At 36.0% G+C, this 72,089-nt stretch overlaps 1 pseudogene; it reads right to left on the reverse strand.

The window, feature by feature from the left end:
* Nucleotides 1-6,299: 6,299 nt before the first annotated feature.
* On the reverse strand, nucleotides 6,300-40,194 carry LOC115865700 (mitotic spindle assembly checkpoint protein MAD2A pseudogene; annotated as a pseudogene).
* Between the last annotated feature and the right edge of the window lie 31,895 nt (nucleotides 40,195-72,089).

The raw sequence follows: 72,089 nt of genomic DNA on the forward strand, positions 1-72,089 counted from the left end.
AAATGTAAAATACTCTAATATATTTATCAAATAATTAAAGATGCTAGAGATGTACCAATGTTCATAGGAATTATGAAATATCAAGCAATGTATGAAATATCAAAATTAAATCACATAATCTTTAGATTCATAAAATCCAACAGGGACATTATGGTCTTTCAGTAATTACTTATTTCTAACTACAAATATAAAGCTTCAAGTCTTAAAGAAATATTTATTTACAGGAAATTTTTTTTCTCTCCCTGTGTCACTCCAGCAGAATAGACAAATCCAACACATAATTCACCATATGTTAAACTCCCCTTACCTTATTTTTATTGCCTCACTTACAGCAAGGCTAGTCAAACATGCAACTAAATGTGGAAGTCTACTTTTTAAAATGAGGAAGAGACCACTAAAAAATGTTATAGGTTTAATTAGAGTAAATCATTTTTAAAACTGTATTTCTTCTGTGAATATCTGTGGCATAACAACATAAGACTGACTTGATATCTAGACTTTCATTCATTTTGAAAAGCCCATCCTAGATAAAAATACAACTTTTATGTAAGTAAATGGGTTTTCTCTTTAGAAAAATGCATCAGATAGAAATAATTTCGATTTTTATAATTAGAATGCTCATGTAAGACAATTATTTTCTTATCTGCTATGATTTCACACTTTCCTAGGAAATCATCCAAAGAAAAGCCAAAATGATTTGTTATTATGAACAATTTGTTATCGTTGACTATGGAATGAAAATGTTCTTTAAAAATAACATATCTTCATGGAATAATAAATTATTATTTAGCATTTTTAGTAACAAATCTTTAAATATTATGAATGAATATGTCAAATCTCTCAAGGGATCTTGATAATAACAGGACTGTGGTTAGGGCAAGAGAATTTAGGTACTCACTTCAGGTATAGAATTTAGGGTGTAGCAAAAACTCAGTTTTCAAGATGAATGTCTTCATGCAATTTTAAAAATCCAACTTAATGCAAAAATTCGATGAGCAAAATATAAAACTTTTAAATAAAGAAAAGATCTAACCCTGTGTTTGCATAACTCAACTGCACTCTATTCCCTGCCCTGCTAATAAAAATACACATTTGCTGAATTTTTAAAAAATGCCTGCTCAATCAGAATTGGAAAATTTGATTTCCCAACACTAAATTACAAAGCCATGTGATTAAAAATCATGATACTTTGTGGTAACAAATAGAAAAAGAAAGAAGGATGGCTGATAATTTCATATGTATCTACTCTGAGATTAGAGAAAATGGTTGTTCCAAAGAGAAACTAATCTTAAAAAGATTAAGTGTAAAAAAATCCATTGATCACTATCTTTTGCTTTCTTTTCATTGATTATTCAAATAAAATAACAGTTTACAGGCATAATTTATTTATATTTTAAAATATATAGCTTATTCATACTATCTAATTTTTATATTGGACATAATTTATTATTCACTAATTTTTATGTGGCTAACTACTGTTTTGTGCTTGCCACGAAGAATCATAAATTTTCACTGTGAGAACCACCTGGAAATTTCATCCTTGTACTAGTTAATAAGTAACCAAGAAATCTAGTCAGATCATCTAGAGTAGCAGCCAATGTTAACTCTAAAACTGGGGCAGGAGTTGGTGGAATTACTTACTAATACCAAATAAAGAATATTTTGAAGATCTTCATTTCCAATAAAACACTGACTCTGTCTTGATCTTTAAATCCAATTATCAACTACTTTTGAGCCACTGAACAAAATTTTGTCCTTTTCACAAAATTCTACTGTTTGTTTAAATCTTGAGTTACTTAAGTAAAATTGTATTCAGAATTGTTTAAAAGCAGAAAATTGCTGATTTAGGAAATAAGAGCACTCAGGTTAGGAATATGCTAAATATGGCAATCTTATTTTCTAAAGAATTACTAAAATAGAGTCTGTAATGAAAATCAGAGATAGTAGAAATAACTTACTGAAAGCAGATGGTTGCTATAGTGACAGGATACATCCACACTGGTGTTGATTGAAAGGAACGTATCTCAGAACTAACAGAGGCCACAGAGGATGGATATCTTTGGGAATCTTTCTTTTCTCCAACTTGTCTGTCCTAGTAAAAGATGGAGAGATTGAAGGTCAGGGAAGGCATGAAGATCTTACAAATGAGAAAATTCTTCTTTAATCCAGAAAATATTAGCAGAAGGCGACTCCAAAATTGTGTAGTCCAAGTGATGGGGCAAATACTTAATAAAAATTTAAAAGTTGAGCTGAGATTTTATCTCGAGTACATCCTTAATTGATTCATCATGGATGCCTGAAGTGGTAGTGCAGTGAGCTACACTTTTATGCTCCACTCAGCATAAAAGAATGCAGTAGTTAACAGACAAGTCACTGGTTGTGGAGACAGGAGTTGAAAGCACTCCTGTTTGCCTCTGGAATGTGAGCCAGGGAGGGCACACAAGAATCATGCTTTTCAGCAAACAGAACCAGCAAAACAGAAGTAATGGTGTATACGAGAGCCTAAACCCCCAAGCAACTTAGTATTATCTATAACCAGTGCCCCTAGCCCAGAGCTATTCATACCCAAAATACCAGCATACAAAACCACAAACAAAAAAAGAAAGAAATTTCTGAGTTTATAAAAAGTGAGATAGCACTTTTTAAAAAATTAGCTCACTTGGACTACTTCTTGGGTTTTAGCTATAAAATCAATTGCTTTTATTTTGAGTGTATGCTTGTGGAAATATTTTTGAAAATTTTCTCTTTGCATTCTCTATTAAGAACACATTTAATAAGTTAATTCGTTTTTAATCATTTAATTTGATTGAGAAGTTTGTGTCTGGGTCTGCTAAATCTGCTCATCAAAAGAGAGAAAGAACAGACCTAACATAAGAAAAGCGAGTAAACTACATTCTACTGAAAACAAAAATAATTTCCAGAGAAATTCTGGGACTCTGAGGGGATGGAACATGATATATGGATTTGTTTATTGGGATATTCTGTAGTAAGCATATTTGTATTGAATTTGCAATAGAGAACAATTTTACTTGGAAAAATGATATAATAATGGTTTCCAACCATTGTCACATCTTTTCTTCAATAAAAATAATGCAGACTTATAATATACAAAGAAGATAAATGCAGAGCTATCTTGGGTGAATCAGGAATGGAGGAATGGGTACCTCAAATGCTCAGATTATTTTGCCACCACTGCCCCCACCACCACCACCTCACAACAACAGCCTCTGAACTGGCAGAGTAGGTTTTCTTTTCAGAGTAGTTTTTAATAACTGGAGATATTAATATCCAACAATAGCTTCCTTTCAACTCAAAACAAATGAATGATAATTAGAAATAAAACAGAAATAGGCTACTGTGTGGAGAACATGTGGACATGGAAATAACTCAGAGCAGAGAGACTTATTAGAAGACTAAACATTAATCCAGGAAAGAAGTGGTTGTGTTCTAAACCATGGTAGTGGAAATTTTGGGAAAGATGCGATAGAAGAGTGGATAGGTTCAAAAAAATATTTGGATGGTAGGATTCAAAGGATTAGAGGGTGGGAGTGCTTTACTTGATGTGGGAAAGATAAGAAGGAGGGACAAGACAAGGAAGAAGACTGGAATTTTGGCTGGACAGTGGAGTGAGAGTGATACTATTCACAATATAATAAATTCAGGTAGAGTGATTTCAGTTTGACACATGCTGAGTTTTTGGGGTTCCTGAGAACCTTTAAGTGGAGATGCTGATTTCACAGATTTATAGGTCTATATATCAAGGAAAGAGCCAGAAGGACACAGATATACAGATACACAGAATGTGTGTGCACACACATACACATATATATGCACACATACATATATATGCACACATACTTACACACACACACACACAATGACAGTTCAGGCAATGAAACCTGATGAGACCAAGCACTGTGAAGAATGAAATTGGAAGGCAAAGAAAGGCAGAGGAAAGGAGATGGAAATAATAGAAGGGGATCTACAAAAGAGAACTGAGCACAGAGCATGGGAAGAGTTGCCTACCCAGAAGAATAAAACAGTGATCACAAAATACGTTCCTACAGAACTATTCTTACTCAGGTGAATATCCTTTTGAAACTTCTGTTTCATCGCTTAGCATCGAAAATCCAGATGCATAGCAATATTATTTACTTTATGAACATCAAAACATATTAATAATTGGATCATGAAGTTTAATTACTGGAAAGCTAGAGTTATAACTCCATTTCTAGATATCCTAGATTCAGAAATGATTTAGCTCTATTTTGACTGGTGAATGGGATTGGAAATTCTATTACATATTGGTTTTTGTTTATAAATTGTAAGTCAAAACCCAATAATATGACTGCTATAACAGAATAGAATCATATAATTGTGTTTAATCTATAAATATAATTTAAAATGAGAAAAAAAACTAATCTCAAAAAAAATTCTGCCTTTCAAAAAACAATTTTTCTTGGACGAAAATCTGGGAGTAAATGAATCAAAATTAGAATTGCATACATCAAAGCAATTCTAAATAGTCAAAGTTATACTTAGAGGAAAAATGATGACTGTTCAGAGCTTTATTTAAAGGATAACAAGAAAGTAAAACATATCAAACACAAGATTATAGAAACATAATTTTTGCAAGGGGAAGGAATAAAAAGAGAAATGTGAAAAACTAATAAATTTTAAGTAATTTCGTTAAAAGTTATTTTTAGTAAAATGGATCCTAGGTGTCTCAGGCATAGGGGCTTCCTACTGTACACCAAAACAGTGCTTTCCAACCATCTGTCTTATATTCTTAAAACCTATTCAAATGATGTCTTTACAACTATTATGAAAAGTTAGTATTATCAAAACTATCTTACAGGTTAGAAAACTGAGGTTAATGGACATGAAAATTACACAGGAAGTAAATACTGCAGGAACAATTTACCCTTTGGTGTGTTAAATATAAAACTTGTGATCTTTCCATTCTATAATGGAAAATATGTTGTCTTCAATTTCTTTTATCAGCATTTTATAGTTTTTGGAGTACAGGTCTTTTGCCTCCTTAGGTAGGTTTATTCCTAAGTATTTTATTCTTTTTGATGCAAAGTTAAATGGACTTGTTTCCTTAATTTCTCTTTCTGATACTTTGTTGTTATATTATTTACTTTTTTAAGTTGTTATGGCATTGTTTCTAGGTTTACATATACTGAACTAGTCTAGCATAGTTGGAATAATACAATAATTACATTAATACAAATAGTTTCTCCCAATTTGCATATACATGCTCAGAATACTTAGCTCAACAGAAGCTGAGGGCTGAGGTCTAGGGGAGGAACCCACAACATGGCAGGGAAGAAGCTGGGCAGATAACATGTTCTGACTTTGCTGTATTCCTATCCTCTGTACCATGCCAAACAAACCCTGTTGCTAAACACAACTAGATGTGGGTAAGGGAGTTCTAATTATTTATTCCATGGAAGTTGGCATTACCAGGGCACAGAGTAGATTGAAGAAAGGTGGAAAATGGATTGGAAAGGGTAAATAAAAAATATTCAACATAACTGCTAATTGCAGGGATGTGATACTCTGAATATTTTATGCACTAATGACATTATTTCACATAAGCCACCACGGATTACCTTTTCTTTTTTTTTAAAACATACACATTTAACTTTATTTCATCATTGTCATTTAAAGCTTGATTTTATAAAACATAAAAGGACATTCTTAAAAGTTTGGTATCATAGCAATTTGAACAGTAGGAATATCCATAGCTTCATGGGTTCAAGTTATATAAATTAAAATCAAATAATTGGAAAATTTTTCAATATGGAAACTATACAAATGAAATAAATGGCAAAAGGACCTAATAATATTTTATTACTTATGGACTATCATTAGTTACTTTCAGGATCTAAACAAACATTCTGAATATTCATATTTCTTTAGCTCTATTTTATATTTAAATATTTCTGTACATTCTGAGTCAAGCTGCTTGACCAAAAGGTCTGATTTAGAAAGACATTTATTTTTATGGCAAAAGTTTTTCCATCTACAGTACTACCTTCAAAGGAATTGACATTACAATGTTAATGAAATCTGCTAGTTCCCTTTGGAACAGTGTGCAATAACTTACATCAGCCATATGGAAAGTGAAACAGGTACCAAGGAATGGAACAATTATGCACAGATTCAGTAAAGTATAATGTTAAGTTTTCCCCATCTAAAAATTAACCAATGAAATATATCAACTAAAGTTGATTTGGTTTCAGGAAAACCACATTTGAGAATACAAGTACATTACTGTCTTTAGCTCATCCTCAGTCATTGACAGGAATTTTGTAGGCTACCATGCTACTCACTTTGTGAATTGTAGTAGTAAATGAACGAAGATGAACTTCTTCAGAACTGGTAATGAACTGTGGTCCTGACTCTTCCCACTTTTCAGGTACAACCAAATCTTTGTCTGTATAAATCAGGAGATCAAATGAACAAGAAACTTCCAACAGTGGCAGAAATGTCACTGTAGCTGTGATCTGTCTGATCACTGAGCGAATTTCATCTTGGATAGCTTTCTGAGACTTTTCTCTGGGGGCACTGTCATCTTTTGTGGTCTTGTCACATTCAATATCAAATTGCCATCTTTCAAGGACCTCACCACTTTCAATATTTGAGATGACTACCACCAATTTCTGCACTGAACACTTGTATAACCATTCTTTCAGTTGTTCCACCACATTATTTAGGCATTTTATGAGTTCAGGATCAGTAGTTACAAGCAAGGTGAGTCCATATTTCTGCACTCGAGTAAAGGTTTCGGATGGATATAAGCCACGCTGACATAAAATGCTGTTGATGCCAAATGCTGGTCCAGAATGGCGCTTCCTGAACTCTAGTCCATCACCGTCGACCAGTTTCACCTCGCGGGGGTGACGGTGAGGGGTGAGCTCTGCACTTTAAAGAAACTCTCCCGGCGAAGGGGCTGTACCGCGAAGCAGGCCTCAGCAGCACCTAGGCGTCCTCCTCCATCATTAGCAACGCATCCGGAGGAGGCGCCTGCATCCGCCTCTTCCCAGATTCCTCCTGCCGGGCAGGAGTCCGGGGCTGAGAGGGCTTGGGTTCGGGGCCACTCCAGCCCACCCGGCTTCCCCTCGCCTCGGAAGCCGAGCCGCAGGCCTGACGGGCGGCCTGGGCTCCGTTCTCTCAACCTCTTACATTATTTGAAAATAAGAAGCTTTAGAAGCTTCTTTTACTCATTATGCTTTAATTTACATAATATAATTAGTTCACTGATCATACTCTTATTGGTACTCTGATTTGCCATAACAATCCTTCATTTTCAAATACTTCTTGAATGTTTCTTTTAAATTTTGGCTGCATAATTTCCACTTAACTTCTGCACCTGTGTTGCTCTTTCAATTTCCATAACCAACTATTTTCTCTTTTGAGTAATGTTCTATAATCCTGACTGGTTTTACTGACTTTTATTTATAAATTGTAATCTGTCCTGTATGTTTTCCTTTTGTCACAGAAAAATTGTGAATCCAGAACAAAACAAATATTTCAAGAGAGAATTTTTCCACAAGTCACTTTTTTTAGATAACTAGAATGAGTTACGTTGATAGAAAGTGTTCTTCAAAAGACAAACCACTTAAATAAGATATTCCTCACCTAGTAGTCAGTTGTACTTCTTTGGTGTCCTCAGGGAAATACTAATGTCAGATTAATACACCTATTTTCTGTATGTAGAAATTTTAATATATATCTGCATATTATATTTTTTCAACATATATGTTAACTTGTCTCAACGTTTTGTAGATGAGTAAATTGAAACTCAGAAATCCTATGTATACTGCCCAAATAATCAGCAAAAAATGACAAAATAGCAATTCCAGCCAGATTTACTGTCTCAATAATTTGCACATACTTCACTGTATATATACATATTTAAGATTTGTGTACAGAGACTCTTAGCATCTCACTTTTAGAGATTAAAATATTAGTAAGTCTTCCATTTTGTTATGATACGGAAGTCCAGAGTTTCTAAATATTTGTAAAAAGGAGCAACTGCTCTTGGAGAGAAAAACAGCAGGCACATATTTAACTTATCAGTCCTTTACAAGAAAATAATTGGACAGCAGAGAGAAATATAACAGGTCACCACCTCAAAAAAGGACAGCATTTACAAGAGACCATGGCATGATAAGAACAATCATATTATGAGTTTGCAACTGTTGTCATCCATCATGTTGGGAATACAAATAAGGATGAGATATGGAAAAAGAATATATGTGGGTTGCTAAAGCTTTTCTCAGGAAGTATTTTTTCTCATTAAAAGCAGTTTAACAAATAACATCACAGGTAGGGCAAATGCAAAATGACAGGCCTAGAAACAGAGGGCAGACATCATTTCTATAATCAAATGGAAATCTCACGAGCATTATGAAACTAACCAGAGCAGCTGCCTTTGAATTTTGCCAAAAAGACATATGCTCTTAGAACAGCCCCTTCCACTGCTGGTGGCTGAAACCCAGCAGGGTACTATTGTAATGCTATTCCACTTATATTTTATTATTTTACTCATAGCCACATTTTACTCAGAATATTGAAACTTTCATGGAAATTAAATGCCATGTGTTCACATTAGACTTCCACTGGCAGCTCCATTCTATGTGAAACAGTCTAGTCTAAGAAGAATTTGACCCCAGTCTTGCTGAAAACATTCCCTCCTTAGTTATCTAAATGTCAACTCCTTCAAATTTAGCACTAATATTTTAAAATACAAAGGTCTCAGTTTTACATACATAAAAGGAAACTATTCAAACTGAAACCAAGCAGGACCCTGTGGGGCCCTCTTGGGGACAGACAACCTCCCCCCACCTTAGATCCCCCAGCTCTTGTTTGTAGAAAGTTTTAGCTTCCTCTGCCTTCCATGAGTTACAAAGAACAAATTTAATCAGAGAAGTGAGCAAATGCAAAAATAAAGGAAAGCAGTCAAGCAAGACAAAATAATAACAGTTTAGCCATAAAACAAAGTCAAGGACCTTTAGTTCCTTCTCAAGGGCCATAGATAATATCTTGAGCCATATCCTTGAGTTGTTTTGCTGATACTAAAACCCCTACCAGGTGGAGGAAGTTAACTGCATGCTGACCACCAGCACAAAGACCCCAGGCCAGGTGGAACCAGAAGGTTGGTGTCTGAGATCCCTGAAACATCACCTTGTTAGTTACCTCACCATCAACCAATCAGAGATTGTGCATGAGCTGATCACATTGTCTTTAAAAAACCCTTCCCTGAAATCCATCAGGGAGTTCAGGTCTTTGGAGCACAAACTGCCCATTCTCCTTGCTTGGTGCCCTCAATCAACACTGTACTTTCCTTCACAACCCGGTGTCAGTAGATTGGCTTTTTTCCACGTCTGGTGAGTAGGCCAAAGTTTGGTTTGGTAACAAACCCTGTAGTCACTAGCCCTAGGAAGTTTTTTTTACAAGTAACATTGTAAAACTATGTCAGAAATACTGAGTAGGAAGTTGTATTTATCAAGGACAAATATTAAATCCTATGTTTCCCATGTGCAATGTGCATTGACCGTCATTCCTTCACATTAGGACTAATTGCTTCCTAATCCTTAGGGGGAAAACCCTAAATCATATTGTTCTAATCAGCAGCCCAGAAAGATTTAAACAGAGGAAAATAGTAGCCCAACTTCCTAAGTTGTGTTTGTAAAATGCATTCGCAAGTTTTGTGTGGTTTTTTTTAATTGTTGTTATTTTAAGATGCTGTGAATTTGAAAGAATGAACATAATCATAAAATGCACAGGATTCTAAACCCATAATCAGGATATTTAGAGTAATTCTCAGTTTCTTGGTTATAACAAGAGCACATAAGCCAAAATAATTTTTAAAATTAAACAAAAATATTGGCTTAGTGGCTTCCCTGGTGGCGCAGTGGTTGAAAGTCCACCTGCCGATGCAGGCGACATGGGTTCATGCCCCAGCCTGGGAAGATCCCACATGCCGCAGAGTGGCTAGGCCCATGAGCCATGGCCGCTGAGCCAGCGCGTCCGGAGCCTGAGCTCCACAATGGGAGAGGCCACAAGAGTGAGAGGCCCGCGTACCGCAAAAAAAAAAAAAAAGAAAAAAAAGAAAAAAAATTGGCTTATTTGAGCCTGAAGTTTATTCAGACTATCAAACATGTTGCCCTGAAATTAGCAGGCTTAAGAATGATAAATACAGTGTAATGATTAAGATCACTGGTTTGGAACCAGAGTGCTAGGCTCAAAGTGTCTGCAATATAATAACGTGGTGACCTTTGGCAAGTTATTTAAATTCTCGGTATCCCTTCATCTGCAAATCATACAAAAATATATGTATGCATATCATGGGGTTACTGTGAAGATTAAATGAGTTAATGATTTTAAGTACTTGGAAATTATCTAGTATACATTAAATGCCCCATTTTTTAAAAAAAACTTAATTTCCAGCTACATGAGTATGTATCTTTTAATGTGTGGAGATTCCTCAAAAAATTAAAACTAGGGGCTTCCCTAGTGGCGCAGTGGTTGAGAGTTCGCCTGCCGATGCAGGGGACACGGGTTCGTGCCCCGGTCCAGGAAGATCCCACATGCCGCGGAGCGGCTGGGCTCGTGAGCCATGGCCTCTGAGCCTGCGCGTCTGGAGCCTGTGCTCCGCAACGGGAGAGGCCACAACAGTGAGAGGCCCACGTACCACAAAAAAAAAAAAAAAAAAAAAAAAAATTAAAACTAGGACTTTCATATGATCCAGCAATCCCACTTCTGGGTATATATCCAAAGGAAATGAGACAGATTATAAAGAGATATCTGCACACCCATGTTCACTGCATCAATATTCACAGTAGTTAAGATGTGGAAACAATCTAAGTGCCCATCAATGGATGAATGAATAAAGAAGATATGGTGTGTATATATATAAAATGGAATATTATTTAGCTGTAAAAAGAACATCCTGAAATTTGCACAACAGAGATGTACCTTGAGGGCATTATGTTAAGTGAAATAAATCAGACAGAGAAAGAAAATACTGTATGGTATCACTTATACAATCAAAAAAAGCTGGACCTGTAGAAACAGAGAGTAGACTGATGGTTGCCAGGGACTGGGGAATGGGTAAAATCGGGAGATGTTATTCAAAGGGTACAAACTTAAATTATAAGTCCTGGGTATCTAACGTACAGCATGGTGATTATACAAAATAACAGTGTATTATATATTTGAAAGTTGCTAAAAGAGTAGATCCAAAATGTTCTCACCACAAAAAGAAACGGTAATTATGAGAAATAACTGAGATGTTAACTAATGCTATGATGGCAATCATTTTGCAATATATATGTGTATCAAATCAACATGATGCACACATTAAACTTATACAATGTTTTATACATGTATAATACATGTCAATTATATTTCAATAAAGCTAGAAATACAAATTCTTGGCAAGTGTTCTTTTCTCCATCCCTTATATGCTTTTCTACTAAAAATATGATTAGGTTCTCAACTACTGAGACTTACTGAGACAGATAATAAAATGTACAATATGAGCCATGCATAAGATGCACTGAATTGAGAGCAGGTGAAGTGGGTTCAATTTCTACCTCTACCACTCAAAAGCCCTTGTCCTTTAGGCTCACATTACCATTTGTAGAACTAAAAAAGTAGATGTTTGTAAGTAGGTGATATGTTTAGTATAGATGTGAAAGTATAAATGTGACTAGTACTGATGAAATTCATAATAAAGTGCCTCTTCCAAAATATAAAGATATTTAAAAAATATAATGAAGATATATACATGAGAATTCATTACCTTGTATTTGTTATGGTGACATTTGTACAATTTATTCCTATTTTTTTCCACATAATATTCTGAACTGGTTTAATTATTTAACCAGTTAAAAATAAGAAAAAAGAAAATCACTAAAAACATTAAAATAGATGACAGCCTTTTGAACTCCTTATATAAACCAAAGCTGTAAGTTAGGAAGATTTGTTCTTGACACGTAAAGTCACAAAATAAATTTATGACACATAGCAGGTACTTAAAAGTAAAATGTGGAAATTTAAATGTGGATAGACTCCTAGAGGGAAGAATTATAGGTCATGAAATATATCTTCACTGATTGAGGGTTTAAGGCATGCATTAAAAAAAGAAACCAATTCTCCAAGTAGTTTGTATTTATATCTCATTACAGCCACTATGATTAGTTGACTTTCAATAAAATAAGTCACAAAGGAAAAAAAATATGCCAGGAATCAGATTAACATGGCGCAGGATTAGAACATGGAGCTTACCTTCTCCCACAAATACATCTACATGTGGAACAATTCTCACAGAACATCTAATGAATGCTGGCAGAAGACCTTAGATTTCTAAAAGGACAAGAAAATCTCCATATAACTGGGTAGGACAAAAGAAAAAAGAAAAAAAGAGAAAGGAATCAGGGCAGGACCTGCACCCCTGGGAGGGAACTGTGAAAGAGGAAAGATTTCCACACGCTGGGCAGTCCCCTCACCGGTGGAGAAATCAGCCAGGACAGGATGGCAGGGGGGAGCTTTGAAGCCTCAGAGAAGAGCAGTGCAACCAATTTGCAGAGGGGAAAGCAGAGAGACACCTGCACAGATGGTTGGTGCCACAGCCCTGCGCTCCCCAGCCTGAGACGCTCCTGTGCTTGTGCAGGCGGGGGCTGGGTGCTGAGGCTCGGGCTTTGGAGCAGACCTGGGGAAAGGACTGGGGTTGGCTATGTGGAGACAGCCTGAGGGAGATGAGGTGTGGTGCACCCCAACCAAGGGAGTACAGGAAGAAACACAGGCCTGCCAGAGAAGCAAGGTGCCATTGTTGGGGTGCACAGGAGGAGAGGGGCAGGACCACCATAGGAGCTTCTTTCTCTGCACGTATGTACTCTCAAGTGGCAGGGTACTGCCTACAAGAGCTCCAGGGGCAGGCGTGAGCCTCTGCTGCCATCTCAGACTCCAGAGGCAAGTGCAGACCTCTGCCACTGCCAAGGGTCCCATGAGCCAGTGCCAGTCTCTGCCCCCACCTTCCTGGGAGCCTGCAAGAGCAACGCACCTGCACACCCCCTACTCAAGGGGATAATGGCCAGCACGTGCTAAAGGAAGAGATAGCAAGCATCCAAACTAAAAGCAGCCCTTGCACCAAAAAAATATTATACCCACATAAGCTACTCTGGGACACTCCGGCATATAAATAGCCCTCCAAGACTACAGTAGATAACTGTTTCTCCTAAACTCACAAAGTAAAAGAAATATAAGTAAAATGAAGAAGCAGAGGAACCATTCCCAGTTAAAAGACCAAGAGAATACCCCTGAAAGAACAATGTAACAGACCTCTTTGGTCTAATAGAAACCAAGTTCAAAAGAGGAGGTAAAGAAAATACTGAAGGAATTAAGGCTATCACAGAAATGTAGATTACTGTAAAAAGGAACTAGAAACTATAAGCAGGAGCCAAAAAGTATTAGAAAATTCATTTGCCTAGAAGAAAGCTGAGAAAAAGGCAATGAATAGCAGAATTAATCATGCAGAAGAAAGAATAGGTGATCTGGAAGTAGAAATACTGGAAATTACACAATCAGAACAGCAGACAGAAAAATGAAAAAAAAAGAAAGCAATATAAGAGACCTATGGGATAATATAAAACATGCCAGTCTATGCATAATAGGGATTCCAGAAGGAGAAGAAAGAGGAAAGGGGATTGAAAATGTATTTGAAGAAATTATGGCTGAAAACTTCCCAAACCTAAAGAAGGAAACATATATCCAGATACAAGAAGAGCAGAAGGTCCCAAACAAGATGAACTCAGACCTACACCAAGACATATAATAAAAATGGCGAAAGTTGAAGATAAAGAGAAGATTCTAAAGGCAGCAAGTGAAAAACAAAGAATTACAAAGGAACCCTCATGAGGCTACCAGCTGATTTCTCTACAAAAATATTGCAGGCCAGAAGGGAATGGCAAAATACATTTAAAGTCTTGTAAGGGAAAAATCTGCAAACCTACAATATACTACCCAGCAAGATTGTCATTTAGAATAGGAGGAGAGAGAAAGAATTTCTCAGACTAGCAAAAACTAAAAGAATACAGCAATACAGAGCCTATTCTAAAAGAAATACTGCGAGGTCTTCCTAAATAGAAAAGAAGCAAGAAGATATAGGAAAGAAGAAGTCACAATTGGAAAATAAATCACTTAAATAAGACAATATACATATTAAAAAAAAGAAAAAAAAAACTTACTTGTGAAAGCGATGAAAAACCCAAGGAACAGCAAAAGGATAAACATGAAGATGTAAAAAAGGACATCAAAATCATAAAATCAGGAAAGGAGGGTAAGAAAATAAAAAATTTTTTTTTTCAGAATCTGTTTGAGCCTATATGACTATCAGTCTAAAGCAAGCAGATATTGGAAGGGGTTAACATACTTGTAAAACAGGGTAACCACAAATCAAAAACAGACAAAAAACAAAAAAAGAAGAGAATACAAGCATAAAATGAAAGGAAATCATCAAACCACACACACAAAAAAAAGGAACAAAGAAGAAACAGAATCAACTGGAACACAAGGTTTAAAAAGGCCATAAATACAGATGTATCAATAATTACCTTAAATGTCAACAGACTGAATTGTCCAATAGAAAGACATAGACTGGCGGACTGGATTTAAAAAAAAAAAAGAACAGCCTACAATATGCTGCCTACAAGAGACCCACCTAGGGTAAAGGACATATATAGATTAAAACTGATGGGATGGAAAAAGATATTTCATGAAAATGGAAATGATAAGAAAGTGGGAGTCGCAATACTCATATCAGACAAAATAGACTTTAAAACAAAGGCCATAAAGAAAGATAAAGGAAACTAAAATGATGAAAGGATCAATACAAGAGAAGGATTTTACACCTGTACATATATGCATCTAATAAAGGAGCACCCAGATACATTAAAAAAAATACTAACGGACCTAAAGGGAGAAATTGATGGGACTACAATAAGAGTAGGAGACTTTAACACCCTACTCACATCGATGGACAGATCTTCTAGACAGAAAATCTTAAGGCAACAGAGATCCTAAATGATACAATAGAACAGTTAGACTTAATTGATATTTTCAGGACATTACATCCAAAAAAACACCAGAATACCATTCTTTTTAAATGCACATAGAACATTCTCTAGGGTACAAAACTAAGCTCAACAAATATAAGAGTATAGAAATTATTTCAAGTGTCTTCTCTGACCTCAACAGCATGAAACTAGAAATAAACCACAGGAAAGAAAATGATTACGTGGAAACTAACAACATGCTACTAAAAAGCCAATAGGTCAATGAGGAAATCAAAAAGGAAATTAAAAAAATACCTTGAGGGCTTCCCTGGTGGCACAGTGGTTGAGAGTCCACCTGCCGATGCAGGGGACATGGGTTCACGCCCCAGTCCGGGAAGATCCCGCATGCTGCGGAGCGGCTGGGCCTGTGAGCCATGGCTGCTGAGCCTGTGCATCCGGAGCCTGTGCTCCGCAACGGGAGAGGCTGCAGCAGTGAGAGGCCCACGTACCGCAAAAAAAAAAAAAAAAAATACCTTGAGACAAAGGACAAAAAACCCACAACCATACAAAAATCTATGGGATGCAGCAAAAGCAGTTCTTAGAGGGAAGTTCATAGTGATACAGGCCTTCCTCAAAAAACAAGAAAAATTTCAAACAACCTAACCTGTCACCTAAAATAATTAGAAAAAGAAGAACAAACAAAGCCAGTCAGCAGAAGGAAGGAAATAGTAAAGATCAGAGAGGAAATCAATAAGAGATTAAAAAATAATAGAAAGAAATCATAAAACCAGGAGCTGGTTCTTTGAAAGGCTAAACAAAATTGAAAAGCCTCTAGCTAGGCTCACCAAGAAGAGAGAGGAACCACATAAACAAAATAAGCAATGCGAAAGGAGAGTTAATAAACAATAATGCAGAAATTAAAAAAAAGAGAATACTATGAACAATTACATGATAACAAATTGGACAACCTAGAAGAAAGGGAAAAGTTTCTAAAAATATACAGCCCACTGAAACTGAATCAAGAACATATAGATAATTTGAATAGACTGATCACTAGAAGTAAATTAGACTTTGTAATAAAAACAACAACAACAACAATTCCCTACAAACAAAAGTCCAGGACCAGATGGCTTAAGGGTGAATTCTACCAAACATAAAAAGAAATTGTACTGATCCTTCTAAAAGTCTTCTAAAAGACTGAAGAGGAAGAACACTCCCAAAGACATTCTATGAAGCCACCATCACCCTGATACCAAAACCAGACAAAAACATTACCAAAAAGGAAAATTACAGACCAATATCTTTGACGCATATAGATGCAAATATTCCCAACAAAATACTAGCAAACCAAATCCAACAACACATAAAAAAGATCATATATCATGACCAAGTGGGATTCATCCCAAGTTAACAAGGATGGTTCAACATATGCATATCAATCAGTGTAACATCTATGATCATCTCAATAGATGCAGAAAAAGCATTTGACAAAATTCAACATCCTTCATGATAAAAACTCTTACCAAGGTGGGTACAGAGGGAACATATCTCAACATAATAAAAGCCATTCATAACAAACCCACAGCCATATAATATTCAATGGTGAAAAGCTGACAGCCTTCCCACTAAAATCTGGAACAAGACAAAGATGCCCACGCTCACCACGTCTATTCAATACAGTATTGGAGGTCCTAGCCACAGCAATTAGACAAGAAAAAGAAATAAAAGGTATCCAAATTGGAAGGGAAGAGGTATAATTGATACTATATGCAGATAATATGATATTATATAAAGAAAACCCTAAGGACTTCACACAAAAACTACTAGAACTGATAATAAATTCAACAAAGTAGCAGGATACAAGATTAATATTCAGAAATTGGTTGCATTTCTTTATAATAATAATGAAATATCAGAAAGTAAAAGTCAAAAAAACAATACCTTTTAAAATCGCACCAAAAAAAAAAAAAATGCTTAGGAATAAGGCTAACCAAAGACGTGAAAAACTTATATGCTGAGAGCTATAAAACATTAATAAAGAAAATTAAAGAGGATGCAAAGAAATGGAAAGATATTCCATGCTCTTGGATTGGAAGAATTAATATTGTTAAAATGGCCATACTGCCCAAAGAACTATATAGTTTTAATGTGATCTCTATCAAATTATGCATAACATTTTTCACAGAACTAGAAAAAATAATCCAAAAATATATATGGAACTATAAAAGACCCAGAATTGCCAAAGCAATCCTGAAGAAAAAGAACAAAGCAGGAGGCAAAACTCTCCTGGACTTCAGACAATACTACAAAGTTATAGTAACAAAGCTACAGTAATGAAAACAGCAGTGTGATATCGGTACAAAAACAGACATATGGATCAATGGAACAGAATAGAGAGCCCAGAAATAAACCCACACACCTACCATCAATTAATCTTCGACAAAGGAGGCAAGAATATAAAATGGGGAAAAGACAGTCTCTTCAGGGAGTGGTGCAGGGAAAGTTGGACAGCTGCATGTAAATTGATGAAGTTAGAACATACCCTCATACCATACACAAAAATAAACTCAAAATGGCTTAAAGACTTAAACATAAGACATGACACCATAAAACTCCTAGAAGAGATCACAGGCAAAATATTCTCTGACATAAATTGTACCAATGTTTTCTTAGGTCACTCTCCCAAGGCAATAGAAATAAAAACAAAAATAAACCAACGGCACCTAATCAACCTTACAAGCTTTTGCACAGCAAAGAAACCATAAACAAAACAAAAAGAAAACCTACAGAAGGGGAGAAAATATTTGCAATCAATGTAACTAACACAAACTTAATCTCCAAAATATACAAACGGCTCACACAACTCAACAACAAAAAAATAAACAACCCAACCAAAAAATGGGCAGAAGACCTAAACAGACATTTGTCCAAAGAAGACATACAGATGGCCAGTAGGCACATGAAAAGACTATAAACATCACTAATTATTAGACAAATCCTCAAATGAAAACTACAATGAGGTACCAGCTCCCACTGGTCAGAATGGCCATCATTAAAAAGTCTACAAATAACAAATGCTGGAGAGGATGTGGAGAAAAGGAAACACTTGTACACTGTTGGTGGAGCCACTATGGAAAACAGTATGGAAGATCCTCAGGAAACTAAAAATAGAATTACTATATGAGCCAGCAGTACAACTCCTGGGCATATATCCAGACAAAACTGTAATTCAAAAAGATACATGCACCCCAGTATTCACTGCAGTGCTGTTTACAATAGCCAAGACATGGAAGAAACCTAAATGTCCATCAACAGATGAATGGATAAAGAACATATGTTGCATATATCGAATGGAATACTATTCAGCTATAAAAAAGAATGAAATAATGCCATTTGAAGCAACATGGATGAGACTAGAAATTACATACTAAGTGAAGTCAGAAAGAGATAGACAAATTCCATATGATATCACTTATATGTGGAATCTAAAATATGGCACAAATGAACTTATCTATGAAACAGAAACAGACTCGCAGACATAGAGAACAGACTTGTGGTTGCTAAGTGGGAGTGCGGGAGGGAAAGGGATGGAGTGGTAGTTTGGAGTTTGGAGTTAGTAGATGCACACTTACATTTAGAATGGATAAACAAGGTCCTACTGTATAACACAGGGAACTATATCCAATCTCCTGGGATAAACCATAATGGAAAAGAATATATATATGTGTAAAACTGAGTCACTTTGTTATACAGTAGAAATTAGCACAACATTGTAGATTAACTATACTTCAATTAAAAAAATATATATATATGGTACTGCACACCTTTGTTAAAGTTATCCTGTAATGATTAACTTATTTTGAAAGTCAAATCTCATCCTATTTTGTTTTTACTCTCTCTCTCAATATTTCTCCACCCTTTGTGTGTATATAATAAATAAACCACACAATCTCAAAATGTATCAATACTAGGGAAAAAAAACAAAATTTCTAATTAGAAGGGTGTTTATTATGTTCATCCTAAAAGTAATACAGTTTCACCCCTATCCAATTTTTGCTTAATAGCGTCACTAAGTGTTTATTTTAAAACTTTCTACTAGTCTACTCTTTAAGTTTAACCAGTTCTGAAACATATACTGACCCAGCCCTTTAAATGTCATACATAAACATTACATTTCAGAAGAATTGTTGCCTAATAGAAGGTAAAACTTTGTCCGTCCTAGTTTTAAATCTAAATAACATATGCTTTTTGCTTTAGTGAATTTTAATGATACTTACTGATCATGAACTACATGCCACAGAACAAACACTAGTGAATAAGTTGTAGATAATATTACCTGAAGCATCACAAAGTTATTTATCCTGAATTTATGGATTAAAAGCAGATATGGAAATACTACCTCTGTTGGGATTATCCTAGTTATTTATTGTTACATAATAAATTACTCCAAAAAATTAGTGGCTTAAAATAACAAATAATTATTCTCTCATAGTTTTTCTGGGTTAGTAATCTGGGCACAGGTTAGTTTTGTCTCAGGGTCTCTCACAAGGCTGCTTATCTGAAGTTTCACCTACAAGCAGAATTGTTGGCAGAACTTAGGTCCTCACGGGTACTGGCCAGCAACATCAGTTCCTTGCCATGTGCACCTCTCCATAGAGCGTCTCACATGTCAACTGATTTCTATCAGAGTAAGAAAGTGAGAGAAGGGAGAGCAAGACAGAAGTCAAAGTACTTTGAAACCTAATCCCAGAAATAACATCCCATCACTTGCTGTGTTCATTAGAAATGAATAAATAAATAAAGTGCATCACTAAAATCAGCCCACACACAAGGGGGAGAGGATTTATAAGAACTTGAAAAACATAGGGTGGGGATTATTGGGGACCATCTTAGAGGTTGTCTACTACAGAATTGTGGCAGAAAAAAGCCTAGTACTGAGTAAAGTTTTGAGTTTCATTTCATGACCAGTTTTAGATTAAAAGGTTGTAAAATTTTTGTCAATATATTAGATTATTGTTAAACATTTTGAAAAATTAGGATTCTAGCCAGTTTTATATTTTGCCACAATTTCAAATATATGAAATGATGCCTTCTTAACGCTTTTCCTCTTGATTAGAAACATAATCACTTGGGCTCCAGTGATTTCCCACAACTGCATGTTTCATGTAATTACTTTATAATTACATAAAAGTAGTGAAATTTAATAGAAATAGAGCCAGAACTATAGATTATGAGTAATACAGAAATTAATATTTTATAGCTACTTTATAGATTCCCACTGTTTGGTCTCTTCAGTATCGTTAATTTGTTGACTTTGCTTATTATTTAAATTTAAAGTAAAAATTTATGCTATAATAAGCAAGTTCTACTAAATTTTCAAGTTATGGCTGTCTTCCTGAGCTCAGGCAGTATTTTAGATAGCTTTTACTGATATTAGAATATTTAATATCTGTTTATACATAGAAGACAAAACTGAATTTATTACTATATAAACATAGCCAACATCTTGCTGCATTTGGGAAAAACATAAATTCTTATGGCCCTGTCAAAGGAAAAGCCCCTCATGTCATCCTGGCCCAAATTATTACTCCTTTTATGAAACTATACTTGGTCCCAGCACTTTAAAATACGTAATACATGAGTACTTCTAAAACATAATACTCTTTTTATTTTTAGGTCAAAAATTTTGCCTTGTTTGTGTTATAAAAAAGTTAATGTATTTTCCCCAAACTACAAGCAACCTGCATTTTCAAGGGTTTCTACTTTTATGAAACTTTCTAAAACATAATAGACCTAATTTGTTAAACTATGTTTTTCTATATTCGAGTCTTTGGATTTGGATAATGTTTTTTGTCCTGAGCACCTGGATGAGGAGTAGAGAAATTTGCTGAGATGACGAAGTCTATACACAGAACAGGCTGGGGCCACGGGTTGGAAAAGATCAGAGAATGACTTAGAATGTGTTGAGTATGAGAAGTTTATTGGATAGTAAACTGGAAATACTGAATAGGAAATGAATATGAGCCTGAATTAAAGGAAAATAAATATAGGCAATTATTAGCACACGAATAAATGTACAGCCATTAGACTCGAGTAATTTTTAGTATTACTACATGTGTACATGTCAGCAAAGGGCTCACTGCCTGACACACATAGAAGCCAATACTATGGCACTGGCTTTTAAGAAAAGAAAAAGCCTTATTGCAAAGTTGATTGGTAAGACAGGAGGTAGGGCTCAAATCCGTCTCCACGGTGGCAAGTGAGGTGGATATTTAAGGGTTAGGGTTTTGGAGTGGTAAAGAAAGGAGGAGAGCAGCTGGATACAAAGTTCCAGGAAGTGCTGCTAAGTTCTTATGCACAGGTACAAGCAGGTTTCATGCCTCTTCTTGGGTCACATGTGCAAATTTTGGGAGTTGGTATTAAACATGTGGGGGAACTTGGCGCTGTGACATCAAAAGGTCATCTATAGACAAGCAAGTCTATTGTGCAGACTTGGTTCAGACACACTGGTTCCATCCCAGTTTCAGCCAGTTTTGTTGTATTACAAACAGAGGGGTTTTTAACCAGCTGTTCCCTTATTTGCTGTTCTGTAAGACAAGCTCAAGGATTTCTGTAGGTCACCAGTTTCTGTTAACATTATGGGGCATGGCTTCAGAAAGGAATTTTTAACCCTGTGGGCATGGTTTCACATAGATTAAGAAACAAGTAAACCAACTAAGAGATAAGGTTAGTATTGTTAGAGGACTGACAGTGGCATCTGTGAAGCCAAGCTAAGGATGTGCTTCAAGAATGAGCAATTGTATCAATAGCTACAACCAGGTAAGATGAAAACTGAAACTTGACCTTGAATATAGTGATATGTCACTGTTGACACTGACAAAGTATATTTCATCATTCTAATGGGGTCAAAATTCTTACTGGAATGGGATCAAGGCAAAATGAGAGAAGACAAAATAGGGACGATAGTATAGATAAATGTATTTAGGATTTTAGTGTAAAGGGATCAGAAAAGAAGAAGAGTGTAAGTTATAGTAAGATATTTGGTTAAGAGGATTTATAGAAAATGTCCCCTTATGTTCAGCAAGATGAAGGACACTTGTTACTGTGACAGATTTTTTTAGTTCTGTGGTAGTGATTAATGTGTAAATATAACAGATTCTTCTGAAATAATAAGAGTGGAATAAAGATAGCAAGCTTAGAAACTGTTGAGGTATATTTGTGTGAGTAAATCCATGAACTATATAGGGAAGTAGACAATAGCAAAAATATAAAAAAACAAGGCTGGTTCTTTAAAATGCGTAGTATGATTTATAAATCTTTGGCAGCATTAATAAAGGTAAAAAGAAAGAAAATAAGAGTGAGCAAAATTCAGGATAAATAATGTAAAATAGCTTCTGACATATCAGAGATTTATAAAATGATAAAAGAATATAAGAAATTTAATCATTGTAAATTTGCAAATATATTTGAAAGGAAAGCATTTACGTAAAAGTATAAAATACAAAAATTTACAGGAAAATAGAAATCATGAATCAGCTACTGACTTTTTAGTAACTAATAAAAAATTAAAATGTCACCACACCACCCTAAAATTCCTTAGTCCTACGTGTTCCTTTTTTTTCCCCTGGTGAATTTCACCTAATACACAAGGATTATATAAACCCATTGTAATACACACTGCATTTTTTAAGCTTGTGTAGCATTCATTTCAGAACCATAAGAAAAGTATGAGAATAGAAATCAAAGTTCTTTTCACTTATGAACATATATTCAAAAATTTTAGATAAAATTTTCAGTTAAGTGAATCCCATGGTATGTTAAAAATGCTTTGTAAATTTAAGCAGAAGACATGGGCTAAGAGAACTAGCCAGCATGTGAAGAAGAACAGGAAGAATTCCAAGAAGCAAGAAGAGCAAATGAAAACTCTGAGTTTGTGAACATCTTGGAACATTCAAGAAATCTAAAGAAGGGAAACACAGTGACATCTGTCAGACACCTTGAACTAACAAGCTTCAGGTAGTTGGCAGTTTTAACGTCTGACTGTGCTCCATGTCTTTGATATGTCTATATTTTGCAAAGCTGAGTTTTGTGTGATGCTATGATAAAAAAGAAGTATCCCGAGAAAAATCAGTGTGGAAAAGGAAGTGAAAGTGGTGGTGTCCAACGCAAATACAAGATTTAAAAAGATGCACAAAATCCAACAGCCACACACATTTCCTCGGAGAAAATGCAAAAATGGACATGTAGTTCTGGGTGGTGAAGACACAGAGATGAATGAAAAATCAGAAGACTGGAAAGATCATGCCTTCTCTCAACATCTCAGGTTCAGGACTTTTAAATTCTTGCCATAGAATGAAAAGATAACATTTAATAGATGCACAAAGGTCCAAACACAGATAGCCAAAGCTAATTGAGTATTTGTACTCCTTCTATGTCACTGAGTATCTACAAAAATAGTTTATGAATTGGGAGAGGGAACTATTTTGTCTAGTTTCCTAAGAAACAGATAAAAAAAATTGGAACTAGTAACAGAATGTATAATAAGATTCAGATATTAATTCCTGCTGACTTTAAAATCACCAGAATACTTCATGATCATAAAAAATAATAAAACAATATTGAGCATTAGGTGGGGAGAACACTGATCAAAAGGCTTATCACTACTATCACTGTATTTTTAAATTTAGCAGTAAGTTAAAAACAATGTTTTAGAACACATTTAAAATAATTATCTTTTTTTTTTACTTTTTATTATACTACATGCTCAAAAATATGCACACAAACAATAAATAGAAAGGAAAACAAAGGTTGTGTCATCTTGGAAGATATTTCTTTTGATAAAGGAATCAGATATGACATCAAACTAGAGAGAGTAAAAACTGAGTGTTTTAAGCCAAATGTAATAGCACTTTTCCTAAATTTCTCTATTCTCTTTAGAATACTCTTCCATTCTTCTGCACAAGATGCCATATACTTTCCAGCACGAGCAGAAAGAAAGATATGGGATACAATACAGAACACTCGAAGAGAGAAGTTTCTAGTTCAAAATCCTAGTTCAAAAATGATACCTACGGGGCTTCCCTGGTGGCGCAGTGATTGAGAGTCCGCCTGCCAATGCAGGGGATACGGGTTCGTGCCCCGGTCTGGGAAGATCCCACATGCCGCGGAGCGGCTGGGCCTGTGAGCCATGGCCGCTGAGCCTGCATGTCCGGAGCCTGTGCTCCGCAATGGGAGAGGCCACGGCAGTGAGAGGCCCGCGTACCGCAAAAAAAAAAGAAAAAAAAATGATACTTATGAAGTACAAAACATTAAAATGTTTCTATCTCTCACTGTTACTTATTTTCCATAATTTCTTTGTCCAATATGGTAGCCACTAACAACACTGGACTTCTACGAATTAGAGTAAATTAATTAAGTATAAATATGATTAAAAACTTAGTTTTTTAGCCATACTAAGCCACATCTCAACTGTTCAATAGCCATATGTGATTAATGAATCTTGTATTAAAGAGTGAAGATATAGAATATTACCAATGTTGCAGAAAGTTCTACTGGACAGGTCTACTACAGAATGAATGGAATATGGGAAAGCATCAATCCCATACTAAATGTAAACTATAAGATCATAGCAATCCTTTTTCTAGATAATTTAATGTTCTGTAGTGTGCTCTGAAAATATACAAATAGACAAGCAGATAATTTTTAAAAATCCATGTATTAGAAATTGATATATTATTAATGAAGCTCCATAATTAAGTGGTGAAATGATGGACATTTTAGTAGATGTTATTAAGAAAAGGTGCACAATATATGGAGAAGAATAAAATTAAAACTACCATATGATTCAGCAATCCAACTCTTGAGTATATATTCAAAGGAAATGAAAATAAGATCTTGAAGAGATCTTAGAAATTGAGAGACAAAGGTTCAAAAAACTGATACTGAAATGGAAAAAAGACATTAACAGATAATTTACAAAAATACATATAAAATTTGTCCTCAAATATATGGAAAAATATTCAAGCTCACTCAATGGTAAGTCATACATATCTGGGATGACGCTGCTGAACCAAATTGGAGAAAAGCTTGTATTTGAAAGCAGAATGCTCCCATCTGTCAGTTTAATGTCTCCATGGCTTATAACGGAATGTGTGAAATATAACGTGTTGTAAACTGGTAGTTTGAACTGGGAGGGGATTTTAAAAGTATGCTGAAGAGAGATGCTCTCTCTCACATACACACATTTTTGTTTTCTTTAGGAAAACTTACTCTTGGCAGCTGGTCTGACTAATTCCCTGATACCTGCTTCCACACAATAATATCCACAGTTCATTAAAAGTAAAAAGCATGAAAACACATTCTGTTTGTGAGGCCTGGGGAAAGAGGTACTTTCATATGTCATAAATATTAAAGCTGATGCCTATTGTGTTAGGTTGGGCTCTCAGGAAACAGATACCATGATGGAATGTGATATGCAGGGATCAAGACCTGTGAAAAAAGGAGAGAGAGCAAATTTGGATGGAGGAAGAAGTCTATGATGTAAGACCAGTAAAATCTAGCCAGTCTGCAGGAAGACTTGGAACATATTTAATACCTAAGAATTGTCTTTTGGAAGCTGAAAAGGACAGGTCTTTATACTCCTGCTCTGACTGGTTATTCAATGTGGGTGGTCCCTGGTTCTCTGCAGCTGAGTCAGATCCTAATGATATTAACAGTTAGAGTCTATGTGCTGACAGCTGGGGTCACAAGTACTTCTTGAGCAGGTAATCTGAGAGATTCTGTTTCCATCACAGTACTTATAATGAGGATAGAAATGAAATGGAAATAATGAATAGGAAAGGAAAATAACATAAGAGGTATCTAATGATGGTAATGTGCCCTGTCCTGAGGAGTATTCTTAAGTCAGTCTTACACATCTGGCATTATTTATTGATACATGCCACAGGGTTAAGTCCCAAGTCAGCCTAATTTGCTCTCTGGGAATTCACATCATTTCCCTGAGCCACTGTGGTCTTAACCGATATGTAAAACAGCAAGGATAATAATTTTCTCATAAAGAGTTTCTGAGGCACATGGTACTTCTGTTCCCTTTGAGGCTTGAAACTTTGTTTTAAACATCTTTATGCAATAAAATATTATATACTGTACATAAACAGTCATGGATATACTTTTTTCTTGGTTAAATATAGTAAACATGTTAGAAGTCTGATTATTCTCGTAAAAGCTGACAATACCAAAGCTCAGTCAAAAATGTTCAGATATCAAAGCTCAGTCAAAAAGAATTTACATAGTGAACGAGGACTGAAATCTCAATAGAAAGTGTTATCAGGCAGATTAGATGCCAAGTTCTGAGAAGTCTAGAAAAGTAGAAAGACTGATGATCTAAGAAAGAAGGCTCAGAAAGACAAAGGAAATGAGTATCATTAGATACATTCTACATGCTAGGCACTGAACTGGGTATTTAAAATATTTTTTCCCACTTATATGCACTTATAACTTTGTGAATTAAGAATGATTACTCCATTGACAGGAATACAATAATAGTAGGAGACTGTAACACCCCACTCACATAAATGGACAGATTTTCTAGACAGAAAATCAATAAGGCAACAGAAATCCTAAATGATACAATAGAACAGTAGACTTTTAATTGATACTACATCCAAAAAAAAAAAAAAAAACCCAAAACATGCATTTTTTTCGCATTTTTTTCAAGCACACATGGAACATTCTCTAGGACTGACCACATACTAGGGCACAAAACAAGCCACAACAAATTTAAGAGCACAGAAATTATTTCAGGTATCTTTTATGACCACAACAGCATGAAAGCAGAAATCAACCACAGAAAAAGAAATGAGAAAAAAACGATTATGTGGAGACTAAACAACATGCTACTGTTGTTTAGCAATGGGTCAGCAGTGAAATTAAAGAGGAAATTAAATAATACCTTGAGAAAAATGACAATGAAAACACAACCATATAAAATATATGGGACACAGCAAAAGCAGTTCTTAGAGGGAAGTTCATGGTGATACAGGCATGGCTCGTGGTGATACAGGCCTTCCTCAAAAAACAAGAAAAATCTCAAAGAAACACCCCAACCTACCAACTAAAAGAATCAGAAAAAGAAGAACAACAAAACCTATAGTCAGCATAAGGAAGGAAATAATAAAGATCTTAGAGGAGATAAATTTTAAAAGATTAAAAAGCAGTAGAAAAACTTAATAAAACCAATAGCTAGTTCTTGAAAGGGTAAACAAAATTAACAAACCTCTGGCTGGGTTCACCAAGGAGAGGAACCAAATAAAATAAGACATGCGAAAGAAAAAATAATAACCAATATCTCAGAAATTTAAAAAAAGTAGAGAATACTATGAACAAATATATGACAACAAATTGGACAACCTAGAAGGGACAAGTTTCTAGAAACATACAGCCCACCAAAACTGAATTAAGAACATATAGATAATTTCAGCAGACTGATCACTAGAAGCAAATTAGACTCAGAAATAAAAACAACAACAACAACAAACTCCTTACAAACAAAAGTCCAGGGCCAGATGGCTTCACAGGTGAATTCTACCAAACACACAAAGAAGAACTTATACTGATCCTTCTCAAACTCTTCCAAAAGACTGAAGAAGAACACTCTTAAAGACATTCTATGAAACCACCATCACCCTGATACCAAAACCAGACAAAGACACTACCAAAAAGGAAAATTACAGGCCAAAAGCTTTGATGTATATAAATGCAAAAATTCCCAAGAAAATACTAGGAAACCAAATCCAACAACACATAAAAAAGATCATATATCATGACCAAGTGGGATTCATCCCAAGTTAACAAGGATGGTTCAACATATGCAAATCAATCAATGTAATAAACCACATTAACAAAAGAAGAGTCAGAAACCACATGATCATCTCAATAGATCCAGAAAAAAAACATTTGATAAAATTCAACATCCATTCATGATAAAAACTCTTACCAAAGTGGGTATAGACGGAACATATCTCAACATAATGAAAGCTACTTATGACAAACCCAAAGTCAATATAATACTCAATACTGAAAGCCTTCCTGCTAAAATCTGGAAATAAGACAAGGATGCCCACTCTCACCACTTCTATTCAACACAGTATTGGAAGTCCTAACCACAGCAATCAGACAAGAAAAAGAAATAAAAGGTATCCAAATTGGATGGAAAGCGGTAAAATTTTCATTACATGCAGATGACACGGTATTATATATAGAATACCCTAAGATTCCACACAAAAACTACTAGAACAGACAAACTCAGAAAGGTAGCAGGAAACAAGATTAACATACAGAAATCAGTTGCATTTCTTTACACTAACAATGAAATATAAAAAAGGGAATGTAAAAAAAAAAATCCCTTTTAAAATTGCACCCCCAAAAATAAAATACTTAGAAATAAACCTAACCAAGGAGGTGAAAGACTTACATGAGAACTATAAGATATCAATAAAGAAAATTAAAGAGGATTCAAAGAAATGGAAAGATATCCCATGCTCTCAGATTGGAAGAATTAATATTGTTAAAAAGGCCATACTACCCAGAGCAATCTACAGATTTAATGTGATCCCTATCAAATTACCTATGACATTTTTCACAGAAATAGAAAAAATAATCCAAAAATGTATATGGAACCATAAAAGACCCAGAATTGCCAAAGCAATCCTGAGGAAAAAGAACAAAGCAGGAGGCATAACCCTTCCAGACTTCAGACAATACTACAAAGCTACAGTAATCAAAACAGTGTGGTATTGGCACAAAAAATAGACAAATGGATCAATGGAACAGAATAGAGAGCCTGGAAATAAAGCCACACACCTATGGTCAGTTAATCTTTGACAAAGGAGGCAAGAATGCACAATGGAGAAAAGACAGTCTTTTCAGGGAGTAGTACTGGGAAAGTTTGACAGCTGCATGTAAATCGATGAAGTTAGAACATATACTCACACCATACACAAAAATAAACTCAAAATGGCTTAAAGACTTAAATATAAGACATGACACCATAAAACTCAGAAGAGAACATAGGCAAAACATTCTCTGACATAAATTGTACCAATGTTTTCTTAGGTCAGTCTCCCAAGAAAATAAAAATAAAAGCAAAAATAAACAAATGGGATGTAATCAAACTTACAAGCTTTTGTACAGCAAAGGAAACCACAAACCAAACAAAAAGTCAACCTACAGACTGAGATATTTTATTTGCAAATGATGAGACTTGATAAGGGCTTAATTTCCAAAATACTCAAACTGCTCATACAACCAACAACAAAAAAATAAACAACCCAATCGGAAAATGGACAGAAGACCTAAATAGACATTTCTCCAAAGAAGACATACAGATGACAAACAGGCAGATGAAAAGATGCTCAACATTCCTAATTATTAGAGAAATGCAAATGAAAACTACAATGAGATACCACCTCCCACTGGTCAGAATAGCCATCATTAAAAAGTCTACAAACAACAAATGCTGGAGAGGGTGTGGAGAAAAGGGAACCCTCCTACGCTGTTGGTGGGAATGTAAGTTGGTGCAGCCACTATGGAAAACAGTATGGAGGTTCCTCAAAAACTAAGAATAGACTTGCCATCTGATGCACCAATCCCTTTCCTGGGTATATATCTGGACAGAACTATAATTCAAAAGGATACATCCACCCCTATGTTCATAGCAGCACTATTTATAATAGCCAAGACATGGAAATAACCTAAATATCCATCAACAGATGAATGGATAAAGGAGATGTGGTACATGTATACAGTGGAATACTACTCAGCCATAAAAAAGAATGAAATCATGCCATTTGCAGCAACATGGATGGTCAGAGATTATCATACTAAGTGAAGTAAGTCAGAAAATGAAAGACAAATACCATATGATATCACTTATACATGGAATCAAAAATATGACACAGATGAACTTATCTATGAAACAGAAACAAACCCACAGACATAAAGAAGAGACATGTGGTTGCCAAGGGCAAGGAGGTGGGGGACGGAGGGATTGGGAGTTTGGGTTTAGCAGATGCACACTATTATATATTGAATGGATGAACAAGGTCCTACTGTACAGCACAGAAAACTATATTTAATCTCCTGTGATAAACCACAATGGAAAAGAATATAAAAAAGACATATATATATATATATAACTGAATCATTTTGCTGTACAGCAGAAATTAACACATTGTATATCAGTGATACTTCAATTAAAAAAATTAGTACTGCAAACTTATAGAAAAGGTAACTGAGGTAGAGAGGAGCAAATTAAGTTGTCCAAGACCAAAGAGCTAGTAAGTGGTAAATTCTATATTCAACACCAGTCACTCTGAGCCCTAAGCCATTATTCTTTTCAGTTAATAATTTCACAGTTGAAAACGACTGTTAAGCCAAAATCTGTCTGTATTTTGTGTTCAGTGTACCAAACAACCGATAAATAAAACCCTTTATTCCTGGTTGTGGAGCCTAGTTATTTTCCTCAAAAACTGGCAGGGCACCTAATTGATATTCTATTGGCTGTATCATTTTCAGGTAGGCAGTGGTTATTTATTTTACCCTCCCAGGTATGTATGACTTGGGATATGAGGTAAAAGATAAGGGTTATAGTAAACTGAGCTGGGTGTCAAAGTGGTTCAGAAATGATATTAAAACAGCCCCTTGAAGAGTCAAGGAAAATGGGAATGCCTACATTGGAGGGCAAAACAGAAAGTAAAGGCAGAGAGTAAAGCCAGAACATCAAACCAAATGCTCTGGATTTAAAGGCAGAAACTAAATGCTAGCTTTTAGGATGGAAACAGACACAAAACTTAAGTAAACAACTATGAGCTACCACTACACTCTTACTGGAATGGCCAAAATACAGAACACTGACAATTACAAATTCTGACACTGATGTGGAACAACAGGAACTCTCACTCTTTGCTTATGGGAATGCAAAATGGTACAGAAACTTTCAAAGTTTGGTGATTTCTTACAAAATTAAACATGTTCTGATTCAGTAATCATGCTCCTTGGTATTTACCCAGAAGAGATGAAAACTTATATCTATACAAAAACCCGCATACGGATGTTTATAGCAGTCTTATTCATAATTGCCAAAACTTGAAAGCAATCAAGTTGTATTTCAGTAGGTGAATGGATAAATTGTTTTGAATCCAGATAATGGAATCTTATTCAGGGCTAAAAAGAAATGCGCTCTCAAGCCCTTAAAATACATGAAGGAAACTTAAATGCATATTACTAAATGAAAGATCAACTGAAGAGGTTACCTACTTTATGATTCCAACTCTATGACATTCTGGAAAAGACAAACCTTGGAGATAGTAAAAAGATCAGTTGTTGCCAGGAATTAGGGGTGAGGGAAAGATAAATAAGCAGAGCACAGAGCATTTTTAGACCAGTAAAAATACTCTGTATGGTACCATAATGTTGGATACACGTCATTATACATTTATCCAAACCGATAGAATGCACAAAACAAAGAGTGAGTCATAATGTAAACTATGAGCTTTGCAGGGTAATGATGTGTCAATGTAAGGCCATATATTGAAACATATACCACTCTGGTGGGTGATATTGATAATGGGGGAGCCTATCCATTTATGGAGGTAGGGGGTATATCAGGAAATCACAGTACCTTCCACTTAATTTTCCTGTGAACCTAGTGATGATTTTAAAAAGCCTATTTGAAAAAAAATAAACAAAAACAACTATTACGTGAATTTGGATAGGTGATTTTCTGTGGTGTCTGTGTAGCTACAGGGACATTTTCTGGGATACTCCAGGATTTGTCTTTAAGTGGGATGAGAGCTAGTAAGGGCTCCAAACCAACTTGTTCAATTCTCTGCTATGAAGTCCCTTATAAGTTATCTAGAGCAACATTCTTAATGTGGGAGTAAGGAAACAGGCTCAGAGAGGTTAAGTAACTTATAGCAAGTGACATAGCTATTGTATGTCAGTCTTCATCTATAAAACGTCAATGTCTTATTTGAGAAGTGTCAATGTCAGCAAAGACTGCTTTTTTGATAGAAAATTAGTTGTGTATTATAAATGTATGCTAAATAAGCAAATTCACCCTACAGAGCTTGGTGAAGGAATTTCACTAAGAAAATTAAGTGATAATCAAAGGCCACTGTAATAATGTGTTATAAGTCCAAAATCAAGATGTGTTATCTATAAATTCGGTATTCTTTCAATTTTTGTGTATTTGCTTGCCATAATAGAATAATATTTCTTCAATAAAAGAGATCTGAGGTCAAATGTATTTCTAAAATGAAATGTTTTATATAGCATTCCTGGAGATTCACAATATACATCAGTGCAGTAAAGGAAATATTTGGTTGTTGCAAAATAATATTACATATCTACAGTTAGCTCTCAATCACTTAGCTAATGAAAAGAAATTTTTTGTAAAACTTTGTCACTAAATACTTTGTTATGTAAACAATTTCCCAACTCCAGAGCAGTTAAGAAGCAGAAGATCATGAGTTATTAACCATGCTCAGGCTCTGGGACCAAACTTTGGGATCAAATCCTGGCCCTGGCACTCACTAGTCATGTGACTCTGGAAAAATTTCTTAGTCCTTCTAGGCTTTAGTATCTATTAGATAGAAATAATAATTTGATATACCTCATAGACTTTTCAGAATTAAATCAGCTAATATTTATAAAAGACTTTGAATAGTGCCTGGCACAGAGCTATCACACAATGCATGTTAGCTGCTGGAGTTATCACTCACTAGCAAGCAGGGAAAACATCTAGAAAATGGGAGGGCTTCCTTTGCAACCTGGATCTTTATTCACCTCCTTTTTTTAATATATTTTCCACAATATATTCTTTTTTCCTATTCCTTTCTTTCACCTTGTCTATCGTGAGAAGCAGTGTGTGGACAAAGATAAGTTTAGGACATGTGATATTAGAATCAGAGATTGAGGGAAGAAGAAAACAAAGAATGAGAAGAAAGAAAAGTACACATGAATGCTCAGACGAAAAAAGAAAGACATGGATTTGAATGAATAATTTCATGGAGTTACAGCCTTACAGGTTCAGAATTCCTAGTTCTGAAATATACAACATCTACTGTACAAGATGGGCTACTTGTAGGATTCATAAAACGGTAATGAAATAGATTTTTTTTAAATATATTGAACTGATTTTCACTTGCTTATGAGTGATACTTGAATTGTCAGTTTCAGCATCCTAACATGGTCAGTACCAAGCAACATTACAGTTCCTACCTCACTTGTTTAGTTCATTGCTATGAAATAAATTTGACCTTCATAAAATACCATTTGCTATAAAAATGATTCTTGTTTCGCATAAGTAAAACTGTATTATGGGAGGTACTTATTTATTGTTTCTTCTTAATTGATTTTCTATTATTTTGCAAAAACTGCATTCCAGAATGTTGAAAGATATGGTCCTACTCTGATTATAGAAGTTCAACTATTTTTTCTAGTGAAAATCAGTACCAGTAAGGGGATGTGACAAAAATATATTCAAGCAATATTATGACATAATAACATGTGATTAACTGAAAGTATTGATTCATTTGAAGGCAAAACATATTAGGAACAACTGAAAAGTAGATCTCAGGAGATAATTAACAATGGGCTTCATGGAAGAATTATCACCTTTGGAAAAATCATTATTAGAGTAAACAGTACTACAGAAAATTTTTCACAGTATGGAAACAAATGTGATATACAGTCTAAAAATTAGGTTGAGAAGCAATGTTAAATAAGTCAAAGATGGTAATGAAGACAGTATTCACAGACACAGAAAATGACTCGGACACCAGGTAATGGAAATAACAATTATACTTAATAGCAGACAGCAGTGTAGGTGTTAGCTGCTACTTGAACAGAGAAGAGATGCATTATTCAAAATTATTTTTCTTAATTGTAAAACATATGAGAAAAAAGAGAAGACGCAATTTATTCTAGAAACGCTGTCGTAAAAAATCTAATATTCAGATCAAAAGACAATTCAAGCATGGTTTACTGGCAAACCTATAAACAACTATATATGTTTGACATTTTCTTTCAAATGTCTGCATTTTAAAGACACCAGTTACTGTGATGATGTTTTTAATATAAATGCAACATACATTAGTGGACATTATATATTAGAAAAAACTTACTTGGAAAGTAACTAAAATATGATAACTGTAAAATAATACAGTGTATTTCAAAGACTTAGTATGGAAAATGTAAAACATCTTATTTGTAGTACTTTTCTTTTTTTAATGAGCCAAGCTTTGTTTGGGGGCTTTTGTTTGTTTTAATTTTTATTATTTTTTTATTTTTGGCTGCATTGGGCCTTAGTTGTGGCACGCGGGATCTTCACTGTTGCATACGGGATCTTTCGTTTCAGCACGTGGGCTCTTCCTTGCAGCACACAGGCTTCTCTCTAGTTGTGGCATGTGGGCTTCTCTAGTTGTGGCATGTGGGTTTTTCTCTCTCTAGTTGTGGCACATGGGCTCCAGAGTGCGTGGGCTCTGTAGTTGTGGCATGCAGGCTCTCTAGTTGAGACACGTGGGCCCAGTAGTTGTGGCATGTGGGGTTAGTTGCTCCATGGCAGGTGGGATCTTAGTTCCCCGACCACGGATCAAACCTGCATCCCCTGCATTGGAAGGCTGATTCTTTACCACTGGACCACCAGGAAAGTCCCTGTGGTATTTTGTCGATTACAAGTTGAATTGAAAAACATCTTTAACATATTGGGTTAAATAAAATATATTACAAAATTTAATATTACCTGTTCCTTTTTATTTTTGTGTGGTTAACAAAAAAAATGTGAAATTAAAGAGCTAGGTCTAATTATCTTTTAATTGGTCAGAGCTGATAGAGATGGTAGTTTGAAAACCATCATACAGTTTCTTGGGAGATGATTTCACGTACTCTTAAAAAGAATTAAAAGTTGATTTCTTTTCATGACACGGAATTCAGGCCTTGACCATGACAATCAAGAAACTAACAAAGGCATCCAGATGATACTTTAGAGATCCTTACATTAATTACATTTTTACAGTCTATGCCTGTATTGTTTATGTATATTATAGTAACTTTGAACTGAATCAATTAGATACCACTTTCCAGCTGAGACCTTTAAACTCTCTAAGCCTATGTATTTATCAGTTAATCACAAAAAAAAAAAGACTTTTGGTCTTTTATGATTGCTGGTTGAAGGTTTTAAGAATTTAAGTAATAATCAATTTGTATTACATTCAGTTCATGTTAAGAATTATTATTAGATATTATTACTATTATTGTTATTAGTAGAAACTTTAGTTTTTTCTGAGCTTATGAATACCTGGAATAGCTGGCAGACTCTATTCATGCCCTTCCTTTTTTTTTTTTTTTCCCTACCTATGTTATAAAGGGCACAGCAGGGAAATCACCAGCTAGAGCATGAAGCTAGAGCTGTTTTGCATTCATCTTCCCTTCAGGAGGAAATATTGAAATGCCAGTTGCTGTGCTGCCCGATACACTGTGAAATCATTTACTGCCCAATGGGATTAAGAGACCTGGTGATGTGTTGCTTTTTCTGAATATAATTTCCCTGAGACAGCTGCTGCAACATAGCCATCTGATTGGGTATCATGGCTGAGACATATTTTAGAAGCCTATCTTCCTTTTTCCCTATTTCTCAACATGGGCAATTTATATCCATAAACCAACGACTTAAAGTGTTTTGCTCAGAGCAACTAGTCAAGAGAGCAATGCATTTAGAGTCAGGAGACCTAGTTTCTATTCCAGACTCAGCCACTAATGAAATTGATGACTTTGAGTTATTTAATTTCTCCTGCCCTTAATTTCTTCCTGTATACAACAAAGAGTCTGAACTGAATTTTTTAAATACCTCTTTCAAATACAGTTGCCTAAACTTTTCTTGTCACGTTTGAAATGAAAATACTCTGTTATTTTATGATTTTTCTGCTATCTCCCTGATGTTGCCTATTTTGAGTCATTGGCATTTATTGATCCATTCAACAAGTATTTGAGGGCCTGCTTTTGATAGTGTTCTAAGTGTTAGGAAAACAATAGTAAACAAAAATATATCCTTGTGAACTCTGTAGTCTGGTGAGAGAAAAAAACATTAATCCAATATTTATACCTACATCTCCACACAAACACATATGATATAATTGTAACAAGTGCCATGGAGGCATAAAATTCAGAGATATGAGAGTAAAAAAGAAGTATGTAGCTTTGGGGGGAAGAGAGGATATGTGTGTGTATAAACAAATATTATTTATTTTCCTTTTAGAACATTATATATTCTCATTAATGTACTATTTATTCATTCATTAAAATTTTGAGTCTAATTCTTGTTATATCTGAAGTGTTACATACTTCAATTTACAGTAATAAATAAAACCTTTATGGTGCTTACAGTGTAGTTAAAAAGACATAGCAAATAATCAACAGAGTTTTGCTTCCACTTAAGATGTGGAAAGCAAGGGAATGTGACTTCTATCCTAACAACCAAAAAAGGCATACCATTTACAAAAGCGTAACTTTCCTGGAAAGTACAGAATACTTGTCTGTAGACCACCAAGGGACTTAATTTCAAGTGACAAACCTCTCCCAGGAGAAAAGGGACAAATGAACTGTTTCATTTTTCTCAAAGCAGAGAAGATATAGGTGCTTCAATAGAAGGATGAGACATTGGCTGAAATGATGAATCACTGTGACCGAGCTGGGCTATCCTATCAGTTTAGCATAACTGGGAGCCACAGACATGTGGAGAGCTCTTCCCCCAGGCTTCCTCCAGATACTTAGATTAGGCAGGGCTGAAGACAAGAGTGAATTCCCTCAGTGGCACAGGCATGCATGAGATGATTTTCAGCCACAATGCCTGCCCTGGAACTTCTTCCCATAGGAAGCAAGTCTTTAGCTACTGAAGGGGAGGTGACAGCGAAAAACACCCTCTCAACCCTATGGTCTTTTGGGGAGTGGTAGAAGCGAAATCTGTCTAAGGATAGGAAATTCTCTTCACTGATGCCATAAAGCAAGCAAATATATACAACTTCTAGAGGAAGGATAAAAGTCCTTTGTGCCTAGGAAAGGTCCATGAAAAACCCCTGGACCCAGCACTGATATAAACAGAAGTTTGCTACTATTTAGGGAGGAACAGGGAATTCTCTTTTTCTCCTTCTCTTCTTTCTAAAACCTATCACAGATAGAAATCAATTTCTAGTCATAGAGAGTGCTGCCAGAAACCCTGAGAAGGTGCTAGGCTTCCCACAGCCTAGACACATAAACCCTTACTAAGACTGAGGTTGCACCAGGAGAAATGCAGTGCGCTGCTGCAGACAGAGCATGGAAAGAGAAACTACCTCTGTGCACAGCTGTGCAGAGGCAACTGAAAGCAGAAAGTGGAAAAGGAACACAGAGAAGCCTTCCAGCCACCTCAGGGCTAATGCTAAGCACAAGGTAACAATAACGTGTTGCTGGAAGAATCTGAACAAACAGAATGTGAACAGAAGGGATGGGGCCACTTCTAACCTTGGGTGATAAAAAATGACCCTGAATAGTTTTCCACTCTCCTTCTCCTTGTACTGTCTTGAGATTAATATGTACAGTGACTCTGAAAGACACATGGTAAAGATAGCATAGGCATCTTCCCTCACGACAGAAGCAGCTTGGTGTTTTGTCATGTCTCGGAAGAGAAGAACTAACAGATTGGGGACACCAAATGAACTTTATATGAGCTTAAAATAAAATCCTGTTATGATTGTGCCACTACACATTTTTGTCTGTTATCTAGCAACAGTGCTTTCTTAATTATAAAAATGGTACTTTGAAGTAAAACAATTTCACAGTATAAACATAAACTATATGGCATTGGCCTAGCAATCAGATACAGTATCTGAGAAATTGATACCAGAGCTCAGAAACATGTCAACTCCTTGGACAGTGGCAGTACATCATTTAAGGCTGTTGCCCTTGATATAGTAGACTGACCACACGCCTACTAAGTTGTAGTTCTAGGAAATGTGAAAATTAAAATGATAGTATGCACTGGCTTTTATTTTACGCTTCCGGAATATATTTTATGAAAGAGATAAGTTCAAGAAATAATTATATGGTTTACAAAATGAAATGAAAGCAAACAAAGAGTCCTAACATTTGGAGACTCTCAAAAGTTAGGAAAATTCTGGCTGCTTCTGGACTTATAACAGTCAGATTTGAGCAACAGATTATCAGGAAAACAAAATCACACAGCTTTGTGCAAAGCTTAGATGAACAGTTTTTCTAAATAGATAAGCCTATTATTTCTGATAACCTCGAGGTGTTCAAAGGTGTTCAGCATTTAAGAGAGAGAGAGGAAAGAATTTACGATTAGAATTAGGAAATTATTTTGGATGTGGTTAGGTAGTTGCTGGTACATAAATGGATAGGAAGCAGATAGATCTGAAGCTCAATGTCTTTGAGGAATTCTCTTGTCATTAGATCAAAGCCAATTTTTAAAATGCATTGCTTATTTTAATCTTAAATCAACCCTCCACCTCTAAACTTGAACCAGTAAGAAATGGACTCTAAAAACTGGGAAGCCCCCAAAGAAGGATACACCCTAGCAGCCACTTCATACATGTCTATGGATAATAATGGAAAAGGAACAGGAACAGTCCCACAGGGTGGCATTAGAAAGCCTTGGAGAATAGTGTACTGGTGAGTTACTCACAAAACAGAATTAAGATCCTGTTATGCCAGGGTTGAGAGATTTTCCACATTGGGCCCAGCAGTAATTTAGTATTTCTATGATCCAGACTGCTGTGTATTTCTAAATATTTCCTTTTTTTTTCTTTTTTTTTTGTAGTGGAAGTTTTCACTGCAATTATCCTGTTTTCACTACAGCATTGTATTCTGGGTGTGTGTTGAGGAGGGTGGGTGCAGATAAGTTCTCTTTATCATGCATATATTATTCTGTCATAAAGCACAACCTTCAGTTGTAAAGAAAATGACTGTAAATCACCCAGAAACCCTGAACTTCCATTTGGATAATGTATGCTAGGGTTGCATCACTTGAGAAGGTGGTGTGGGAGGGAAGTTAAAACAGATATTCCATGACCAGAAAACCGAACTATAACAAACACTGACTAGTTGCTATGGTTGCATTGTATTTTTTAATGTAGTGTTTTTTTCTCTTTTTTTAACATATTTATTGAAGTATAATTGCTTTACAATGGTGTGTTAGTTTCTGCTGTATAACAAAGTGAATCAGCTATACATATACACATATCCCCATATCTCCTCCCTCTTGCTTCTCCCTCCCACCCTCCCTATCCCACCCCTCTAGGTGGTCACAAAGCACCGAGCTGATCTCCCTGTGCTATGCGGCCGCTTCCCACTAGCTATCTGTTTTACATTTGGTAGTGTATACATGTCCATGCCACTCTCTTACTTTGTCCCAGCTTTCCTGGGACTTTGTCCCCTTTTCCTCAAGTCTTTCTCTACACCTGCATCTTTATTCCTGTCCTGCTCCTAGGTTCTTCAGAACCATTTTTTTTTCTTTAGATTCCACATATATGTGTCAGCATACGGTATTTGTTTTTCTCTTTCTGACTTCACTCTGTATGACAGACTCTAGCTCCATCCACCTCACTACAAATAACTCAATTTCATTTCTTTTTTTGGCTGAGTAATATTCCATTGTATATATGTGCCACATCTTCTTTATCCATTCATCTGATGATGGACGCTTAGGTTGCTTCCATGTCCTGGCTGTTGTAAATAGAGCTGCAATGAACAGCTTTTTTTTGGGGGGGGGCAGGATATAAGATGTGTTTCTCACTATAGATCATACTCAAAAAGGCTTGAAAGCCACGGATCTAGACAATTCTCAGTAAGATACCAGGATACTTGCTCTTCTGATTCCCATTTGACAGATAGAGAAAACTAGGCTTTCAAGGAGTGGGTGAGATGGGGCTCCTGGGTCCCCTGGGTGGGGAGCCCTTGCTCTGAGCCCCTCCGAGGGGTCTCCAGGACTGGCTGTAAAGGCGGGACCCCCGGCTTGCAGCTCTGGTCCCTGGTCCTCCTGCTCAGCAAAGCAGGGTTGGCCAGCGTCCCACATCTCAGCAGTCTAGGGACTAGAGGGTGTGGGTGTCTGGAGCTTGGAGGAGGTGCTGGGTTCAAATTCCAGCTCTACTGTCTCCTGCCTGGGAGACCATGGCCCTCAGGGAAAGAGGAAAGTGCCTTGAAGGAGACGGCCCTCCTGCCCGTCCACAGCCCCCATGGAAAGCCAGGGCATGGGCCAAGGCCATGCTCTCCCCAACCTGGACACAGGTCTCCCGCCTATCCAGTGGAGGGCGGATGCCCGGGACTTGGCCTCAACGGCCCGTATCCCTCTGTGCAGGCCCTGGTTCCGACCAGCCATCCAGACACCTGAGCCTGGGGCCGCCACTCACCTGGCCGATCCTGGTGCTGAGCAGGTGGGGACCACAGGAGCGCGTGATGGGCAGGAAGAGGCAGGGCCACCACCTCTCAGGCCTCAGCTTTCTCCCCCAGCCATCCTGTTATTTCTTCCTTTGGCTACGACCAGACTCCAGCCCTTTCTCCGCCCCCAACACCTCTGCCTCCTGGTCCAGCCCCATCCTGGGACTCCTGAATCACAACCTCCATGCTGGCCTCCCCACGTCCGCCACTGTCCTGGTCATTGTGGTACACGACTCTTTTTGAATATGGTTTTCTCAGGGTATGTGCCCAGTACTGGGATTGCTGGGTTGTATGGTAGTTAGTTTTGATTTGCATTTCTCTAATGATTAGTGATGTTGAGCATCCTTTCATGTGTTTGTTGGCAATCTGAATATCTTCTTTGGAGAAATGTCTGTTTAGGTCTTCTGCCCATTTTTGCACTGGGTTTTTTGGTTTTTTTGATATTGAGCTGCATGAGCTGCTTATAAATTTTGGAGATTAATCCTTTGTCAGTTGCTTCATTTGCAAATATTTTCTCCTATGCTGAGGGTTGTCTTTTCATCTTGTTTATGTTTCCTTTGCTGTGCAAAAGCTTTTAAGTTTCATTAGGTCCCATTTTTTTATTTTTATTTTTATTTCCATTTCTCTAGAAGGTGGGTCACAAAGGATCTTGCTGTGATTTATGTCATAGACTGTTCTGCCTATGTTTTGCTCTAAGAGTTTGATAGTTTCTGGCCTTACATTTAGGTCTTTAATCCATTTTGAGTAGATTTTTGTGTATGGTGCTAAGAAGTGTTCTAATTTTATTCTTTTACGTGTAGCTGTCCAGTCTTCCCAGCACCACTTATTGAAGAGGCTGTCTCTTCTCCATTGTATATTCTTGCCTCCTTTATCAAAGATAAGGTGACCATATGTGTGTGGGTTTATCTCTGGGCTTTCTATATTGTTCCATTGATTTTTTAAATGTAAAGTCTGCTTGCTTTGTTCCTATTAAGGGACTTTGCATTGATATTCACAAATGGAATTAATGTGTATTTTTCTGTCTTGTGCAATCTTTATTAGGATTAGGCATCAAATATACCTGTTTAAGAAACAGAATCTGGATGATTCTAGTCTTCTAGGCTATAGAAAGAAGTCAGGTAACCAGGAATCATCTATTCTTTGAGGTTTAATAAATTCCCCTGAAAAACATCCAGCCTAGTGCTTTTTAATGTGTTTCTTTGTGATAACTTTCTATAGTTCTCCTGTGGAAATTGTTTATTATCTCTGTATCTCTACTAGTGTCCACTTAATAAATACTAATTAAATTACTTAGAAAGTATTTATTATAATCTAAGTTTACATAGTATTTATAAGCTTTTATGAAAATTTATGGGTTTTTCAAAATTTTCCTTATCTCTCATTTTCTCATTTATTTCTCCCTCTCATTTCCCTCTTATTTTGCATATTTGTATTTTCTATCTCTTCTTAATTGTCAACGTTTGATTTTTTTATTTTGTCAAAGAACTAATTTTTGATTTATTCAATAGTTCTACTACTTTTCTCTTTTAGTTAATTTCTACTTTCGTTTGTATGTATCCCACCTTTTTTGTTTGTTCTCTATGTTTACACTGGAATGTGTATGTGTTCCAACAGCTTTGTTATGAAATTCTGTTCATTTATAAAATATTTAAGACTATGGGCATCACTTGGAGATATTGTGTATTTGGTTCTAAAACACCACAATGAAGCGAATATTGCAATAAAGCAGGTCAAATGAATTTTTTGGTTTCCCAGTGCAAATGAATGTATATACTATACTATAGTCTGTTAAGTGTGTAATAAATAGCATTATTCTAAAAAACAATGTACAAACCTTTAAAAAATACTTTAGGCTAAAAAATGCTAACCATCCTGTGAGCCTTCAGTAGGTCATAATCTTTTTGCTGGTGGAGGATACTGCATCAGTGTTGATGGCTGCTGACTGGTCAGGGTGGAAGTTGCTGAAGCCTGGGGAGGCTGTGGCAGTGTCTTAAAATAAGACAACAATGAAGTCTGCCACATCAGTTTACTCCCTTTCACGTACGATTTCCCTGTGGCATGCAATGCTGTTTGAGAGCATCTTACTCACAGGACTTCTTTCAAAATCAGAGTCAATCCTCTCAAACCATGCTGCTTTATCAACTATTTTTATGTAATATTCTGAACACTCTGTTATCATTTCACCAATCTTCACAGCAACTTCACCAGGAGCAGATTCCATCTCAAGAAATCGCTTTCTTGGCTCATCCAGAAGAAGAAATTCACCTCCTCATCCATTAAAGTTTTCTCATGAGGCTGCAACAATTCAGTCACATCTTCAGGCTCCACTTCTAATTCTAGTTCTGATATTCCCACCAGATACTTCCTCTGCTAAAGTCTTAAACCCTTCAAAGTCACCCAGGAGGGTAGGAATAAACCTCTTCCAAACCCCTGTTAATGTTGACATTTTGACCACTTCCCATGAACTGTGAATATTTTTAATGGCATCTAAACGGGTAAATCCTTTACAGAAGGTTTTGAATTGACTTTGCCCAGATCCATCAGATGGATCACTATCTATGGAAACTACAGCTTTAAAAAATGTGTCTCTTAAGTAATAAAACTTGACTCCTTGATCCATGGGCTGCAGAATAAATGTGTGTTAGCAGGCATGAAAACAACATTAATCTCACTGTACATCTCCATCAGAGCTCTTGAGTGATCAGGTGCATTGTTAATGAGCAGTAATATTTTGAAAGAAATCTTTTCCTGAGAAGTAGATCTCAACAGCAGGCTTAAAGTATTCAACAAGCCATGTTGTAAGCAGATATGCTGTCATCTAGGGCTTTGCTCTTCCATTTACAGTGCACAGGCAGAGTAGATTGAGCATAATTCTTAAGGTCCTGAGGATTTTCCAAATGGTAAATGAACACTGGCTTCAAGTTAAAGTCATCAGTTGCCTTAGCCCCTAACAAGAGATTCAGCCTGTCCTTTGAAGCTTTGAAGCCAAGCATTGACTTCTCCTCTCTATGAAAGTCCTAGATGGCATCTTCTTTTAATATAAGGCTGTTTTGCCTACGTCGAAAACCTACTGTTTAGTGGGGCCATCTCCATTAGTTATCTCAGCTAGATCTTCTGGATAACTTGCTGCAGCTTCTACATCAGCACTTGCTGTTTCACCTTGCACTTTTATGTTATGGATATGATCTCTTTCCTTAAACCTCATGAACCAGCCTCTGCTAGCTTCAAAGTTTCCTTCTGCAGCTTCCTTACCTCTCTCAGCCTTCACAGAATTGAAGAGAGTTAGCGCCTCAGTCTGGATTAGGCTCTGACTTAAGGAAATATTGTACTTTGTTTGATCTTCTATCCAGACCACTAAACTTTCTCCGTATCAGCAACAGAGCTGTTTCCCTTTCTTATCTGTACGTCCATTGGCGTATCACTAAATTTCCTTTAAGAACTTTTCCTTTGCATTCACAACTCGACTTTTTGGCACAAGAGGCCTCACTTTCAGCCTCTCTTGGCTTTAGACATACCTTCCTCACTAAGTTTAATCATTTTTAGCTTTTGATTTAAAGTGAGAGACATGTGACTCTTTCACTTGAACACTTAGAGGACTTTGTAGGGTTATTAATTAGCCTAAGTCAATATTGTTGTATTTTAGGGAATAGAGAGGCCTTAGGAAAAGGAGAGAGATAGGACACTGGCCAGCTGGTGAAGCAGTCACACATTTACTAAGTTCCCTGTTTTATATGGGTGCAGTTTGTGGCACCCCAAAACAATTACAATAGTAACATCAAAGATCAACAAATATAATACTATGAAAAGTTTGAAATACTGTGAGAATTACTAAAATGTGACATAGAGACAGGAAGTGAGCAAATGCTGCTGGAAAACAGCACCGACAGACTTGCTTGAGGCACAGTTATCACAAACCTTCAATTTGTAAAAAATGAAATATCTGTGAAGTGCAATAAAATGGAGCACAATAAAACAAGGTATGTCTGTACATACTAGAATTTTCCTGTGCTTCTAATATTTGGATTATTAGCACACTTTTTACAAGATTTCTTTGACTACTTACTATTAGAAAGAATATCCTATTTTCCTTGTCTCTTTCAGTTCACCCAAATTTTCCATTGTATTTTTATCAAATATGTAATATTTACATGCTATTCTGAAATGTTGTCCCTACTTTTATAAGTATTCAGTTAATACATTCAATGCTGAAACTCAGCTGCACTGCCAGAATTTAATAGGATAAATCTTGTCCTTACTCAGTTCTTTAGAAAACATTTTTAGAAATAGTATTCCATGAGTCTTGTGTATTTACTTACTTGTTTACTACAGCTCAACTATATATGTATTAGATTCTTTTAATTTTTTAAATTTTAGTAAAATATACAAAACATAAAATTTGCTATTTTAACTATTTTTGCGTGTACATTTCAGTGGCCTTAAATACATTCACGTTGTTTTTAAAAAATCACTACACTCCAACTCCAGACTTTTTTCATCTTCCTAAACTAAATTCCATACCCATTAAACAATAACTCCCCCAGCCCTGGAATCTACCATTCTAATTTCCGTCTCTATGAATCTGAGTTTTCTAGGTAACTCATGTAAGTGGAATCATACAGAATTTGTTCTTTCGTGACTGGCTTAGTTTCCATAATGTCTAAAAAGATCATATGTGTCTTGCATAAAACAGAATTTCCTTGGTTTTTGGTAGATAATATTCTACCAAATATTATGGTAGATAATGGTAGATAGATATGGTAGATGGTAGATAATATTCTACAATGTGTATATGCTTCATCTTAGTTATTAATTTGTCAATGTGCACTTGGATTGCTTCCTTATTTAGGCTATTGTGAATAATGCTGTTGTGAACACGTGTATACAAATATGTTAGAGTCCCTATTTTTAGTTACTTTGGTTATAGACCCAGAAGGGGAATAGCTGTATTATGCAGTAATTCTATGTTTTTTTGAAGAACCACCATACTGATTTCCAGAACAGTTGCTCCATTTTACATTCCCACCAGCAACGTAGGAGGGTTCCAATTCCTCCATGGCACCACCAATGCTTGTTATTTTCTGTTTGTTTCTTTGTTTTCATAATAGCCGTCTTAATGGTTGTGAGATGGTGTGTCATTCTGGTTTCAGTTTGCATTTCCCTAATAATTAGACATGTTGAACATCTTTCATGTGCTTATTGATCATTTACATAACTTTGAGGAATGTCTATTGAAGAGCTTTGCCAATTTTGTAAATGGGTTCTTAGGGATTTTGTTTTGATGTTGTATAGTTTTAGGAGTCCCTTTTATATTCTGGATATTAATTCCTTTTCAGATACATGGTCTGCAAACATTTTCTCCCAATTCATGGGTTATTCACTCTTTTGATAGCACCCTCTGATGCACAAAAGTTTTTAATTTTGATGAAGTCAAATTTATCTATTTTTTTTATTATTGTTGTCTATGCTTTTGGTGTCATATCCAAGAAATTACTGCCAAACCCAACGTCATGAAGCTTCCCCCTTATGTTTTCTCCTAATAGTTTTATAGTTTAGCTTTTACATTTAGGTTTTGATCCATTTTGAGTTATTTTTTGTATGTGGTTTAAGGTAAAAATCCACCTTCATTCCTTTGCAGGTGGATATCCAGTTTTCTCAACACAATTTGTTTAAAAGAGTGTCCTTTCCCTGTTGAATAGTATGGGCACTCCTGCCAAAAATCATTTGGTCATATATGCAAAGGTTTATTTCTGGGTTCTTCATTCTACTCCATTGGTCCATATGTCTGCATTTATGCCATATTACACTGTTTTAATTATTGTAGTTTAGTATTAAATTTTGAAATCAGGAAGCATGAGACTTCCTAATTTGTTTTTCTTTTTTCAAGACTATTATGCCATTTGGAGTCCACTGAGATTCCATGTAAATTTTAAGATGAAGTTTTCTACATCTGCACAAACATCATTAGGATTTTGATAGGGATTTCATTAAATCTCTAAATTGCTTTGGGTAGTACTGACATAATATTAAGTCTTCCAAGCCATGAACCTGTGATATGTTTCCATTTATTCATTTCTTCTTTAATTTCTTTCACCAAAATTTTGTTTGTTACAGTATACAAAGGCTTTCACCTCCTTGGTTAATTTTATTCTGAAATATTTTATTTTTTATGCTCTTATAAATAAAATTGCTTTTTAATTTTCCTTTTGTGATTGTCCTTTGACAGTGTATAAAATTGCAAATGATTCTTGCAACTTTGCTGAATTAATTCAGTAGACCTAGCAGGGTTTTTTTGTGTGTATGGAATCTTTAGGGTTTTCTAAATATAAAATGCCTGTGAACAGAGATAATTTTACTTCTTTGTTTCCAATTTGGACGCATATATATATATATATATATATATATATATTAACTTCACTGCTCTGGTTAGGACTTCCTAGTTATGTGTTTACTACAAGTGGTCATAGCAGGCGTCCTTGTCTTTCTCCTGATCTTTGAGGAAAAGCTCCCAATCTTTCACCATAAAGTATGATATTAATTTGGGTTTTTCACACATGACTTTTATTATGTTGAGGTAGTTTTCTTCTTTTCCTAGTTTGCTGAACATTTTTATCCCAAAAAGGTGCTGAATCTTGGCAAATGCTTTTCCCACATAAGTTGAGCTGATTTTATGGGGTTTTTTTCTTTGTTCTGTTAATGTGGTACATTACATGACTGATTTTCATATGTTGAACCATTCTTGCATTCCAGGAATAAATACTACTTGGTTATGTTAAATTCTCTTTGCTAGTATTTTGTAGAGAATTTGTATTTCAACATTCATCAGATGTATTGGCCTATAACTTTCCTTTCTTGTAATATCTTTGTCTGGCTTTGGTATCAGAGTAACGCTGGCCTCATAAAATGGCTTTTGAAGTGTTACATCTTCTCCCTGTTTTCATTGCATCCCATAAGGTTTTGTATGTTTTATTTTCCTTTTCATTTATCTCAGGATATTTTTGTAATTTCTCTTGTTATTTCTTCTTTGATCCATTGGTTGTTTAAATCTATGTATTTTTAATTTCCACATATTTGTGCATTTTCCAGTTTTCCACACATTTCAGTTTATTTCTAGTTGCATTCCACTGATATCAGAAAATATACTTTGATTTCAATCTTTTATAAGTTATTAAGATTTATTTAGTGACACAACATTTGGTCTATCCTGGACACTGTGTATTGTTCTGTTGTTGCATGGAGTGTTCTATAAATGTCTGTTATGTCCAATTATTCCATAATGTTGTTCAAGTCTTCTATTTCCTTACTGATCTTTTGTCCAGTTGTTCTATCTACTATTAAAACTAGGGTACTGAAGTCTACTGCTATTACTGTAGAACTGTACACTTCTCCCTTCAATTCTCACAATGTTTTCTTCACATATTTAGGAGTTCTGATATTTGCTGCATATATATTTTAAATTTTTATACCTCCTTGAAGGACTGACCCTTTTATATAACTGATCCGTTTATATACAAGGTCCCTTTATCTCTCTTAAAACAATTTTTTATTTAAAGTTTATTTTTTTCTGAAAATAATATAGTCACCTCTAATCTCATTTGGTTACTATTTGCATGAAATATCTTTCTCCATCCTTTCACCTTCAACCTATGCATGGCTTAGAAATAAAGTGAGTCTCTTCATTTCACAGAGGGGGATCAAGATGTAAGAGGACATGGAGCTCACCTCCTTCCACAAACACACAAAATACATCTACATGTGGAACAAATCTCGTGGAAAACAAATTGGAAACTGGCAGAATAATTCCTATAAACCCAAAGCTGTAGGAAAGATCTCCATGTAGGTGGGTAAGATGGGGAAAAAGAGGCATTTGATCGGCACCTGAACCCCTGGGAGAAATCTGAAAGGCAGAGAAGGTCCACATGAGTGGACCTTCACCTGGCAAGCAAGCAGGTTGAGCAACATTCTGACATCCTGGTCCTAGGGTCCTGCATGGAACAGACCAGCCCACTTACCTGCAGGGATAACTGCTAGGACAGACAGAAGGGCTGGAGAAGCCTAGACGCTACTTGTGAGAAGTGTGCACACGCTGACTTGACAACAATCAGGGCAGAGAGAGCCTTGCAATGGTGACTGCCTCCTCACCACACTTCTCAATCCAAATGGAGCTAACACCATGGCCCTGCTCACTACACAACATAGCCTGGTGCAAAGTCTGGGCCAACCAAGCACTGAGAAAATACTCAGTCTAGCTGTGCAGGGACAGACTGTGGGGACCTGGAGTGTGATCCTGGTGTAGTCATGGTGGACACTGTCAGAGTGTGCATGGGGTAGGGGTGAGGGGCACCACAGGAGTGCAAGGCGGTGAAGTGCTGAATATTGTGCAGACAGACCCTAGGAGAGGACTCTGGGAGAGGACTCGATCTAGCTCATAGAGAAAGCCCAGGAGGCATGGGATGTGATCTAGGCAGGGCAACAGCAGCCATTGTCAGTACACTCAGGAGTACACAGCGACTCCTCTCCCAGTGAGTGTACCCCAGATCCGCCACTACACATTCCACATTAGCACTAGATCTGGGGCAGACAGGTCCTGGGAGAAGACTGCCAGAGGAACAGCCCAAATTTCTGGTGGCAGTGCAGCTACTTCAATTCCTGTAGCCACAATGCTTCTACCCCCAGGCCCAGCCTCCTCCACAATGCAGCCTTGCACTAGATCTGGGACTAACAAAACAGAAAGAGATGTGACCTTGGGCTTCTTCTGGGTGGAACCACAGATGCCTACAGAGGCAGCGCATAGGTCGTCTGTGACTGCACAAGCCTCACTTGCTTCTGCAATCACCTCCTTGGGGCCAGGGTATGCACTCAAGGGCAAGGGAGCTTGACTGAACCTGACCCTCAGGGGTTCTATTCCAACAACTGGGGAGCAGACTGCACCCCTGACAGGGCAGCAGCAGTCATGGAGCAGAGAGGAAGCCTCAACTCACACCTGACACAAGATTCAGATATACCAACAACAACAACCACACGTCCTATCAAGGAGATAATGGCCAGAACACCCTGAGGAAAGACCTGGCTTGTATCCTACAAAAACCAGCCCTCATGCCAAAACCACTGGACACACACAGTCTACGCAGGGATGCTCCCAAATAAAATATCCCTTCAAGACCACAGTAGATAACTGTTTCTCCTAAATATATAATAACAGAAAAGGGTAAGTAAAATGAAAAAGCAGAGGAAGTATTCCCAATTAAAAGAACAGAAGAAATCCCCTGAAAGAAGAAATAATGAAACAGAGCTCATCAGTCTACTAGACCCTGAGTTAGGAAAGGTGGTAGTAAACATGTTAAGTAAATTAAGACATCAATAAAACCACAAATCACTGTAACAAGGACTTTGAAACCATAAAGATGAACCAATCAAAAATAGACAATTCAATTGCCAAGATAAAAACCAATCTAGAAGCAATGAGTAGCCCACTAAATGACACAGAAGAATAAATAAGTGATCTGGAAGATAGAATAGTGGAAATTACTCAATCATAACAGCAGACAGAGAGAGAAATTAAAAAAATAATACAGTAACATATGAGATCTATGCAATAATACAAAACATGCCAACCTATGCACAATAGGGGTTCCAGAAGGAGAAGAGAAAGAGAAGGGGATCAAAAATGTATTTGAAGAAATTATGGTTGAAAACTTCCCAAACCTAAAGAAGAAAACAGATATCCAGGTACAGAAAGCACAAATCAAACAAGATGAACCCAAGACATACCTCCAAGGAATATCATAATCAAAATGGCAAAAATTAAAGGCAACAAAAGAAACAGTCAGCTACAAGGAAACCCCGATAAGGCTATCAGCTGCTTTATGTACAGAAACTTTTAAGGCCAGAAGGGAGTGGTATGATGTATTCAAAGTCCTGAAAGGCAAAAACTTGCAACCTAGGATACTCTACCCATCAAGATTATCATTTAGAATAGGAAAGATAAACCATTTCTCAGGGAAGCAAAAACTAAAAGAATTCAGCAATACTAAACCCGCACCCAAAACAAGATTGAAGAGTCTTCTCTAAGTAGAAAAGACATAAAAATCTATGAGAAAGGGAAAATCATAATAGGAAAGGCAAATATGTAAAAGAATTGAAGATCACATAAATAAGACCGTATAAAGATTTCTTAAAAATCAAAAAATTATAAAAATGATTATAACCACAATAAACAGTAAGAGGGTAACCATGAAGACGTAAAACAGGACATCAAGATCACAAAATGCAGAGGAGGGGAGTATAAAAATGTAGATGTTTTAGAATGTGTTGAACTTGAATGAATACCAGTTTAAAGCAAGTAGATATAGTTATGGGTTAACATACTTGAAAACCAGGGTAATGACAAGTCAAAAACCTAAAACAGATTCACAAAAACCAAAAAGAAACTCAAGCATACTACAAAAGAAAATCATCAAATTACAGGAGGAAAAACAAAAAGAAGAAGTGAACAAAGAAGAACTAGAATGACAACTGCAAAACAAGGAATAAAATAGCAATAAATATATACCTATACTGACTTACTTTAAATGTCAACAGACTAAATGTCTGATCAAAAGACATAGAGCAGTAGACTGGATTAAAAAAAAGAAAAAGATTAAAAAAAGAGAAAACAAGACCTTTCAATATACCACTTACAACAGACACTAGTCAGGGTGAAAGTCACTAGTGTCAGACAGGAGACACTAGTCAGGGTGAAACACACACACAAACCAAAAGTGAGGAGATGGAAAAAGATATTTCACGCAAACAAAAATGAAAGCATGGGTAGCAATACTCACATTAGACAAAATTGACTTTAAAACAAAGACCATAAGGAAACACAAAGAAATGTGTTATACGCCATCCCTCCCAGGAGCCTGCACAGCCCACCACTGCCAGGATCCCGTGATCCAGGGACAACTTCCCCAGAAGGATGCACGGCATGCCTCAGGCTGGTGCAATGTCATGCTGGCCTCTGCCACCACAGGCTCACCCCACACTCCGTGCCCCTCCCTACCCCCGGCCTGAGTGAGCCAGAGCCCCCAAATCAGCTGCTCCTTTAACCCCGTCCTGAGCGAAGAACAGACGCCCTCAGGCGACCTACACAAAGAGGCGGGGCCAAATCCATAGCTAAAACACGGGAGCTGTGTGAATAAAGAAGAGAACTGGAAATTTTACCCAGCAGCCTCAGGAGCAGCGAATTAAATCTCCACAATCAACTTGATATACCCTGCATCAGTGGAATACATGAATAGACAACGAATCATCCCAAATTGAGGTGGTGGACTTTAAGAGCAAGATATATTAATTTTTCCACTTTTCCTCTTTTTGTGAGTGTGTATGTGTATGCTTCTGTGTGAGATTTTGTCTGTATACCTTTGCTTTCACCATATGTCTTAAGGTTCTATCCGTCGTTTCTTTGTTTTTAACGTAAAAAAACATTTTTTTCTTAATAATTATTTATTATTTTAATAACTTTATTTGATTTTATCTTACTTTATATTATTTTACCTCCTTCCTTGCTTCCTTCCTTGCTTCCTTCCTTCCTTCCTTCCTTTCTTTCTTTCTACTTTTTCTCCCTTTCATTCTGAGCTTTGTGGATGAAAGGCTCTGGGTGCTGAACCCAGAAGTCAATGCTGTGCCTCTGACGTGGGAGAGCCAACTTCAGGACACTGGTCCACAAAAAACCTCCCAGCTCCATGTAATATCAAAAGGCGAAAATCTCCCACAGATACCCATCTCAACACCAAGACCCAGCTTCACTCCACAACCAGCAAGCTACAGTGCTGGACACCGTCTGCCAAACAACTAGCAAGACAGGAACACAACACCCCCCCACTAGCAGAGAGGCTGCCTAAAATCATAATAAGTCCACAGACACCCCAAAACACACCACCAGATGTGGACCTGCCCACCAGAAGGACAAGATCCAGCCTCATCCACCAGAACACAGGCACTAGTCCCCTCCACCAGGAAGCCTACACAACCCACTGAACCAACCTTAGCCACTGGGGACAGACACCAAAAACAACGGGAACTACGAACCTGCAGCCTGCAAAAAGGAGACCCCAAACACAGTAAGATAAGCTAAATGAAAAGATAGGAAAACACACAGCAGATGAAGGAGCAAGATAAAAACCCACAAGACCTAACAAATGAAGAGGAAATAGACAGTCTACCTGAAAAAGAATTCAGAATGATAGTAAAGATGATCTAAAATCGTGGAAATAGAATAGAGAAAATGCAAGAAACATTTAACGAGGACCTAGAAGAACTAAAGAGGAAACAAGCAATGATGAATAACACAATAAATGAAATTAAAAATACTCTAGAAGGGATCAATAGCAGAATAACTGAGGCAGAAGAACGGATAAGTGACCTGGAAGATAAAATAGTGGAAATAACTACTGCAGAGCAGAATAAAGAAAAAAGAATGAAAAGAACTGAGGACAGACTCAGAGACCTCTGGGACGACATTAAACACACCAACATTCGAATTATAGGGGTCCCAGAAGAAGAAGAGAAAAAGAAAGGGACTGAGAAAATATTTGAAGAGATTATACTTGAAAACTTCCCTAATATGGGAAAGGAAATAGTTAATCAAGTCCAGGAAGTACAGAGTCCCATACAGGATGAATCCAAGGAGAAACACACCAAGACACATATTAATCAAACTATCAAAAATTAAATACAAAGAAAACATATTAAAAGCAGCAAGGGAAAAACAACAAATAACACACAAGGGAATCCCCATAAGGTTAACAGCTGATCATTCAACAGAAACTCTGCAAGCCAGAAGGGACTGGCAGGATATATTTAAAGTGATGAAGGAGAAAAACCTACAACCAAGATTACTCTACCCAGCAAGGATCTCATTCAGATTTGATGGGGAAATTAAAACCTTTACAGACAAGGAAAAGCTGAGAGACTTCAGCACCACCAAACCAACTTTACAACAAATGCTAAAGGAACTTCTCTAGGCAAGAAACACTAGACAAGGAAAAGACCTACAATAACAAACCCAAAGCAATTAAGAAAATGGTAATAGGAACATACATATTGATAATTACGTTAAATGTTAATGGATTAAATGCTCCCAGCAAAAGACACAGACTGGTTGAAAGGATACAAAAACAAGACTCATACATATGCTGTCTACAAGAGACCCACTTCAGACCTAGGGACACATACAGACTGAAAGTGAGGGGATGGAAAAAGACACTCCATGCAAATGGAAATCAAAAGAAAGCTAGAGTAGCAATTCTCATATCAGAGAATATAGACTTTAAAATAAAAGCTATTATAAGAGACAAAGATGGACACTACATAGTGATCAAGAGATCGATCCAAGAAGAAGATATAACAATTGTAAATATTTATGCACGCAACATAGGAGCACCTCAATACATAAAGCAAATACTAACAGCCATAAAAGGGGAAATCAACAGTAACACATTCATAGTAGGGGACTTTAACACCCCGCTCTCACCAATGGACAGATCATCCAAAATGAAAATAAATAAGGAAACACAAGCTTTAAATGATCCATTAAACAAGATGGACTTAATTCATATTTACAGGATATTCCAGTCAAAAACAAAAGAATACACATTTTTCTCATGTGCTCATGGAACACTCTCCAGGATAAATCATATCTCGGGTCACAAATCAAGCCTTGGTAAATTTAAGAAAATTGAAATTGTATCAAGTACCTTTTCCGACAACAACGCTATGAGACTAGATATCAATTACAGGAAAAGATCTGTAAAAAATACAAACACATGGAGGCTAAACTACTTAATAAACTACTAAATAACTTAATAACACTACTTAATAATGAAGTGATCACTGAAGAAATCAAAGAGGAAATCAAAAAAATACCTAGAAACAAATGACAATGGAGACATGACCACCCAAAACCTATGGGATGCAGCAAAATCAGTTCTAAGAGGGAAGTTTACAGCAATACAATCCTACCTTAAGAAACAGGAAACATCTCGAATAAACAACCTAAACATGCACCTAAAGGAATTAGAGAAAAAAGAACAAAAAATCCCCAAAGTTAGCAGAAGGAAAGAAATCATAAAGATCAGATCAGAAATAAATGAAAAAGAAATGAAGGAAGCGATAGCAAAGATCAATAAAACTAAAAGCTGGCTCTTTGAGAAGATAAACAAAATTGGTAAACCATTAGCCAGACTCATCAAGAAAAAAAGGGAGAAGACTCAAATTAATAGAATTAGAAATGAAAAAGGAGAAGTAACAACAGACACTGCGGAAATACAAAGGATCGTGAGAGATTACTACAAGCAACTCTATGCCAATAAAATGGACAACCTGGAAGAAATGGACAAATTCTTAGAAATGCACAACCTGCCAAGACTGAATCAGGAAGAAACAGAAAATATGAACAGACCAATCACAAGGACTGAAATTGAAACTGTGATTAAAAATCTTCCAACAAACAAAAGCCCAGGACCAGATGGCTTCACAGGCGAATTCTATCAAACATTTAGAGAAGAGCTAACACCCATCCTTCTCAAACTCTTCCAAAATATAGCAGAGGGAGGAACACTCCGAAACTCATTCTACGAGGCCACCATCACCCTGATACCAAAACCAGACAAAGATGTCACAAAGAAAGAAAACTACAGGCCAATATCACTGATGAACATACATGCAAAACTCCTCAACAAAATACTAGCAAACAGAATCCAACAGCACATTAAAAGGAACATACACCATGATCAAGTGGGGTTTATTCCAGGAATGCAAGGATTCTTCAATATACACAAATCAATCAACGTGATACACCATATTAACAAATTGAAGGAGAAAAATCATATGATCATCTCAATAGATGCAAAGAAAGCATTCAACAAAATTCAACACTCATTTATGACAAAAACCCTGCAGAAAGTAGGCATAGAGGGAACTTTCCTCCACATAATAAAGGACAAACCCACAGCCAACATCATCCTCAATGGTGAAAAACTGAAAGCATTTCCACTAAGATCAGGAACAAGACAAGGTTGCCCACTCTCACCACTCTTATTCAACACAGTTTTGGAAGTTTTAGCCACAGCAATCAGAGAAGAAAATGAAATAAAAGGAATCCAAATCGGAAAAGAAGTAAAGCTGTCACTGTTTGCAGATGACATGATACTATACATAGAGAATCCTAAAGATGCTACCAGTAAACTACTAGAGCTAATCAATGAATTTGGTAAAGTAGCAGGACACAAAATTAATGCACAGAAATCTCTGGCATTTCTGTATACTAATGATGAAAAATCTGAAAGTGAAATTAAGAAAACACTCCCATTTACCACTGCAACAAAAAGAATAAAATATCTAGAAATAAACCTACCTAAGGAGACAAAAGACCTATATGCAGAAAATTATAAGACACTGATGAAAGAAATTAAAGATGATATAGATGGAGAGATATACCATGTTCTTGGATTGGAAGAATCAACATTTTGAAAATGACTCTACTACCGAAAGCAATCTACAGATTCAATGCAATCCCTATAAAACTACCACTGGCATTTTTCCCCGAACTAGAACAAAAAATTTCACAATTTGTATAGAAACACAAAAGACCCTGAATAGCCAAAACAATCTTGAGAATGAAAAACGGAGCTGGAGAAATTAGTCTCCCTGACTTTAGACTATACTACAAAGCTACAGTAATCAAGACAGTATGGTACTGGCACAGAAAGAGATATATAGATCAATGGAACAGGATAGAAAGCCCAGAGATAAACCCAAGCACATATGGTCACCTTATCTTTGATAAAGGAGGCAGGAATGTACAGTAGAGTAAGGACACCCTCTTCAATAAGTGGTGCTAGGAAAAACTGGACAGGCACATGTAAAAGTATGAGATTAGAACACTCCCTAACACCATACACAAAAATAAGCTCAAAATGGATTAAAGACCTAAATGTAAGGCCAGAAACTATCAAACTCTTAGAGGAAAACATAGGCAGAACACTCTATGACATAAATCACAGCAAGATCCTTTTTGACACACCTCCTAGAGAAATGGAAATAAAAACAAAAACAAACAAATGGTTCCTAACGAAACTTAAAAGCTTTTGCACAGCAAAGGAAACCATAAACAAGACCAAAAGACAACCCTCAGAATGGGAGAAAATATTTGCAAATGAAGCAAGTGACAAAGGATTAATCTCCAAAATTTATAAGCAGCTCATGCAGCTCAATAACAAAAAAACAAACAACCCAATCCAAAAATGGGCAGAAGACCTAAATAGACATTCTCCAAAGAAGATATACAGATTGCCAACAAACACATGAAAGAATGCTCAACATCATTAATCGTTAGAGAAATGCAAGTCAAAACTACAATAAGATATCATCTCACACCGGCCAGAATGGCCATCATCAAAAAATCTAGAAACAATAAATGCTGCAGAGGGTGTGGAGAAAAGGGAACACACTTTTGCACTGTTGGTGGGAATGTGAATTGGTACAGCCACTATGGAGAACAGTATAGAGGTTCCTTGAAAAACTACAAATAGAACTACCATGTGACCCAGCAATCCCACTACTGGGCATATACCCTGAGAAAACCATAATTCAAAAAGAGTCATGTACCAAAATGTTCATTGCAGCTCTATTTACAATAGCCAGGAGATGGAAACAACCTAAGTGTCCATGATCAGATGAATGGATAAAGAAGATGTGGCACATATATACAATGGAATATTATTCAGCCATAAAGAGAAACGAAATTGAGTTATTTGTAGTGAGTTGGATGGACCTAGAGACTGTCATACAGAGTGAAGTAAGTCAGAAAGACAAAGACCATATACTAACACATATATATGGAATCTAAGGGGAAAAAAATGTCATGAAGAACCTAGGGGTAAGACGGGAATAAAGACACAGACCTACTAGAGAATGGAGTTGAGGACATGCAGAGGGGGAAGGGTAAGCTGTGACAAAGTTAGAGAGTGGCATGGACATATATACACTACCAAAGGTAATATAGATAGTTAGTGGGAAGCAGCAGCATAGTACAGGGAGATCAGCTTGGTGCTTTGTGACCACCTAGAGGGGTGGGATAGGGAGGCTGGAAGGGAGGGAGATGCAGGAGTAAAGAGATATGGGAACATATGTATATGTATAACCGATTCACTTTGTTATAAAGCAGAAACTAACATACCATTGTAAAACAATTATACTCCAAAACAGATGTTAAAAAAAAATAATGGTGTTATATAATGATAAAGGAATCAATACAAGAAAAGGATATTACACTCGGTAATATAATATACGCCCAGTATTGGAGCATATAAGTATATAAAACAAATACTAGCAGACACAGATGGAGAAATTGACAATAATACCATAATAGTACAAGACTTTAACACCCCACTGACATAAATAGACAATACTGCTTCATTATCATTTGGTTTGCATGTTGCTACATACATCATCCTTCTTTTCTTTCCTTTGTAAGTGATTAGTCATTTTATCTGGAAGATTAGAGATTTCTGTTATGTTTATTTTTAATCTATTTGTTACATACCTTTATCTCAAGATTCATCACTCTGAGTCAATTTAACAAGATTTAAGTGAACCCTTTCAAAATGTTGATTCAGGCCATCTTTGAATTCCAGAGACTTTTCTTTGATTATAATGCTGAACATTAGTTTAGTTTTATTCTTGTGATTTTTTCTTCAGACATTCCCATGATACTTATGATGTGTCTTTGTTCCCTATATTCCAAAATGATGGCTATCTCTCATGTTTTTCTCTCTTATTTTATTTCATTATAGTTCTCGTCTTTGTTTTTACTCCTTTCTTCAAGTTCCCTTACTATACTTTCAAATTATTCTCCCTTGAGAATTTTTAAATTCAGTCTTTGTTTCTGTCTTTTCCTTTGATTTCTTTCCTCAGTTCAGTAAATCTAATTTCAAGTTTTGTGTGTGTGTGTGTATTTTATAGCTTTATTAAGAAATAATCCACATACCACAAAATTCACAAATGTAAAGTGTGTAATTCAGTGGTTTTTAGGATATTCACAGAATTCTGCAACCATCACCATAATATAAATTCAGACCATTTGTACCATTTCACCCCCCAAAAAAATGCCCATTAGCAGTTACTTCCCAACCATCTCTCCAGCCCTAGATAACCATTAGTCTACTTCTTGTTTCTAAAAATTTGCCTATTCTGGACATTTCATATAAATGGAAACAAAAGATATGTTGTCTTTTGCGATTGGCTTCTTTCGCTTAGTGCATTGTTTTCAAGGTTAATACGTTTCCTGTTTTTTACCTTATTTATGAACCATTTATACTCTGAATTGTTGACTTTGATTCATAGTGTTCTTTCATTTTTGTCATTGCTTATTTAATGTTATTTAATTTATATTAGAGTTGTATTATAATTTTCTTCTGCTCCATAACTGTTTATGGTGTGTGTTTTCATCTGCTCAAAGGTTTTGACAGTCACCTTCCTTCTCCTTATAGTAGATCTGAAGTGGATGCTATGTGATTTTTTCTGTATACTTTTAAAGTACCTTTTATTGTTCTTAAACATTAATTATAGTTAATTATAGATGAGGCTGAATGGTTTGGTTTGCTAAGATTCTTAGTTCAAGCTTACCATATTTGGATAGCACAGTGAAGCTTCTTTACTAATTGCTGTCTTTTTCCTGTATGTGTGTTGGGGGTAGAGGAAATGTAGAATGTCTTCTGATCCTGTGATATTCTTTTGTTTCTGAAGGTTCCATATTTTTCACTGCTTTTCCTGTACCCCTTTATCTCTTTACTACCAAGCTTCCAATAATCCCTCCTCTTCATGTAGCCTCTATCATCCACCAAAGTGATGCTTTTCTACTTTTTTTATCTCTGACCACACATACGTTCCAGTCTTCCCTTTTGGTTCCCCAATAGTCATTGTACTGATCCACAGGCACTGACCACGTTCCAATATTTCTGTCACTCAGTGTCAGACTTTCTCCTTCAAGGATAATGCTATCTGTGTCTCCTACTATAAAGATTCTGTTACTCAATCTATTTCACAGATAATCTTCCTGTTTCTCTACTTAGAAAAAGGTTACAGAGTAGGCTACATTGATTTTGGATGTTTTCCCCCATACGTAGATTGGAGTTTTTAGCAGACTGTGTCTCCTAATTATGTTCTAGGCATGGGTTATAGTTGGCTTTATTTATGTGGAGGTTATGTGGAAAACTTTATATTTAGGAGCCAATCATTTTGCTAGCCAATATTTTACTTAAAATAGGATATTTCCCCTCATTTGTTTTGCAAATCTATTAGATTCATTGTGGAAAATATACTAAATGATCCTACAAACCAGTTTTATCTAGTTCCTCGTGTCATTGCCCTAGTATTTAACTGATTTTACTTTCTTAAGCAAGAAACACTGTAAATTTAGGTTAAGTTTTTGAGTTAGAGATTACTAGTGCTCATCGTTATATCTATTTTTCCTTTCCTTGTACAAAAGAGACTGCAGTTCAATATTTCTTTTAATTAGGAAGTACTCACTTGTCATTAAAATGTGAGAGGGAGAAATGTGTCATTTCTAGGCTAAGACAGAAAATAAGTCATTGGAGAGTTCTGTTCTCTCGCTCCTCCCCTGCCAAGACAATAATGGATAAGGCTTTACCTCGAAAGAGTGGAGCCATAAGATGGAAATTATTTAAACTTCCGTTGAGCTTCCACGTGGAAGACATACTTTACTAAGAAACACCCAAAACTGCACAGAAATTATTATAGAATGAGCAAAGAATACACTTTTGTCTAGCCACTGAGATTTAGCAGAAAAATCGGTACTACAGCATAGGTCTAGCCTATTCTGATATATATGGTTTAGAGGGTGAAACAATCTTCTCAGAGCAAGAATAGGTATATAGGCTTCTATGTTTCACAGATAAACAAAAACAAACTTTAAGAGCATAACTCATAAAATCATTAAACTGGTAAAGTTCTTTAGTGAAAAAATTAAAGGAAAGTCCACATACATAATGCAATTAGCAAACTGAAAGCTTCTTTTATCCTTCTGGAAGTCACATTTTTTATATAGAAAGTTTCAAATAAAATGATATACTATTTAAAGTAGAAATCTACTTTTTAATTAGTATCTTAAAAGATGAACAGCTGGCAACATTTGTGAGCAATATTTTACAAGACCTTTGCAAATCTCCAAATTTGTGAAAATCACTAATATATTTAAACCCCCTCATAAAGTATTATATTTTAACAAACATTTAAATTAAGCTTCAAACTGCAAGGTAGGAAATATTAATTTGATTTTAATTGAATTGATATTGAATTAATTTGTTTTTTCTTGTAAAATAAACTTCTATAATTTAATGTATGATTATTATAGTAATATAATTATGAGCTGAATTGGCAAACCTATAACTTGGTAAATAATTGTGATTGCTGCTGTATCCTATGTGTTTATGTGTTCACTAAAAACAGCATGAATGTATATTTAGAAACAGATTTTCTTCCATTTTTGAATGGTTTAATTCTAAGTGAAATTTGTTCTGCCTACGGCTCATCCCTTTGTGTTAGAATTCTGCCTTAGTAGGGAATACTTTCTCAGTTATGTATTCAACTGATGCCTCCTTTCCTACTAACTTCACATTATGCAAATTAAAATGGTTCTCAAAATTCTTGAACCAATCTTTGCTCATAAATTTGGTTTCTTCAGATGCTGTGCTGGTACCTTCAGCACCTGTGGTTACATGGAAACTTTTTTTTTTTTTTTTTTACAGGCTTCTGGCTTCTTCCTAAATTATATTTCCATCCAGAATCACATGTTTCCTGTGCACATCTTCATACCACACAATAATTATCTTTTTAACTCTCATAAAGTATTCTCTTTTAAGCTATGAACAACCATGCACAGGCTAGAACATTTATGAAAGATTTTCTCTGTATTTCTGTATAGAGCATGTAGAGCTTTCTGAGTCACAAACCAGATTTATAGAAACCATCTATGTTCTAGTTAAGAAGTTTTGCTTTCAGTTCCATTTTCGTATCTTGCAAGGAGAACTATCTTGCTTTTCTAGGTAATTCTCAGAAATACGTATTATTATTTATTAGTTTTTACTTTTATCTATCCAGGGTACTAGATATGGAATGAATAACTGAATGAGCAACACTGTGATGAAACACAGACGCGTGCAGATTTACTCATTAGTTAAGTGAAACAAGCCTGTAATAGAGTCTCAGGTGTTCTACCAAAATTTACAAATATATAAATATCACATTACAAATATACAAGGGAACTTAAACACACATACATCCTAGAAGTCCTTAGTCTCTGCTCAATACTAAAACAGTTGTTTATAATGTCCTTGAATACCAAGAATGTAGTGTATTTGGATTTAACATATTCTTTTAATACAGGTTGGGTAGATTTCAAACTATTCTCATCCCTCTAGCAGAGAGGGATAAGCAAGTAGGCACTTGTTTCTGTTCCCTAACTCTGAGTCACACCAACAAAAGCTGGACTCTTTTACCTATTTTACATATTTGTTTTACATAAAGAAGTAGATATACAATAATTACTTAAATATGGAACCCATTTGATTGAAACAGCAAAGGTACTATTAGTTTTTAATTCATTTTGGTTCTATATTATTAAATATTAATTTAAAAAGTAGACCTTCCTACCCCAAAATTTGATCACCAATGAGACAGTCATAGAACTCACAATTAGTTGAAGAAGAGCCTTTTCGAATATTTTTCAAGATTGTTTTATGTCCCAAATCAGGACTAGCAATATCTTTGTTTCTTAAAATGGAAATTAAATATGTCAAAGTTTCTAACCATATATTTTATTCTAAGCTCTCTTTACTTTGAAGACTAATATAGAGTAGGTTTGAAACTGTTCTTTCGCAGTCAAATGTTTTCAGATTTAATTAGGCTATTTTTTTGTCCAGTATCAGCAAATATGCTCCAAGGAATCAACTCAAACCTTCCTGGTGAGGCTTCTAAATTTTTCCTCACGTGCAGGGTAGTCAATGAGCTGAGCAACCAAGCATCTATGGTACCATATCTCTTCAAAATTTAATATGCTAACAATCCCATTACCCATGTACTATAATAAGACCATCTGTCAAAGTGCATGAGTATATGAACTAATGGATTCCTGAGTATTTTTGTCATTCAGTTGAAGACCTGTCCTGAGATTTGGGGGTCAATTATTGGCAATATATTATTCAGTCAGATATAGGTTACAAATTTGTTTCTTGGCAAAGTCATTCTCTAGTCTAGACAATGGGCCTCAAATATAAACTTGTATTAGAATTATGTCAGAATCTTTATAAATATTTAGATGTTTCCCTGATTTACTGTGGTTTTTATTCAGCAGTTTGGGAGCTGTTTCACAATATATGACAAGTTCTCTCAAATGATTAGTTTGAATATAAACATTTGAGAACCTTTGCTCCGAACAAAATGTTAACTATATGAGCTCCATATCAGGAGTCAGAAGAAACAGAATCAGCATAACTAGTCACTTTAAGTTTTGTTACCATGCGTGTATCTTAGAGCCTCTTTTATCTTTTTGTCCCCAATGGGTCAGAGTCTGGCAGTTTGATCAATAAGCAGTTTCTGGTCACTTGCTTCCTCCCACCCTCAGTTAAGAAGCTTGAATGGGGTCCAAAATATTCATATATTACAAATTCCCCAGGTGAATCCTTATGATTCAAGTCCTCCAATGTTGAGGACAGGGTAATTTTTATTTATTCATTAAGTGAGTATTTCGACTTATCATTCTTAATATTTCCTTTGATTTCTCAAGGAATATAATTTTGTTTGTTTTTGTTTTTGTTTTGCGGTACGTGGGCCTCTCACTGTTGTGGCCTCTCCCGTTGCGGAGCACAGGCTCCGGACACGCAGGCTCTGCGGCCATGGCTCACGGGCCCAGCCGCTCCACGGCATGTGGGATCTTCCCCCACTGGGGCACAAACCCATGTCCCCTGCATCGGCAGGCGGACTCTCAACCACTGCGCCACCAGGGAAGCCCTCAAGGCATATAATTTTAAAAATCGTGTTAAGGGTCACATAAATTAAAAGGGTACATTCTTTCTCAGATTTACAGGGGCTCCTTATCCCAGTGAAGAAAGTAAAAGGGAAGGGAAATAGACACACTTTCATGCACCATCTGCTTCACATATTTAATCCTCCACATAATCTAGTCTTTATTAACCATGGTTTGCATTTGAGGAGACAGATCTCCCAAGAGTATGAGTAACTTGATCACGTTCATAAAGTCAATAAATGGCAGAAGTGGGATACTAATTGAGATCTTACTGATGCCAAGTCCCAAGAACTATTTATTACACTATGCTGCCCTCCCCAAATATGGTGATAATAGTGAAAAAATGAAAACTTCTTATGTAATGCTAGACTGGATTCATCATTTGACTATTCTCTCGGTAAAACTCATGCTGTAAATATCTGGAACTTTTAAAAATACCAACATTAAAATCTGCAGCTATTTTATTTTTAAACTATATCATCACTTTTGGATTCCATGTCCTAAAAAATTTATTATTTTATTATTATGTTCCCAATTTATTAGTATATTGAAATCAGAATTTTAATATTTTAGCAAAATGCAGGGTTAGCAGTAATTCAGGAAATTCTTGAGAGATGAATTTCAAGGGAAAGAATGAAATAAATCTGTAAAGGATTTTTCTAGAACATTTAGAAGAAAACCTACTAGCTTTTATCATATATAAGATCACTCTCATGCTCATCCTTCCTCTATCAGATAGGCATATTCAATGTAACATAATACAAATGTATCAAACTATAAAATACTTATGCTATAGTTTGATATAAAACTTGGATTGCCTTGATAAAGCACATCTTGACATTGTGTTTAATACTAAAGTTCATCTAGAACCTAGTGCTACGCTTGAGTACATCATTTAAGATATCTCTAAAGGCACATTTTAGAGGGTTCTTCTTTAAGGAAATGTTTCTGTGTCAGAAATGTTCACACTGTGTGTAAGTCTGCTCAAACCAATACTTTCCATTTGCTTGCAATCCACATTAGACTAATGTAACCTATGCAGTCTTATGGCAGCAATTAGACCTTGAAGTTCATAAATCGTTTGCTTCATTTTTCCTAAGAGGAAGAGCTTTCATTCTCATTTCTTTTCCTTTCTCACTTTCTTTCTATTCTCCTTATCTCATTTGCTTTTCATATTTCTGTCCTTTTTCCCAAAGAACTATGCTTAAGCAGAACATTATGCTACATTGGCAACATACAGGAATCTCTATCAGCAGACACAAAATGTACACTAGCTCTTGTCAGCTCTAATCACAATGACACTCTCAAGTGCAGTGAAGTTACAATAATTTAGTTTAGAGCACTTCAATTATAAATCCTGACAGTGGTATGAATATTGGTTTACAGAAGAAGTCTCTAAGTAGATACTCTGTCACATAAGGGAGAAACTTTTAAAAATTAAAGCTAATGATAACTTTAATGAAAGAAACTCCCTGGATACACTCTTTAACCATATAAATTCAATTTAGATTAAATGTGAAAGTTTAGAATTTTTTTATTTTAGGTTAAAGTACTCTAGACTCTTTGTGATTATTGCTACATTTATGCCTGGTTTGGTTTCCAAACTAACTGCATCATGACTAATTATTGTAATAATTTTTATAATGCATTTTATTACTATAATTAAATACTAGCCTCAATAAACAGGCAAAAAAGAGAATCACATAGTATGTTGAAAAATTAATGGCTATTATTTTGCAATTAATAGATTGTTTTAAATATATTTTGTATTAATGTTTAGCTTTTTTAACATACAATTCAAAGTAACATATTCTTTTAGATTAACTACTGAATATAAATAAGATTCATTCTAACAAAATATAATGTATAGAAATATAATTTAAATTTCTGTTAAAATTGGGGACAGATATTAACTTTTAGAGAAATAAGAGGTCCTAGGTTCTATTACAGATTACAGTACTCTCTAGTAGAGATTTTAGGAAAGCCATCATATATTATTTCCTTCTAAATTCTACAGCAATAAAATGAGGTATATTAAACCTTCTTAAGCAAAGTTCTATAATGTAAATTATAAGCAGTTTGGAAAAAAACCAGTTTTACAATGCAAATAAATCAGCCTGAATAGCTAATTTTGTTCAGCTACCTTTTGCTATTTCATTTTAACCTTTTGTTTACATAGGCAAGCACAGTTTCTGTTTCTTTTTCATCTAAAGAGTGTCCATTATTGGCATAGATTTGGAACAAATCAACTGTGTGAGAAAAAGTGGAACAGAAGGAAAGACACGTAAGAGCCAAAATTTGCTATGCCTTTTTTTTTTCCCTCTAGCACCTGGAATATAAGCATTGGCTTTACCATGGGATAAAAGGGGCAAAATACTTAAGACCATAATAAATACATTGTAACTTCTGACTATTGTCTCTTATATTACAGATGTCTAATATACAAAGTTCTCTCTGCTTTTGCTTATAATACCCAGTAGGGCTGTGCTCCTTTCTGGAGGCTCTAGGGAGGAATCTGACCCCAGGCTCATTCAACTGGCAGGATTCATTTTCTTTCACCTGTTGTAGGAACCCATTTCCTTGCTGGCTGTCAGCAAAGGGCTGGTCTTTGCTCCTAGAGGCCACCCACCTTCCTTCTCATGTTTCCATATAACCCCACTTCCTCCAAAAATGGCAGGTGGAATCTCTCTCATGCTTCATATATCTCCCCTTCAGGTGTACCCTTCTGATGGATTCCCCAAATAAAAGGGAAAGCATTGCCTTATTTTTTTCTTACCAATATTTAGTATTTTCAGTGTCCAGTACTTGCATCTATTTTGCTACATTTATTTTTTTTATTTTCTATTTAAGATAACCATTTTCCCACAACAACTATAAATTCGACATGCTCTGCTCTTTTAAGCCACCACGTTTGTGGTGATTTTTTACAGAAGCCTCAGGAGATTAATACATCATACATATAAAATTCTAGAGGAAGCAAAACTAATCTATAGTCACAGCAGATATCATCTGAATCAGGGATAAGGGAAGGGTTGCCTGCAAAGTGACATACAGGGACTTTTTGGGGAGATGGAAAATGTTATGTATCTTGACTGTGGTTATGGTTACATCAGTATGTGTATTTGTCATAACTCATGGAACTACACAATTAAAATATAGTTAATTATACTTTAATAAACTAGAAATATGATTCATCAATTCACTGATCATTTAATCTTATAGGCAAATCATCACACTGCCTCTAGGCAACGTGGGTAGGACAAAATGCACAGAGGTGAAAGTAAGGTTTATCCTTTCACTATGGTCAAGTCCTATAAAGATATCATGGTCTCACTATATTTATGCCTGAATGTACGATACATCTCAAAGAGGTGCATAATCTGGGAAGCAGTGAGATAGCAACCCTTGGTCTCAGAGGTGTTCTTTGTTGGCTCCATAGCGGTTTGCTACCTTTATTTTGCCTTACCATTGCTGAAATTTGATTATAAATCACCCCAGCTTCTGAACAAATGAAAAGTCACAAACAATAATGAAACAATTTTCTTTGTTTTGGGTAACAGAAGGTGGTCAGTCAGAGCAAGTCAGTGGAGCAATAATCACTGCCAGCCTGTATTATTTTGTTTTAATAATGTTTCTGAGCATAGCTGAGGAATGAATTTACTACTCTAAAAATTTTGCAAGGGAGAGTGAACAACTGATTCTATCAATAATTTGAGGAACATTTATTAACTCCTGAGTGGGTGAAACGTCAAGATATTTGCTTATCTCTAAATCAGGAGGACAGTGAGTTACTGTGATTAACTTTAACATGTGGGAGGGAACTCTTACACTGGATTGTGAAGGATATAAAAATAGCACAAAGACATAGATAAAATTGTTCATGAAGCACTGTCAGAATGAAGAGGAGATCAGAGCAGGCAACAAAGAAATACTAATTAGCAAACAAGCCTCTTGCTTTACTTTAAGCATCTCTCCCCACTACCTCTCCCTTCACCTATCTTGATTCTGTTACTTTTGTGACTCTAAACATTACATTTTGGCATAACTGGAAAAATATCCACCCATTTGTATAATTTTATAAGTTAAAGCAACTACGTCATTGACCAGAATTATGAGAGATAGGGAAGTCCCACAGTTTACCTTACAGAATTTGAAAACTGCTTCATGGTGTAACTTCTGCTAATGATAACATGAAGACCTTTGTCCTAAACTTTTAGTATCTAGACTTCAGACTTGGGCATGTGGTCATATTCATAGGCATTTTAACCTCTTGGCCCTAATATGTGTTTTCGTTTTATTTTATAACGTTCATATGCAATGTTGGGAGAAAAAAGGCAAAGGATCAGATTTAGAGTGTAACCGGAAAATCTGACCAATTGGCTGCCAGCTTTATTTTGGAGGAATGCACTTTCCAGAGTAAATGATATATAATAAAAGAATACAAATGACTATACGTTAGCTTAGTGAAGGCACTGAGGCCGGTGGATTCCAGCAGAGGCAAGAGCATATTCAGATGTCATGTGAAATAACATAGAATAAAGATGCAGACCTACTAGAGAATGGACTTGAGGATACGGGGAGGGGGAAGGGTAAGCTGGGACAAAGTGAGAAAGTGGCATGGACATATATACACTACCAAACGTAAAATAGATAGCTAGTGGGAAGCAGCCACATAGCACAGGGAGATCAGCTCTGTGCTTTGTGACCACCTAGAGGGGAGGGATAGGGAGGGTGGGAGGGAGGGAGACGCAAGAGAGAAGAGATATGGGGACATATGTATATGTATAACTGATTCACTTTGTTATAAAGCAGAAACTAACACACTATTGTAAAGTAATTATATTCCAATAAAGATGTTAAAAATAAATAAATAAATAATGAATAAGTTAAAAAAAATAGTACTTTTAAAGAACAAAAAAACATTCAATATTACTGAAGAATAGAGCTTTGGATGAAGAGTTTTTGAAAGATGTAGCTGGAGAGATATAAGAACAAGAAAATAAACCAGAGAAAAGGATTGTGATTTGACTTATACTAAGAGCAATGAAGGACTCATGGGTTTTCATCAAGGCAATGGAATGTTCAGATCTTCCTGTACTGGAGAAACTGAGAAACTTTCAGTCTTGGGACCTAGGGTAGACTTCTTCACATCTACTATTACTAAGTACAGGAAGTAGCAGAAGTAGATTGAGAGAGATCAAAGCTCCCATGACTGTCAGAGGTTATATGTGAAGTTTGAGGCCAAATCCCTGAAGGGGTAGGCTGAAGTCTGTAAGGCTAGAGAGTTAGACTGTGGAAACTTAATATTATGAACTCTGAAAATTCAATATCCTTTTTCCTTATAATGAAAGCTTCTTTTTTTTTTCTTTCAAAAAAACTTACCTCTCATGCCTACAGAGATGAACCTAAAACCCAGACTGGCCAATCAGAATATACATAATGATTAGCTCAGAGGTAGACATATAAATTAAGCAAAAGCAGTTATTTGGGGCAATTAAGATGCATACTGAGGGAGGAGATTAGCTCTCATTATTTTTTAATTGTCAGCTAAAAGAGCACTATAAGTCTAAAAGCTTTATTAGCAATTTCTGCCATAATATGGACAGAAATTAATTGATTTTGTTTAAGTTACTTTGAGATTTAGTGCTGTCACCACTGCAAATATCCTAACTGATATGTGTATTAATATATCCTAGCTGATCTGTGTATTAATAGAAAAACAAATTTACTTGGCATCAGAATGTAATAACATTCTGATATAAAACTATCTATAATTTCATTAAATATATGTATATATGGTATAACTCAGGACAACTTATAATTTACAATAGAAAAAATAATAATCAGAGGATATTAACTATACGCAAAGTAATTAAAATCATATACTGAGTATACATTATGTGCTGAAATGTAGAAATGAGATGAACTAATACATTTTAACAATTTAAGGTCACACCCTAATGGTATATACAAATATTTAAAACACATGCAAAATCCATGAAATGTATTGCTGTGTGTTTATTTAAGAACCTTCACTTGCATCTTTGTATTGAAGTCCTGTTTTAGCATTAGGTCAAAAATATTTTGTCCTGAAGCAGAACAACCTTTAAAAAGTATTATTTGCATTCCATACAAGATTACTGCAGGGGCCTTAGGATTTTTTTGAGCCTTCTGTGAAGACTGCTTTGAAGGTCAAAGTGCATATCACTGTATTCCAGGCGACATATCTTGCTCTCACTCACAAATTAAACATTATATGCCAACTCTGTAATGAGGCATGCAGTGACTACACCTGAATAGTTCACTAATTGTTTGGTTAGAAGAAGCACTTTGGGAAATGCATGTTATGGTACCAACATTACCTATTTTTTTTCTATTTCCCAAGAGAGTAAAATAAGAATATTATCTTCAAAGTTGCCACCGCTGCCATCATGGTCTCCAGAGGTGGACATGGGCCGCCGCTACAAGACCGGTGAGCAGGCGCCAAGTGCTGCCCCTGCTGTCCCAGAGTGTGCGGACAGCAAGCAGCTGCCCATATGAGACCGGTGAGCAGGATCCAAGCCCTGTCCCCACCATGCTGGAAGCACACAAGGGCCACTGCACCTGCACACCCCCATATCAAGGGAATAACAGCACACGCTGAGGAGTCAGCAAGCATCCAAACTAAGAGCAGCCCCTCAATTCCAGAAAAGATGGTGAAGTATAAGGATTTCACCAAAGTTCACCTTCCCTCACAAAAACACCAAAATCACAACTAACTGCTGAACAACCATCAACAAAAAAGACCGAAACCTACCAGAAAAGATATTTTACATTTAAAAGACAAAGAAGAAACCACAAGACTGTAGGAGGGGCACTTTCACGACATAATCAAATTCCATCCCCACCATGTGGGCAACCCACAAACTGGAATATAGTTATATCACAGAGGTTCTCCCACAAGAGTGAGAGTCCTGAGCCCCATGTCAGGTTCCCCAGCCTGAGGTTCTGGCATCAGGAGGAGGAACCACCAGAGCATTTGGCTTTGAAGGCCAGCGGGGCTTGAGTGCAGGAGCTCCACAGGACTAGGGGAAACAGAAACTCCACTCTTGAAGGGCACACACAAGGTTACACATACAGTGGGACCTAGCACACTAACTCTATATTGTGAAAATGACTATACTACCCAAGGCAATCTACAGATTCAACGCAATCCCAATCAAATTGCCAATGGCATTTTTCACAGAAATAGAACAAAAAATTTTAAAATTTGTATGGAAACACAAATAGCCAAAGCAAACCTCAGAAAGAAAAACGGAGCTGCAGGTATCAGGTTCCCTGACTTCAGACTATACTACAAAGCTACAGTAATAAAAACAGTATGGTACTGGCACAAAAACAGAAATATCAATCAGTGGAACAGGATAGAAAGCCCAGAAATAAACACACGTTCCTATGTTCAATTGATCTATGATAAAGGAGGCAAGAATATACAATGGAGAAGACAAATTCTTCAATAAGTGGTGTTGGGAAAACTGGACAGCTACATGTAAAAGAATGAAATTAGAACATTCTCTAACACCATACACAAAAATAAACTCAATATGGATTAAAGACCTAAATGTAAGGCTGGACACTATAAAACTCTTTGAGGAAAACATAGGCAGAACACTCTTTGACATAAATCACAGCAAGATCTTTTTTGATCCACCTCCTCAAGTAATGAAAATAAAAACAAAAATAAATAAATGGGACTAACTAAACTTAAAAGCTTTTGCACAGCAAAGGGAACCATAAATAAAACAAAAAGACAACCCACAGAATGGGAGAAAATATTTGCAAATGAAGTGACTGACAAGGGATTAATCTCCAAAATATACAAACAGCTCATGCAGCTCAATATCAAAAAACAAATAACCCAATCAAAAACTGGGCAGAAGATCTAAATAGACATTTCTCCAAAGAAGGTATACAGATGGCCAAAAAGCACATGAAAAGATGCTCAATATCATTAATTATCAGAGAAATACAAATTAAAGCTACAATGAGGTATCATCTCACACAGGTCAGAATGGCCATCATCAAAAAGTCTACAAACAATACATGCTGGAGACAGTGTGGAGAAAAAGGGAACCCTCCTACACTGTTGGTGGGAATGTAAATTGGTACAGCCACTATGGAGAACGGTATGGAGGTTCCTTAAAAAACTAAAAATAGACCTACCATATGATTCAGCAATCCCACTCCTGGGCATATATCCAGAGAAAACCATAATTTGAAAAGATACATGCACCCCAATGTTCATTGCAGCACTATTTACAATAACCAAGAAAAGGAAGCAACCTAAATGCCCATCGACAGAGGAATGGATAAAAGAAGGTGTGGTACATATATACAATGGAGTATTCCTCAGTCATAAAAAAGAACTAATGCCGTTTCCAGCTACATGAGTGTACCTAGAGATTATCATACTA

The sequence above is a fragment of the Globicephala melas genome, chromosome 5 (assembly GCF_963455315.2).
Source record: "Globicephala melas chromosome 5, mGloMel1.2, whole genome shotgun sequence".
NCBI classification, from domain to species: domain Eukaryota; kingdom Metazoa; phylum Chordata; class Mammalia; order Artiodactyla; family Delphinidae; genus Globicephala; species Globicephala melas.